Consider the following 72,089-nt stretch of genomic DNA (forward strand, 5'->3'; position numbering starts at 1 on the left):
CAGCCCAGAATGAATGGATGGTGGAGTTTCTCTTTTGTAACTGGGAATAATTAAGATAGATGTGCGGATGGATTAGCTGTCCTGCAAGGTCAGGAGCGCATTGCCGGATCACTCTATTATTTCGCTGCGCCACAGCTACCCAGCTAACGCCTTTTTCACGATATTTTGAACATCCACACAGAAAAAACCAAGTGAGTGCACAAGAGATACAAATGGATCATTTGGTGGAGAAATCCGTCTTCGTCACCGCCGCCAGGCTGGGATTAATGCGATTGAAGGCTCCTCCAGGCTCCGCCAGGGAGACGGCTCGGGAAAGCAAGAGAAATTGGTTTGTACCCCTGGGAGCACGATTGATGGGCCAGGCCTGCCAGTCTGGGCTGGGCCACTGTGTTCTCAGGCTGGACTGGGGGTGGGGAAATGGGTCTGGGGCCTGGCCTTGGCCTGGGTGGTGCCTTGCCCTGCCAGAGAAGCCTAGACTGGCCTAGAACCTGCAGGAATTCCCTTTGGAGGCTGTAGATGGAATGACAAGGACAGTCTCAGGCTCTGATGCCCCAGCTAGGCTGAGGGACTTTGGGGAAAGAACATGAATGGAGAACCCTGTTCCCCAGTGACACCCCTCTTTCTGAGTGGCCAAGGATAGGCTCCAAATGCCTACAAGGATGCAGGACCTTGGGGAGACAGTCTGGACCCAAGGAAGATGTGACCCATCTATTGTCAGAGCCAACATTTACTGAGCGTGCGCCACATGCCAGGCACTACAATGAACACAAATGATGTCTGTCCTCACAAAGCTTGTAGTCTAACTGGGAGGACAAACATTGAACAAGTCATCCCTGCCTGGGTGATAGGGCTGTGGTAGGAGCTGATGGAGAACTCTTCATCGGCCTGATGGAGAGGACAGAATCTACCCTGAGGGAGGTCAAATGACTCATCCAAGGTTATACAACTAATGAATGGCACAGTGAGGACTAGAAAGAAAGTCCTTAGCCTAAAAGTTACTGCAGAATCCTACTAACCTGATGGAGGAGACAAGGTCTTCAGTCTCTGACCATGGTAGATATGTGAGCCTCATTTGGGGAAGCAGGACAGAGAAGCAGTGCACACTTATGTACCAGGAGGTATGCACGTGTGTGGGCACACACAAACACACACACACATTCACATACATGGAGTGAAGATGGCCTCAGTGAGATAATCAGAGAAAGTATGGACTATTTTTTTTTTTTTTTTTTTTTTTTTTTTTTTTTTTGAGACGGAGTCTGGCTCTGCCGCCCAGGCTGGAGTGCAGTGGCCGGATCTCAGCTCACTGCAAGCCCCGCCTCCTGGGTTTACGCCATTCTCCTGCCTCAGCCTCCCAAGCAGCTGGGACTACAGGCGCCCGCCTTGTCGCCCGGCTAGTTTTTTGTGTTTTTTAGTAGAGACGGGGTTTCACCGTATTAGCCAGGATGGTCTTGATCTCCTGATCTCGTGATCCACCCGTCTCGGCCTCCCAAAGTGCTGGAATTACAGGTTTGAGCCACCGCGCCCGGCCTTTTTTTTTTTTTTTTTTTTTTTTTTTAAGATGGAGTTTCACTCTTGTTGCCCAGGCTGAAATGTAATGGCACAATCTCAGCTCATCACAACCTCCGCCTCCCAGGTTCAAGCGATTCTCCTGCCTCAGCCTCCCGAGTAGCTGGGATTACAGCTGCCCATCACCACACCCAGCTAATTTTGTATTTTTAGTACAGACGGAGTTTCCCCATGTTGGTAAGGCTGGTCTTGAACTCTCTACCTTGGGTGATCTGCCCGCCTCGGCCTCCCAAAGTGCTGGGATTACAAGCGTGAGCCACCATGCCTGGCCTGTTTTTGTTTTTACTTATTAAATATATATGGTAAGAAAGCATTTAAAGATTATACTCGAGTGAAAATTAAGTCCCCTCTCACTCTTCACTTTCAGTCCCTTAATTTTCCCTCTCAGAAGCAACTGCTGGTATCCTTTATGTATGTGTGTATGCATCTTTTCTTTTTTTTTTTTTTGAGATGGAGTTTCGCTCTTGTTGTCCAGGCTAGAGTTCATTGGTGCCACCTTGGCTCACTACAACCTCCGCCTCCCAGGTTCAAGTGATTCTCCTCCCTCAACCTCCAGAGTTGCTGGGATTATAGGCACCCTCCACCATGCCGGTATAATTCTTCTTTTGCATTTTTAGTAGAGATGGAGTTTCACCACGTTGGCGAGGATGGTCTCAAACTCCTGACCTGAAGTGATCCACTTGCCTCAGCCTCCTGAAGTGCTGGGATTAGAGGTGTGAGGCACTGTGCCCAGCTGTGTGTGTGTATCGTTGTAGGAATATTCTCTACATTGGGCCAGACGCAGTGGCTCACGCCTGTAATCCTAGCATTTTGGGAGGTCAAGGCAGCTGGGATTGCTTGAGCTCAGGAGTTTGAGACCAGCCTGGCCAACATGTGAAACCTCATTTCTACAAAAAATACAAAATTAGCTGGGCGTGGTGGCCTGTGTCTATACTCCCGGCTACTTGGAAGACTGAGGTGGGAGAATGGCTTAAGCCCAGGAGGTGAAGGTTGCAGTGATTGTGCCACTGCACTCCAGCCTGGGTGGCAGACCCAGACAGTGTATCAAAAAAATAAAAACTAAAAAATGAAAATTAAAAAAAGAGAAAGGCAGAAAGAAAGAAAAAAGAAATATTCTCTACATTCACAAATGATAGCAAACTGCAGACTTTGTTCTGCATATTTTTGTTTAATTTAAAAAATTATTGTGGAGATTATTAGAGATTTTTAAAATCTCCCTTTTTCTTTTTTACCAGCAGTGTAGTATTCCACTGCAAGGATGTCCTGTCACTTATTTAACCAGTCCTGATATGCGTTTAAATTGTTACCAGTCTTCTACTGTTGTCATAGTGATTATCCTTGAAGTCGAATGGCTAGGTTGAAGAGAACGTGTAAGAGGGAGTTTTGGCTTGGGTTTGAAAGGAGAGAGATAAGAGGAGTAAGAGGAGACAGAGAGGGCAGAGGGGCCAGGATGATGGTGGGCATAGTGGAGACAGCAAGGGGCTCTGAGCCAGGGAGGCTGGAGGCTTGTGTCTCAGTCTTGGTTCTGTTCTTTACTACTCCCATGTTCTTTACTTGTTCTGTGATCTTGAGAAAATTACTGAATTTATCTGAACCTCTTTTTTTTTTTTTTTTTTTTTTTTTTGTAAAATGGGGAGAACAGGCCAGGTGCGGGTGGCTCATGCCTGTAATCCCAGCACTTTGGGAGGCCGGGAGAGGCAGATCACGAGGTCAGGAGATCAAGACCATCCTGACTAACATGGTGAAACCCCGTCTCTGCTAAAAATACAGAAAATAAGCTGGGCGTCATGGTGGGCACCTGTAGTCCCAGCTACACAGGAGGCTGAGGCAGGAGAATGGTGTGAAACTGGGAGGTGGAGCTTGCAGTGAGCCGAGACCTCACTCCAGCCTGGGTGACAGAGCGAGACTCTATCTCAAAAAAAAAAGGGGGGGGGGTGGGGGGAGAACAATACAAACCTCTCTGATTCATTGTGAGGTTTGAAAATAATTTCCATGATTATATATAGAAAAATAGGTGGACTTACTCTATAATAAAAGCAGCAATGATCTCTGGATAGTGGTATCTGAAATGTTCTATTTTTTCTTTTAAATCATCTGCATTAGCTGTGTTGTCTAAAATTTCTACAGTATACATGCATTATTTTCACAATCGGAAAGAAATAATATGGACTCCAGATGATTTTGGTGGGGCAGAGGGAGAGGTAGAGGTAGGAGCCACCGTAGGTTGAAATATTTGGTCAAGATTACTTAGCAGAGACTGCAGGGATGGGTTGGATTTACAGAAGAATAGAGTTGGCTAGAAAGACCACATCAGTGGAGGACATGAGCAAGCAAAAGCGTGGAGATGACAAAGCATCAGTGGGCAAAGTCGTCCAGTTGAGCAGCAGCAGAGTCCTCTTGTTCATTTCACTCACTTGTTCTTTTCACAAGCATCTACCAAGCACAGATTCTGGCCAGGCACTGTGCTCTGCCCTGGGGCTGTTTTGTGTTATGGTGATCATAACAGAAGTTTTGTGGAGCTTATGACAATTGGAGACGTTCACAGAGAGGTATAAATCGCTCCTGTGAAATGTCGACAGGAGTGGCTTGGGCCTTCTGAGAGCCTCAAGTACAGTGTGGCCTAGTTAGGAAGGTGAAGAAAGCATTCCTAGAGGAAGTCCTCAGTGAATTAAACCAAGATTGGAAGGACAAATAGGTGTCAACCAAGCAAAGAAGAAAGATAAGCCTGTTTCAAGAAGAGGGAGCAGCAAAGTGGATGGCTCAGTTGCAGAAGAAGCCTGGTGAGTAAAAGGCATGAGGTCAGAGGGCGAAGGGAAAGGGTCCGGAGGCATTGGCAGACCGGGCAGTTGAGGTCCTCATGGCTTGTAAGAATTTTGGACGTGAGAGCAGTGGGAGTCATGGAAGAGTTTAAGTCCAGAGGGACATGATCAGGCTTGTGTTTTGAGCAGTCCCTGCTGGCAGCAGAGAGTGGAGATAACGTAAATCAGTGAGGAGACCCCTGGGAATGGAGGATGATCATGCAAATGAGGGGAGTGATGATGAAGATGGAAGGAAAAGGAAGGGATTAGCAGAAAAGGAGAGGGAGAAAAGGCTGGAGAGATATAGCGGGGCGTTGCTGTAAGTCCCAGCTGAAGAGTTTAATCACCAGTTAGATACCTGGAGCCATCGATAGTGATATTCTAACAACCTCCATTCATAGAGTAGAGTGTCTATCTATGCTGGACCATGCACAACTATTTTTTGCATGCTTATTTCATTTAATACTTATGGCTACCCTGTGAGGATGGTACTATTACTCTCATTTGGTGGGTGGATTAAGGAACTTGATCCGGGTCACCCACCACTAAGAGGTAGACCTGGGATTTACACCCTGCATTCTGGTTGCAGAGTATAACCACCAAGCTACACTGTCACGGGAGCTTTTCAGCAGAAAAAGGATGTGAGCAGGGTTGTGACTTTGGAAAATTAATCTGGTGGTAGTGAGCAAGATGAATGGGTTTAGGCAGAAGTGAGATCAGGGAGTCTGGGTCATGGTGAGACCAAAGGAAAGGGGAGGAAGGGATGGATGTGGAGGCCATTGTAAATAGATAGGATTGAAGATGTGTATTAGTTATCTATACATAGGATTGAAGATGTGTATTATCTATTGCTGCTGTAAAAATTGACCACAAACTTTGTGGCTTAAAACAACAGCTATTTTTTTTTAATCTTAGTTCTATAGGTTGAAAGTCTTGGCAGGCATAACTGATTTCTCTTAGTCTCACAAGGCTAAAATCAAGGTGTCAGCCTGTCTGAGCTCTTCTCTGAGGCTCTGGGGAAAGAATCTGCTTCCACTCTCATTCTTGTTGGCAGAATTCAGTTCTTTGCTGTAATAGGACTCAGGTCCCTGTTTCCTTGCTGGCTGTCAGGTGGGGGTCATTTTCCTAAAAATCACTCTCTGGTGCCTGCATGTGGCCCCTCTGTCTTCCAAGCCAGCAGCAGTGCATTATTTTCGTGCTTTGAACACCTCCAGTTGCCTCTGTCAACAGTCAGAGAAAACATTCTGCTCTGAAAGGGCTCCTGTGATTAGACTAGACCCACCCGGATTATCTCCCTTTTGCCATGTAACATAATCAGGGGAACAATACGAGGAGGCAAAAGTCGTGGGGTCATCTTAAAATTCTATGTAACCATAAGACCACTTGTATTACACGTCTTGGAAAGCTGGGTGGGGAGGGATGTCAGAAGGGGTGGTGTGGAGACAAGATGGCCCCGAGGTTTGGAAACAGAATAATTGGGGAACCAGAAGTGTTGGTTTGGGAGGCTGGGAAAGATAATGAGGTGGGTTTCGAGGTGGACACAGAGGAGTTAGAAATGGGAATTGCACTCGGGCGCGGTGGCTCAGGCCTGTAATCCTAGCACTTTGGGAGGCTGAGGCAGGCAGATAACAAGGTCAAGAGATTGAGACCATCCTGGCCAACACGGTGAAACCCCGTCTCTACTAAAAAAATACAAAAAAACTAGCCAGGCGAGGTGGCAGACGCCTGGAGTCCCAGCTACTCAGGAGGCTGAGGCAGGAGAATGGCATAAACCCGGGAGGCGGAGCTTGCAGTGAGCCGAGATTTGGCCACTGCACTCCAGCCTGGGCGACAGAGCGAGACTCCATCTCAAAAAAAAAAAAAAAATACAAAAATTAGCCGGACATGGTGGCACGCACCTGTAGGCCCAGCTACTCAGGAGGCTGAGGCAGGAGAATTGCTTGAACCTGGGAGGCGGAGGTTGCAGTGAGCTGAGATCGCGCCACTGCCCTCCAGCTTGACAACAGAGCAAGACTCTGTCTCAAAAAAAAAAAAAAAGAAAAAGAAAAAGGAAAAGAAAAAGAAAAAGAAATGGGAATTGCCTCTCAGCAGAGTGTTGATATTGCATTCTTTTCTACTTTGTTATTGAGATACGCCACACAGACAGGAAAGAACACCAATCTGAGTGTACAGCTCAGTGAGCTCTCCCATATGTGGACACCTGTGCCAGTGCCCTCAGATCAAGATTTTCAGCTTCCCTCAGCCAAGTTCCCTGTGCTCCTTCCCAGCCATGGTTCCCCATGGGTGACCACTATTCTGACCACTATCGATTGCCATAAATTTGTTTGGCCTGTGTTTGAGTTTCATATACACGGAACCATACAGCATATTCTCATCAAATATTAATAATTTATTGGGTGCCAGGTATTGTGCCAGGCTCTGCAGATGCAACACAATAGACAAGGTCCCAGCCCTCATGGAAGTTCTGCCCAGAAGGAAGAGATCACTACTGTTGGAGGCAACAGGATGACCCAGGGGGAGAGTGTGGACAAAGAAGAAAGATCTTAAAGGTGAAACTGGGAGAAATGCTTAAGTATGGGGTGGAAGTGGGGCAGGGCGATCAGAGGATGGAGGGAAGCTGGAGTGTGCAGCAGTGCAGAGACCGAAGAGAGAGCACTTCAAGAGGGAGGGGCCATCAACAGTGTCGCATGCTGCTGAGAGGTTAATCAACACATATTTATGGAGCACCTGCTTTGTACAAGGTTAGGGATGGAGTGGAATAGAGAGTGGCATAAAACTCCCTGTAATAACGATCTCTAACATGCCTATAGAGATAAGAGAAGACCCTGGCAGAGGGTGGAGGGGGGTGTGTGTGGAAACACTATAAAATTCAAATATGATCATGTCATCGCCCTGCTTAAAACTCTCCTATGGCTTCCCACTGCCACTGGGACTAAGATCAAAACTTCACCAAGCCCTTGTGGTCTGACCTTTGTCAACTTCTGTAGCCTTTGACCCTTACCTTTCTCCCTGTTACTGTGACTTCCAGGCATCCTGGCTGCCTCTTTCCTCCTTGTTCTGCTTCCTCCTGCCCCAGGGCCTTTGCATGCATCATTTCTTTTGCCTAAAACACTCTTCTTCTCCCTGCTACCCCCCTGAGAGACCTAGTTAACTATGCCCACCATTATTCACATCTCAGGTCAATGATCATCTACTCAGAGAAGGCTTCCCTGATTTTCCTGCTTGAAATAGTTTCCTATGTTTTGTACTCCCACGGCCTGCTTTACCGACACTTACCATGGTGGGTCATTAAATATCTGTGTGATTACTGTATCAGTGTTTCCCTCTCTCATGTATCAGAGACTTTCAAGAGAGCAGGAACCTCCTCTGATTCCCCAGCAGCTAGCTTAGCGAGGGCTCGACAAGTAATTGCTGAAGGAATGTGTTTATGAATTTGAAGTCAGAAGGTCTGTCTTTGAGCCCTGGCTATGTGACCTTGGATATGTAACTTTCTTTTCTTCCCTGGGACTCAGTTTCATCATCCATAAAGCGAAGGGATAGACTCTCAAAGGGTTTCTCTGGCTTGATGTCCTTGGAGTCAATGACTCACACTCATAAGAATGTCACTGGGCTGCCTGCCAGCACATTAGCATTGATATTACTAAGTGCTGAGTAAGAAGGTGCAAAACATCTAGTACTTTTAGAGACAGGACAGAGCAGTGTGATCTAGGATGTTCGGAGAAGACTTCCTGGAAGAGGTAGGTAGGAATGAATTAACAGATGGAGACAATAGAGATTTTTAAGAACCAGAGAAGGGCTGGGGCACCAAATGTGACAAGAGGCAATAAGGAGACTGGCCTGGCCGGAGCCTGAGGGAAGGATCCAGCTCCCTTTAAATAGCAGGGGCCCAATGTATTAGTTTTCTGTTGCTGCAGTGACAATTTACCACAAACGTAGTGGCTTAAAACAACAAAATTTATTATCTTACAGTTCTGGAGGTCAGAGTACAAAGTTAGTCTCACTGGGCTAAAGTCAGGATGTTAACAGGGCCTGTTCCTTCTGCAGGCTGGAGGGGAGAATCTGTGTACTTGTCTTTTCTAGTTTCTAAAGGTCGTCCTCATTTCTTGGCTTATGGCCCTGAATCACATCACCTTTTTTCTTTGACTTCGACTTTGTTGCCTCCCTTGTGGTTACATTGTGCACACTCCGATAATCCAGGACAAGCTCAACATCACTAACACAGTCACATCTGGAAAGTCCCTCTCATCACGTCTTGCCTGCCTTCCTTTCTTTCTTCCTTTCTTTCTTTCTTTCTTTCTTTCTTTCTTTCTTTCTTTCTTTCTTTCTTTCTTTCTTTCTTTCTTTCTTCTTTCTTTCTTTCTTTCTTTGTCTTTCTTCTTCCTTCCTTCCTTTCTTTCTCTTTCTTTCTTTTCCTTCCTTCCTTCCCTTCCTCCCTCCCTCCCTCTTTCTTTCTTTCTGCCTCCCTCCCTCCCTCCCTCTCTTCCTTCCTTCCTTCCCTCCCTCCCTCCCTCCCTCCCTCCCTCCCTCCCTCCTTCCCTCCTTCCTTCCTTCCTTCCTTCCTTCCTTCCTTCCTTCCTTCCTTCCTTCCCTCCTTCCTTCCTTCCTTCCTTCCTTTCTGTCTCTCAGAAGGAGTAGCGCTCTGTTGCCCAGGCTGGAGTGCAGTGGCACGATCCTGGCTCACTACAACCTCCACCTCCTGGGTTCAAGTGATTCTCATCCCTCAGCCACACAAGTAGCTAGAATTACAGGCGTGTACTACCATGCCTGGCTTTTTTTTTTTTTTTTTTTTGTATATTTAGTAGAGACGAGGTTTCACCATATTGGCCAGGATGGTCTCAAACCCCTGACCTCAAGTGATCTGCCTGCCTTGGCTGCCCAAAGTGCTGGGATTATAGGCATGAGCCACCACGCCAGGCCAGTAAAGTCTCTTTTATCATGTGAGGTAAATATTCACAGGTTCTGGGCATTAGGATTAGGATAAGGACATCTTTGAGTGGCTATTTTTCAGCCTATCGCAGCCTCGTAGTTATTCATGTGGTCTCCGGAGCCAGAATGTCTCGGTGCAGGCGTTGGCTTTGTCACTCATTCACTAACTCACTCATTCATGAAGACATAACAGGGTTAAATAACATACCTAGGCCTAATCCTAGGATCCTAGCACTGATCACGGTGGGTCATAACTTACCCGGGCTTAATCTTAGGATCTCAACCCCTTTATGCCCCAGTTGTCTTATTTGTAAAATATGGAACTAGTAGGATTCACCTAATTTGTTTTGATTATTGATTGTTGTATGACATAGCACCCCAGGTTTCAGTAGCTAAAACTGATTTTTTAAATGTTTTGTGAGTCTAGTGGTTGGCTGGGCTCAGCTGGGCATTTCTTCTGCTCTTTGTGGTGCTGGCTGAGTTCCCTCCCACAGCTGCATTCATGTGGAAACTCAGCTGGGATTGGAACATCCAAGAGGGCCCCACTGACATGCCTGGCAGTGGCTGCTGGCTGGAAAACCTTGGCACTCTTTCATGCCGCCTCTCATCCTGCAGGGCCTTTCTGTCTCCACTGGCTTCTCCAGCTGAAGAGTTCAGACTTCTTACATGGTAGCTGGCCTCCAAGGAGGTGACTGTGGAAGCTGCGAGCTCTCTTAAGGCCTAAGCCCAGAAAGTGTCACTTCTGTTGCATTCTGTTGGTCAAAAAATCACATGGCCAGTCCAGATTCAAAGGGAGTGGAAATAGACTCCACCTCTTAAGCAAAGTAATATGTCACAAGTCTCGTGGGATGCACCTACTATGGCAGTTGTAAGAATTCCATGAATTGAAACCTGTAAAAGAACTTAGAACAGTGCCAGTTTCCTAGAAAGTGTTCAATAGTTTTTAAAAAGCTCAGGCTTGGCCAGACACGGTGGCTCATGCCTGTAATCCCAGCACTTTGGGAAGCTGAGGTAGGCAGATCGCAAGATTAGGAGTTCGAGCCTGGCCAACATGGTGAAACTTCATCTCGAAAAATACAAAAATTAGCCGGCTGTGGTGGCAGGCGCCTGTAGTTCCAGCTACTCGGGAGGCTGAGGCAGGAAAATTGCTCGAACCCGGGAGCCGGAGGTTGCAGTGAACCCAGATGCCACTGTACTCCAGCTTGGGTGACAGAGCAAGACTCTGCCTTGGAAAAAGAAAACACAAACTCAGGCTCAGCCAGGTGCAGGGTGTAGTGGCTCAGCACTTTGGGAGGCCAAGGTGGGTGGATCACCTGAGGTCAGGAGTTCGAGACCAGCCTGGCCAACATATAAACCCCATCTCTACTAAAAAATACAAAAATTAGCTGACCATTGCATTCCAGCCTGGGCGACAGGGCGAGACTCCATCCAAAAAAACAAAAAACAAAAACAAAAACAAAAAAACCTCAGGTTCTAGTGCTTGGCTGCCTAGATTCAAAACCCAGTTCCACAGCTTACGGTTTTGTGACCTTTGGCAAATTACTTAATGGCTCCAAGCCTCAGGGTCATCATCTGTAAATGAGATTAGTGGCAAAATTTACTTTAAAGGGTTGCTCCAAGGATGAAGTATAATCATATACGCAGGCTTGTAGCTCAGGTCCTGTCATACAGTTAGTACTCAATAAGCCTCAGCTTTTGATGCAGGTACCATGCAGGCACTTTCTCATATATTCTTTTATTTTAGCCTATTGTTAACCCCATGTGGTTGAGATAGATAAACATTTATCTATGAAGAAATGGAGACCTGAAGTCTTCAGAAATTTGGGGAAGGATGTCATATATGCTTAGGACTGGGGCCCAGGTTTGTGTACTCCTTCTGCTTTACTAATGATTTCAAGCGTTTTTGTTTTTTTGGAGAGAATCACCTCCCACCCTGACCCATCTTTTTCAAACAAACCTAACGTGTAAAACTGAGAAGACAGTATTTTATTAGCACATATTATGAAGCCTCAAAATTTGGCTTTTTACTTATTAAGAAATAATGTCAATAAACACACATATTTGTCATGATGGTAGCCTCTAATGTGTTCGAATTTAATTCATAACAACATTTCTATGAACATATGATCTCTTATTTAAGGTTTCAAAAATATACCTATATAAAAGTTCAGGCCAGGCATGGTGGCCCACACCTGTAATCCCAGCATTCTGGGAGACCTAGGTGGGAGGATGGCTTGAGCCAAGGAGTTCCAGGCTGTAGTGAGCTATGATCGCACCACTGCACTCCAGCTGGGTGACAGAGCCAGACCGCATCTCTAAAACAAACAAACAAACAAACAAGCAAGCAAACAAACAAACTCTGTGGACCCTTTACATACTTCTAAGGAATTTTAAAGTTCCATGGATTCCAGGTTGGAGACCCCTTCATCAGACCACATCCTTCCACATGGGGGTGAAGGAGATGGACCATCTGAGTTCCAAGCAATGGAGGTCTTAACCTGGCTAAGGACTTTGGAGTCTTTTTGTAAGCAATGGGGTATCATTTAATGTATTTTTTAAAATACATTATCTATTGGACTTTTTTTTTCTTTTTTTTTTTTTTTTTTTTGAGACAGAGTCTTGCTCTGTCTCCCAGGCTGGAGTACAGTGGTACAATCTAGGCTCACTGCAACCTCCATTTCCCAGGCTCAAGCAATTCTCCTGCCTCAGCCTCCTGAGTAGCTGGGATTACAGGCACATGCCACCACACCCAGCTAATTTTTTTGTACTTTTAGTAGAGACAGGGTGTCACCATGTTGGCCAGACTGGTCCGATCTCCTGACTTCAGGCAATCTGCCCACCTTGGCCTCCCAAAGTGCTGGGATTACATGGTGGGATGAGCCACCATGCCAGGCCCTGGATTTTGAGGATTGTGATCAAGAAGAATAAAGGCAGAGAAAAATAATAACTGCCAATATTTATTAAATGCTGACTGTGTATCAGGTACCATGCTCTTTGCTTATTTTATCTCATTGAGTTACAGGAAGGCACTGTTATCATTCCCATTTGACAGATGATGAAACTGAGGCTTAGGCAGAATAAGTAACTTATCAAGCTAGTAAACAACAAAGGTGGACTGCAAGTCAATGAGAAGTCATTGAATTTTTTTTTTTTTTTTTTTGAAACTGGGTATCACTAAGTTTTTTTTTGGGGGGGTCTCACTAAGTTGCCCAGGCTGGAGTAAAAAGGCTATTAACAGGCACAATCACTGCGCACTACTGCCTCAAACTTCTGGGCTCAAGTGATCCTCCTGCCTCAGCCTCCTATGTAGCTAGGACTACAGATGCACACCACCACACCCAGATAATTTTAAAATTTTTCATAGAGACAAGGTCTCAGTATTTTGCCCAGGCTGGTCTTGAACTCCTGGCCTCAAGTCATCCTCCTGTCTTGGCCCCAAAGTGTTGTGATTACAGGTGTGAGCCATCATGCCTGGCTGGAAATTTTTTAGGAGGATATTGGTGATGTGGTGAGTGGGAGCAGAGGGGTTAGGAAAGGAAGAGGTGGTGGGAGGTGGAGGCCACAGATGTATATCCAGGAATGGTTGACAGCAAGGGGAAGGGAAATTAGGATAGAGGTCCAGAGGGTAAGGGCATAGAAGGAAAGCTTGGGGGGAGAGGGAAAGATGGGGAACGCAGGAGGAAGAGGAGGGTCACTGAAGGTGCATGTGGATGGAGCATTGCTTCTCCCTGTGTCCCTGCTTCTCCTGAATTCCCAAGGGTATTGACCCCAAGAGAGCCACAGGTGGAGATTCTCCCTGCACCAGGCCCTTCTATAGGAATGGCCCTGGCAGTCCCAGAGGTGGTGCTGCACGCTTAAAGGCAATGACCAGTGTGGGGCAGTTTTCCCGTCCCTTTCACATACTCTATGCTCCAGACAAACTGGGCTGCTCTTTTCCCAAACATGCCTGGCACTACAGTGTAGAGGAAAGGGCATGACTTTCAGAGGCAACAGTTCCAGGTTTGAGGCCAGACTGCTGCTTACTAACTGTGATGTTGGGCAAGTTATTTAACTTTCCTGAACTTCAGTTTCTCATCTACATACACGGAGATTACAACACCTGTCTCTAAATATGTTGGGAAGGGTTAATGAGATAATATGCATGAAAGCTGCCAGCATATTCTTGGTACAGAGTAGATGCTCCTGAAATACTGGAGTCCTCCTTCTCTGCACTTCTGTTCGTGCACCTCTCTCCTCTGGCCAAGCTGTTCCTCCAGGCTCCACCTGTTGAAGCTCTGCCCAACACCTGCCCAGCTCCAGTGGCGCTTCTTCCATCAATCCTGCCTCTGACCCTGCCAGCTTGCACAGATCTGTCCCTTCCTGGGACACTGGAACACTCTGTATTACTCACAAAGAACTTAAGGCACACTTATCACTTTGTAGTACAAGTTTTGTTTTTGGCTTTAACAAGCCTGTAATAAATATTTACAGAAAGAAGCAAAGGGTGTATTGGCTTGAGCTTTGGGAGAAAGAACAGAACCAGTTGTGCATCCCTATTCTTTTGTGGGATCTGGAAGGCCTCTGGTAGAAGCTGGGGGGACTGGCAATGACATTTCATTGGATTTTGGTGGGGAGCAGGCAGATCAATTACGTCCTTGATCAGTTGATCTGGCGGTGGAGTTGCAGGGGTGCAGTGTTAGGATCAGTGAAACTTTTAAGTCTGGGAGAATCAATGACAACTTTGGCTGAATTGAGGGTTCAGGAAGGCTCCATTATTGGGATAGGGTTACCACAGAAAATCTATGTTCCTAGAAATTAACCAGAGTTTGATGCTGAATTCAGTCAAAGTTGAGAGCAGATTGGGGACTGGTTGAACCTCGGACTGGAGATGACACCACTTCTCCTTTTAGGGAAGAACCTGGAATCTCAGCCAGGGCTGAAGGCCATGCCCACTGGCCTCTCTGGGATGGGAGTAGAGGGATAAAATATCTGGGACAATGGAAGAAAAGGAAGATAGCCGGTATGCCTGGGTCTTGGAGAAGTGACATGTGATTTCCCCACCCTGCCTCCCTCACATCCTCCTGGGCCACCTGCACCATCACCCACCATAGCCCAAACTCCCCAGGCCTCTCTCCTAGGACAGCATTTCTGTTTGTTCTCAGCATCTCCATGTCTTCCACTCACCAGTGTTTTAAGACTGACAACTGAGACCTCACTGGTCCATTACTATCTCTCAATCCTTTTTCCAGGGGAAAGTTTGTTTATTAATCCCTGATGCTGGTTTCCTCCAACGGAGATAAACAGCAGGAGAATGTTTTCCTCTGCCCTACTAACTAACAGGACAATTTAAATACTGAATCAGGCAGGGCACGATGGGTCACGCCTGTAATCCCAGCACTTTGGGGGGCCAAGGCATATGGATCACCTGAGGTCAGGAGTTCTAGACCAGCCTGGCCAACATGGCATAACTCTGTCTGTACTAAAAATACAAAAATTAGCTGGGCGTGGTGGTGCATGCCTATAATCCCAGCTACTCAGGAGGCGGAGGCAGGAGAATGCTTCAACCCAGGAGGTGGAGGTTGCAGTGAGCTGAGATAGCGCCATTGCACTCCAGCCTGGGCGCCAGAGCGAGACTCTGTCTCAAATAAATTAATTAATTAAATTAAAATAAATAAATAAATAAATACTAAATATAACCAATGTGCCACTTCTTACCGGGCTTTGAGTAAGCTCAGAGTCCAGTCAGGGAGATGAAACTCCATGACAATAAGCCGAGAGATATCTCAAGACAGCTTGGGAGTAGAGGGCCAAATGTAGGGGAATCATAGCAATAATAATGTTTCCTCAGGATTTTCTGCTTTATAGAATAATTTCACACCCATTATCTACATTTGACAGATGGGAAACTGAGGCTCAGAAAGGGGAAGTCACCTGCCAAGATCAGATAGCCAGTAAGTGACAAGACCAGGATTCAAATCCACACCATCTCTGAAGCCTAAGCACTCCCAGGAAGAAATGCAGGTGTTTCTGGGTGGTGGACAGATGGGATGGGGAGCTCAGCGGAAACTTGCAGAGGACGTAGCCTTTTTGGGTGGATAGGAATTCTTCTAGGGGAAAAGAGTGGATGCAGGAAGCGCAGGGGGGCTTATCTGGGAGTCTTCAACTTGCTAGATCCCGTCTGTGACCTGTGGGCTCCTCAGCTCGGAGCTGCCCCTGGAAAAATCCTACCCTTACTGCAGAGGTCCTAGGCTGGGGAAACAAGGGAGTCTCTCAGGCTCCCAGGCCTCTTCTGGAGCGCAGATTCTTCCCAGCTATAGCCTCAGGTTGATCCCTATAGCAATTTGAGCCAAAGATGCCTTCAGCATCCCTGTGCCCCCCTCATAGCCCTGGGGGCCTGTCTGCACCCCTTGTCCATATCCTGAGACCCTGAGAAAAAACCTCAGCCATCCGTGTGGGTCTCCTCCCAGTAGGTCAGTGCTCCCCCCGCCATAGACAGGCTCCTGCGATGATGGATCGCTGGCCCCAACGCACATATTATTATGAAATGGGTTTATTACACTCTAAATCTCTCACTAATGTGCCGCTGTTTAATCCCTTTATCCAATTCTCAGTCTCTCAGGCTCGGCCACAGCTCTCTCCACCCAGGAATAGGTCTGAATGGTTTATTGGATGATTTCTGACTTGGGGGAACTAGGGTGGGGGCTGTTTAGAGGAGGGGAGGAGGAGAGTGAGTCATGCAGCCTCCAAGAGAAGTTCAAGGGCTTGTCTGGGGTCTCAAACATGGCGACTTCCTGGGGCCCCTTCTGTCTATGTTTCTCTCTCTCTGACTCACACTTGCCGCCACCTCACTCCTTCTCTGCCTCCTGGCTTTCAGTGTCTTGTCACCCCCTCTCTGGCTCTCTATCTCTTTTTGTCTCTCTGTCTTCTCTTGAAGCCAGACTGTGGTCAGTCCTCCCAATGGACACGGCATCCTCTACCTCTCCCATCCCACCTCGAGCACCCCTTTTCTGGAGGTTCCTTTCCTTCTGCTGGGTTTCTGTCCTCCAAGTCACTTGTTCACCCCAGCCCCCCTAGCCAGCTACTTTCATCTTTGGGCACCTGCTCCTGGTGTGCCCCTCTGGCTTTCCTCTTCCACCCTCAGCCCCTCCCATCTGCCCTGCTCTCAGGCCCACACCCACCCCTGCTGACCCCAGCAGCCTGCGCCTCCTCTCTTCCGCCCTCAGTCTCATATGTCTCCCCACCCTGGCTGACTCTCAGCTCCGGAGGCCTCCTCTCTGCCCTCCTCGCCTGGCTTTGGCCCCCTCTGCACTGGCCTTCTCTCCCTCCCTCTGTCTCTATCTCTGTCTCCCCCGGTGTCTCTCCCCAAGCAGTCCCTCCCCACTCTGACACACCAGCCGGTAAGGCAGCCAAGGCTTCCTGCTGTCAGCTGGGGAATAGATAAAGATAAATGATATTATGTTAAATTCCACTTAATGACAAATTTTTAATTTTCTGAACATGGTCATTTTCTGGCTAGTGAATCAAGTGGAGGGAGCTAATTACATGAAGATCTGAACAAAAATAACTCCTAATTTTCAAGGATAATGGAAGAGAAATGTTGGAGATTAATGGCACTATTTATCTTTTTTAAATTTCTATCTTTCTCTGTGATAGCCGTGCTCCCCAAGGAAAATATTCATAAAATGAAATTGAAGTCGTAACTTAATAGGTTATTAAAATTTTTGAGTGCATATCACTTTCCTTCCGCAGCACTGTAAATTTAAATTGAAGTTTGCGGCTCCCCGAGTCACCAGCGGAGTTTTTTTTATGATGGCACAATAGAGAGAAACATGCATCTTTGTCAGGAGGTATTTGCTAGTCTAATTTTATGGCAGGCCGGATTATCAGACGGGAATGGCAGCGCCGGGGGAAGCTGACAAGCCCGCAGCCGGCAGCCATGTGTTTCCATTAGCGCCCCAAGCCGTCCGGGGCTTCTCTGGACTCTCATTTTCCACTTCAGTCTTTTATCTTGATTTAAAGTGAGGGCGCCCAATATTCAGGGCCTGTCATTTTTCTCTCACACACACTCTCACGCGCTCTTCCTCACTTCTTCCCTCCCACTTCCTCTGCTTGGGGCACGCTCCCTTTCATCTCTGGGGTCTCCAGTGTGGGCGCTGCCCTCCTTCTCCGTCCTCACCAAGCCCCATGGGCTCCTCCCTGGGAGAAAGAGGCAGGGGCCGGCAGGGCAGCCACCAGAGTTAGTTATAAATTTGAGTGAAGCCTCCTCCCGGTGGGCTCGTCAGCTGAACATTTAATGGGACACCCTGTGTGCAAGGGAGGGAGGGGGCTCTCCAGGCTCAAACCCATCAGGCCCCCTAATTGAGTGTTAATGGAGTTTTGAGGAGGAGGGGGCACAGCTGTTGGCACAGGGGACCAGAGGGCAGTCGGAGTGATCGCCAGTCTCTCTTCCCGTCCCCATCTCTGTTTCCATCCAGGTCTCTGTCCCTGGCTTTGTCTCTGGGTCTCAGAATCATAGACCTAGAGGGAAACTTAAAAAGAGCCCAGACCAACTCCCACGTTTTATAGATGAACAAACTGAGGTCCAGAGATGGGGAGTGTCTTGTCCAAGGTCCCATAGCTAGTTAGTGGCAAAGAAAGCACAAGAAGTTGGATATCAGAGACGCTTGGACGGCTGAACTTCTTGTTGGACCACACTGCCTCCCACAGCCTCTTTGTTCTCTGGTGGAAGCCAGTATCTTTGTGTCTGCCTTAGCTCCCACCCTGCTTTGCCTGCATTGCCTACTGCGGTGGTCACCAACATTCTCAAAGGCACTGGCCTTGACACCCAAGGTCATCTTTTACTCATGTCCTGTCTTCATTCCCATACCCTGTCGCTTACCAGGTCCTGCCATCTCTTCTATCTCTCCCATCCTCTCCTTCACTCAGGTTCACCCACCCTGTTACATCAGTCCCCCACCTGCTCACTTGTTTCCATGCTTTCCCCTAACTCCTGTCCCATGGTGACCTCCCCTAAATACCCCAAATCCCCACATACTCTTCCGCCTGTGCTCAGAACTCCACTCTGCACCCTCCATCCCACACCTACAGAGTTGAGTTCCGTGTTCTCACTCAAGCCTCAAAGCCTGCAAGACCAGGGTCCACTGTCTCCCCTCTGTCCCCCTCACCCTTGCCCACCATATATCCATGTAGGGTCAGTTCTAGCCAGGGTGGCACTACTGCACCTTTGATCTTGGTGTCCCCACTAGGAATGTCCTCTTCCGTGGTTCCAACCACAATTCATCACCCATTTCAAACTACACCCTCGCTGGGCTCCCCTAGTCCACAGTGATCTTCCTCCTCTCTGGCCTTTCCTGGCCCTCACCACCTAGGCATCCATCATCTGTGAACTCACGGCCTGGGACCATCACTGCACTTTCTGTGACTTGTATCATGCTACACCAGGGACCCTATGTTTAGTTCACATACCTTATTCCAGTAATTGCAAATGTTCACCTGGGTCACATAGCATAACCCATATGTCCCCTATGCAGCAGGGACCCCTGGATAAGACATTAGACAGGAAGTCTGTCTCATTCACTCTGTCTGTCATTCATGTTGATGTTAGCAGAGGTCTGAGACTTCAGCTTCCTCATTTGATAGATGGAGAAACCAAGGCCCAGCCAGAGGGGTGGCATCCGGGGTTCTGCGTGAGTTGAGACTCCCATCTGAGTCTCTGGCCTCACCATCCTGCTTCAAGGGTTCAGGTTGTCACTGTCACTTATGTGTAAGTTTGCAACAGTACTTGTCATCTCAGGGTCTTGGGTTTCTCCAGGATGGAGAAAAGCAATGCTGGACCACGACACCTTCTTCAAAGTGGGATCAGGAAATTGGGGAACCCTGTGGCAATGGCAGGACTTTTTAACGAAGCATCTGCTTCCCCTCTGGTCCTCCTCCACATCCAAGACTGTTCAGCCGCTGCCCATGTGTTCCCTGGCCTGGCCACTTCCAAGGGCTCTGACCCCTCCTCCTCCTCACCCACCACAATGGTGGTGGCCTCCCATTGTGTGGGGGGCCATGTTACAGGCATGTTGCAAGCATGTGGCAGGCATGTCGCAGGCATGGCCATTTCCACTTGGCTGCCTATGCCACACAGGTCAGGTGGCGAGTGGCCCAGGCTGCCCCCACGCCGTGTTTAGCAGTGAAGCTGAGCGGAGGCGGTGCCTGGTTCCCCAGCCACAGTCTCTCGTTAGAAAGAAATTAAAAGCCACTCAATTTTGGCTAATATCCCTCTGAAGGCCTTTAACTCCACCTGTGACTAACCCATTCATAATCGCTCCGTTTTAGTGGCTCAGGCTGATGTAGCCTCAATTAATTTGGGAGGAGAGATAAACGGCCATTCCTCTTTGTCTCCCATCCCTTCCTCCCTTCCTGCCCTCTCTGTCGTCTCCCCCACAGCCTGTCTGTCTCTCTCCACCTCAGGCTCAGTTTTTCTTTCTCCCTTTCTGTGTCTCACCTTTCTCATCCTGATTATGGGAGTCTGTTTCTCTCTCCTGAAATTTCTGTCTTTCCAACTCTTTCTGTGTCTCGCTCAAAGTCTGAGTTTGTTGTTGCTGTTGTTCTGTTTTGTTCTGCCTTTCACTCACTGTGTCTCTCACTCTTCCCAACTCTTTCTTTTTCTTCATCCATTTGTCTGTCTGTCCGGGCCTCTGTTCTTTTGTCTTTGTCTTCCTGCTCTGTTTCTCCGGGTCCCCTGCTTCTGGTCACTTTGTGCATTGCTCACTCGGCTTCAGGGCTAGTTTCCATACCCACGGGTGCACTGTGTGTTTTGTCTTGCTCTGTTTCTGATAGTTTTCCTGGCTGTCTCTCTCCTCATCTCTGTCTTCTTTCCCGTCTCTGTCTCTTTGTCTCTGCCGCACCACCTCCGAATCTCTTTTAGTTGCCTTTAATTCCCCTCCCAACTTCTGTCTTAACCCTTCTTCCACACCTTCCCTCCTTCCTCCTTTTTCTCCCTTATTTCTCTCCTTCCTTTCCTTTTCTTCTGCCTCTGTGTCTCCATTTGTCTCAGTTTCTGCTGTGTCTCCCTGAGTTTTTCTCTCTTATCTTCTTTTTTCTGTCACAGAAATTACTTTTCTCTCACCCCCTCCCCACAGCGCATGCACCTTTTTTCCTGGGGCCTCAACACTCCCCCCACCCAGCCCACAAGTCCTTTTGTCTTCCCCTCCCCTCTCAATTATTATTAATGATAAAAGCTCAAACATCACATCAGTAATTTCTGAGTGAGTTTTGCAATGAAACTGGGGCCTTCTCAGCCCCTCCCGAGTCCCACAAATTTTACTTTTGTAATTTCACGCCTCTGGTTATCACCACGCTGCTCCGTCCCTCTCTGCCTCTCAGCTCTCCTCCCCTCCCCCCTCCCCCCCGGAGAGAGCACTTAAACTTGTTTTCATTCCCTTATTCTTTATTTTTTTAATGTCCACTCTCTCCGGAGTCAGTAATGTTCTTCCTCTCTTTCCTCTCCCATTTTCTGTTAATTCTGTGCCATCTGCCTTAGCATCTGTTAAAAATAAAATTTCCCTCACACAATGAGAGGCCTCCCTGCTCCTCCCCTCCCCCTGCAGCCCCCCAGGTTTGGTGCCGGGCCGTCAGATGCCACTTCCTCTCCTGGGATCCTCCCCCCTCCCCCCGTCCCTAGTCTGGTTTTCAGAGAAGAGACACAGCGCCCGACAAGCAGGCGGCAGGGAGGGAGGGGGCTGCCCAGGGGGCCTGGAGCTGGAGGGGCAGCTGCAGAGGGAGCTAGAACTGGGGGGTGCAGAGGATGGAACCAGGCTCCACCCACTTGCCTTCGGGACCCTGCCCAGGCTGGAGCTTTGAGCTGCTGAGACAGAGCACCTGCACAGGTAGGTGACAACAGGTGGGGTAGAGGTTTGAGGAGACAGTCCTCACTCCCCAGGGAAGGAGTCGCTGATAAATCCATCAGCCCTTTTCTGAAAAATAATGCTGGGGTATGAGGCTGGGGTGGTGGGGGAAATGAATTGGGGGATGGGAGGACAGCCCCCAAGTCCCAGTAGCTGGCCTCAGTTTGGGCTAGATATGATGCTAGACAAGGTGCCCTTAAGATCAGCTGCCCAGGGTCCCCTCCCCATGTCTTCTGGGGGACTGTATCCCTGCTGCCCTAGGCTCAGCTTGGAGAAGGGAAGGGAAGGGAGTCAACTGATCCCCATGCCCTGAAGACTTTAGGAGGCAGGACACTGTTGGGTTGAAGCCAGCTTCCCAGAAGGTCTGAAAGGAGACTTGGGGTGTGTATGTTTGTGTGCCTGTGAGATTATGGTTTCCTGTCTCCAGTGATCTATGTAGGTGTGTGTACGAAGTGTGTGCATGTGGACTGGGTTTTCACTGATTTTCTTTCTGTGTCACATTATGTCTGGCTACAGCTGTTAAGTATGGGTGTATTGTGGGTGTTATGGTGGGTGTATAGCTATACCTCTCCATGAGATGGTGTGTGCCAGTGGCTATGTTGTGACTTTGTATCTCTGTGGGTATCTGTATAAATGGTGTCTTACCAAAAAAAAAAAAAAAAAAAAAAAAAAAAAAAAAAAAAAAACCTATCTTCCTGTGTATGTGGCTGTGTGCGGTTGTTCTTATCTTATTATCTTGGTGTGTTTGTATGAGGAAGTGTTACATACCTTGTGTATCTGTGTATTTGCACATTACATCTCTTGTGATGTTGGGTGTCACTATTTCTCTATGTGAAACCTCTTTCCCTTGTGATGGGGTGCTCTGAATGTGACCAATGGCAGATAGGCGCTTGTGTGTGGCTTGCTTTACTTCTGAGTGAGATTGTGATTTTGGGAGTCTCTCTCTCTGTGGGAGGGTGATCCTGTATGACTGTGTCTGGTGACATATGCACATTTGTGTATGTGTGTGTGCACATGTGGGCTACATGCTTCCTTTTACTCAGTGCCACACAAATTTGTGGGCTCTGGAGGTGGGCTTGGTTGTGCCAGACATGGTTGGGACGAGGCATGTACAGTTATGGTGATGATCCAGGAAGGTGGACTAAGAGAAGATCGCAAGTGGGAAACTGAGGCAACTCAGGAGTGGGATGGTGAAAAAGCACAGGCTCTAACACCAAACAGTTCTGAGTCCTATTATTATTATTATTATTATTATTATTATTATTATTATTGAGATGGAGTCTTGCTCTGTCACCCAGGCTGGAGTGCAATGATGTAATCTCGGCTCACTGCAAATTCCACCTCCTGGGCTCTAGCAATTCTCCTGTCTCAGCCTCCCCAGTAGCTGGGACTACAGGCACTTGCCACCACACCTGGCTAATTTTTGTATTTTCAGTAGAGACAGGGTTTCACCCCATTGATCAGGCTGGGCTGGAACTCCTGGCCTCAGGTCACCCACCAGCCTCTGCCTCCCAAAGTGCTGGGATTACAGGTGTGAGCCACTGTGCCTAGCCCCTGAGTCTAATTCCTAGCTCTGCCCTTAACCAGGTCAGTGACAGCAAGTTACTTAAACTCATTGAGTTACAGTTTCTACATCTATAAGATGAGAATACTCATATTTATACCATAGAGTTGTGAGGAATAGAGAAAAAATATGTCATACAACTAGCCTGCACCTAATGGTAGTAAAATAATAATAAAAAAGCAAACCATTATTAAGTGTTTACTATTACATATTGGCTTCCTTTACTCCTCATATCCATTCTAGAAGGGTCCTTACTGTTTTAGACGTGAGGAAACTGAGGCACAGAACATAAATAACCAAGATCAGACAGCTAGTAATGACAGAGTACTTTCTCAGCAAATGATAGCTTTATTTGGAAAGTAGATGCTTCCAGCAACTCCTGCTAATATTATTCATGTGAATACTGGGGAGATGAGTGTGCATAAGACAGACAGCACTTTGTTCCCCCTTATCAAAGTGGTCTCTTCCCAGGTGATCTCAAACCCTGCACCCTAGAGGAGCTGATGGCTCCTGGGACTGTTTTGGAGACTGGACAAAAGAAGGAGGCTGAGGAGAAGGATATGTCCTCATCCTCCTGGCTGCCTCTTGCCAGCCTTGATCGACACCAAAGACGCAGTAATCTATCTCTGGCCCGAGGGGAGCAGCAACGTTTGTGAAACAGATTTTTACAAAATGTTTTGACCCTGCTCTCCCCTCCCCCCGCATCCCTGCCTGGCACCGTGTCACCTAATTAAATCAGCCTTCGCGGGCGTCTCCGCTCCCTGCTAATTGTGCCCTGGGCCGGCTTCCGAAGGAGGCTGCTGTCTCCATCCAAACACCGCCACCCGCTCCCCACCCCAACTCCCAAAGGCAGTGAAGGCTGAGTGTGTATGTGTGTGTGCGCGCGCGTGTGTGTGTGTGTGTAGGGGAGGGGTTGCAGGAGGGATCCCTAGGGGGTCTCCTGCAGCGATTTCCGCGGTCCCCCCCTGCGGGCTTCGTGCAACCCGAGAAACTGAGGCACCGGCTCCAGATCTTCTTGGCCCAGCTTCTGCCCAAGGACCAGGGCCCACATCTGAAATGACCTGGGGCCTCGGGGAGGCCAGCCGGAGCGTATCCGAGTAATTGTCTCCGCCAGACGCAGAGCCGAAGCAGGCTGCTCGGAAAATCCCGGATTTCTTTCCCCTTCACCGGCTGCACGGGACTCGCCGGAAGCCGGGCGGTTTTATTTACAGATCCCAGCCCGACCGCGTGGGGAGGCTGGCCTAGGCTGGGAGAGCGCGGGCCGCCGCCACCTCTGTCCAGGGTGCTGAACGCGCACGGGTCCGGACGGCTTTTCTGCGTCTGCCCGCATCATAGCAATGACGAAAAATAATTACAGGCGACTTTTATTGAACGATTACGTGAGCCAGGCAATGAGCTAAGCGCTTCCAACCTCTATAGAATTAATTCTCACTGCAACCATAAGAAAGAAAGTTTTCCCATTTTACAGATGAGAAGACTGAGATTTAGGTTAAAGAGCTGGCATTGGGGATGGTCAAGGGAGACATTCACTTCATCTGTAGTGTCTGATTTCCTTTCTTTTCTTTTTTTTTTTTTTTACAAACAATAATATATTTATATATTAGTTGTGCATTAAAAATAAGTTTTTTTAAAAAGTGAATTTTTTAAACTGTGGAACATTCTTTTGGGCATATAACGGTTCTTCAAAGAGAAAAGAGATTCATACACATTTTAAAAAGAGAAAGAGAAAGAAAAAGGCAATAGAATACGTCATTGGGTGGAACTTGTTTGGTTTCTTATTTGAACAAACCAAATGTCTAAAAAAAGGAAAATTTGAATGTGAATTCGGTAATTGATATTAATGAATTCTTGCCAGTTTTGTAGGTGTGATAGTGGTATTGTGGTTATGGTTGTTTGTTTTTTAAGTCTTTAGTCTTTTTTTTTTCTTTCTTAAAAAGAGCTGTTGGCCCATCGTGGTGGCTCATGCCTGTAATCCCAGCACTTTGGGAGGCCGAGGCAGGCATATCACCTTAGGTCAGGAGTTCGAGACCAGCCTGACCAACATGGAGAAACCCCATCTCTATTAAAAATACAAAATTAGCCAGGCATGATGGTGCATGTCTGTAATCCCAGCTACTCGGAAGTCTGAGGCAGGATAATGGCTTGAAGCTGGTAGGCAGAGATTGCAGTGAGCTGAGATTGCAGCATTGCACTCCAGCTTGGGCAACAAGAGCGAAACTCCATCTCAAAAAAAAAAAAAAAAAAAAAAAAAAAAAAAAAAAAAAGCTGTTAAGTGACTTGTCCAAGGTTACTTAAGAGCCTCTTTCTCAACTACTCTGACAGCCCCCTAGCAGATTTGAGCAAGTCTACAGTCTGGTGTGTTATGGGGGCCTGTCTACAGGTTTTTGTGACTGTCTCTGTGTGGGTTGGTATGAGGCACTGGTATTATATCTTTGTGGGAGGGAGACTGTGAGTAGCAAGTTTTGAGTGCTAACTGTAGGCCAGCCTTTCTATAATAATATCTTACAGTATTTTAAACTCAGAACAATGCTGGGAGGGAGGAATTACTATTCCAGTATTGCAGATACAAGAACTGAGGCAGATAAAGTAATTGCTTGTGGTCTTACAGTTAGTAAGGAACGGAACTGGATCCCACGTATTTTCACTCCATATCCTAATGGTCTTGCTAATTGATTAAGCCACAGTGGCCTTATAGCCTGTGTAAGAAGTATGCCTGAATATGACTTCATCTAGTGGGTGGAAGTGAACAACTGTGTGTATGATCCCAGCAGGGACTGTCTTCCTGTGATACACCGGGGTGGGAGATGCAGGGAATTACAGATCTGTGGAAGGAAGATTGACTTTAAATAATCCAATTAGCCAGGCTCGGTGGCTCATACCTATAATCCCAGCACCTTGGAAGGTCAAGGTGGGCAGATCACAAGAGGCCAGGAGTTTGAGATCTGCCTCGCTAACATGGAGAAAGCCTGTCTCTACTAAAAATGCAAAAATTAGCTGGGTGTAGTGGCACACATCTGTAATCCCAGCTACTCGGGAGACTGAGGTGGGAGAATCACTTGAACCTGGGAGGTGGAGGCTGCAGCAAGCTGAGATCATACTGCTATACTCCAGCCTGGGCAACAGAAAGACTCTGTCTCAAAATAATAATAATAATAATAATAATAATAATAATAATAAACCAATCAACGGGAATGGGAATGGGAATGATCAGATCCACTAAAGATTTACATGAACTGAATAATTTACCTTGTGGCAAAGTACAGCTAAATTTGCTTTTGAAGTTAGAATCTCCCTCTCTATAATGATAAAAGATACTGTCCATTAAGCACCCCCCAAGCTTCTGTCTCCTTATCTGTAAAGACACAGAGAAACCATGCATATATAGCACACTGTCTGTGACAGAGTAAGGATTCAATAGAGTGACCTTTTTATTGAAGGAAGCATAATGTAATGCATGAAAACCAAAGCAGGGCATAATCTTGGTCTCAAAATTCACTAGCTGAGTGGCCTTAGGCAAGTGACTTCACTTCTGTGGATCTCACTTCCTTCTTCTGTGATAGCAATATAATCGTACTTTAAAAGTTCATAAAACTTAAATGAGATAATATACAAAGTTCTTGGCATAGTGCCTAGCATATAGTAAGTGCCCAGTAAGTGTTCAGAGTTGCTACTTTGTACCAAGTGTTTTATATACATTCTCTCTAAGCCTACAAGCTATTTGATATTCCTGCTCAGGCTCTTTTTGTATTCCAAATGCATACTTGTTCCACTCACCCAGCTGCCTGTCTTTCCGAGAGCAACTTCCTCTATTTGAATGTTTCTGAGAGTCATTGCAGAGCGCTTGGCACAGGGGGCTGAGTGGAAGACCGAGAGGGAAGGACGCTGGCCATAGGAAAAAGCACTATTGTGTGAGTTGTGAGATTGGAGTTAACATCTTGAACTTGCCGTGAACTGATTGTATGACTTTGGTCAACTCATGCTTTTCCTCTCAGAGGCTCAGCTATCCTACCTGTAAAATAAGGAGGGTAGACTAGATGAGCTATGATTTTTTTTTTTTTTTTTTTTTTTTTTTTTTTTTTTTTTTTTTTTGAGACAGAGTCTTGCTCTGTCGCCCAGGCTAGAGTGCAATGGTGTGATCTTGGCTCACTGCAACCTCCGTCTCCCGGGCTCAAGCGATTCTCCTGCCTCAACCTCCTGAGTAGCTGGCATTACAGGCAAGCACCACCGTGTCCGGCTAATTTTGTATTTTTAGCAGAGACGGTTTTACCACGTCGGCCAGGCTGGTCTTGAACTCCTGACCTCAGGTGACCCCACCCACCTCGGCCTCCCAAAGTGCTGGCATTACAGGTGAGAGCGACCGTGCCCGGCCTGATGAGCTATGATGTTGCAAGACTCTCTGGGTAACTGCATGTGTTCAAGAGATTTGAGGAGAATGTGAAAGTGACTATGAATTCTGTTGGACTGTGAGAGTGTATGAAAGAAGAGTGTTGGGTGAGTTGCAGGGTTGTGGGTATGGTTTCAACAACATTAATGACAATGATTGAAAGGAACTCATGACTACACTTCCTTAAGATGAAGTATATCAGTGTGAGACTGCACAGGAGTGAATATTGGGCACCTGGGCACGTTTATGTAGGTGGGAGTGTGTAAGCATCAAATTCTGTGCATGTGATGTGTGCAAGAATGTGGGTGTAATGGTGTGAAAATTATAAGACAAATTATGTGAGAATAAGAGGGTATGGGTGTGGTTGTAAGGGAAGTATATGGGTTGTGGGATTAGATGTGAATGTGTGAGTGCAGAGGTGACATATGTGTGAGGGATACTGACAGAGAGAGGGGAGTGGGGGAGGGTTCTGCAGAGCAGGCACCCCAGGCAGGAAGAACCTTAGACATTTTACCCTCCCCGCTTTCCTCCCCTTGTGGGGTCCTCTAGAGTGACCTATAGTGCACTGTTTCCACCACAGTTCTATGCCCCTCAGCCGTGGTATCTGGTGCATTTTTTTTTTTTTTTTTGAAATGAAGTCTCTCTCTGTTGCCCAGGCTGGAGTGCAATGGCGCTCCACCTGCACTCACTGCAACCTCTGCCTCCCAGGTTCAAGCAATTCTCCTGCCTCAGCCTCCTGAGTAGCTGGGATTACAGGCGCGTGCCACCATGCCCAGCTAATTTTTGTATTTTTAGTAGAGACGGTGTTTCACCATGTTGGCCAAGCTGGTCTGGAACTCCTGACCTTAGGTGATTCACCCACCTTGGCTTCCCAAAGTGCTGGGACCACAGGCATGAGCCACTGCACACAGCCCAGGGACACCTTTTGGGGAAAACTGAAGTTAACACTTGAGGTCCCACTGTGGGCAAACCCGGTGTAGCCTCCCTTTCTATACTCTCCCTAACAGCCTTGGCCAGAGACTTCAGAGATAGCGGCAAGACTGACAATGGGAGAATATCCTTGGGGTTGGAGAGGCTGAAACAGACCTCATCCCCACACTGAGGTGGTTAGGGAGGCTTTGGTGGGAATATAACCCTTTCTTAAGAATATTCATGCAGGACTTCAGCTTATGAGGTTGAGATTTATGACTATACAAAGAACACAGACAGATACACAATTACACCAGGAAACAAGGCTTACCTAGATCTTCATAATCACAGATGTGTCCACATACACACACACACAGAGAGAGAGAGAGAGAGAGAGAGAGAGAGAGAGGAGAGAGACAGAGAGAGAGAGAGAGAGAGAGAGAGAGAGAGAGAGAGAGAGAGAGAGGGAGGGAGGGAGAGGGAGGAGAGAGAGAGAGAGAGAGAGGGAGGGAACTGGTCTGAATCAGAGTTTTTGTTGTTGTTGTTTTGTCTTTCAAGAAAGTGCTCATTCATTTAAGCCACGGTGTTCAGGGTGTTCAATCTTTTGGCTTCCCTGGGCCACATTGGAAGAAGAAGAATTGTCTCAGGCCATACATAAAATACACTAACACTAGCTATAGCTGATGAGCTAAATATAAATATATATGTGTGTATGTGTATATATGTGTGTGTGTGTGTGTGTGTATCTGTGTGTGTGTGTGTATACATATATATAATATTTTAAGAAAGACTATAAAGTTGTGTTGGGGCATATTCAAAGCCATCCTGGGCTGCATGCGGCCCGTGGGTCATGGGTTGGACAAACTTGATTTAAGCAAAGGATAAAGGACTAATAATACCCTCTTCGGATAGGAATACACAGAGATACAACGTTTGGGGAAGGCGGTTTGACAGTGTGTGCCCAAATATAAAATATCCTCGTTGCCCCTGTGTCCTTAAGAAAGGGTCCCTGTGTCCAGCCTGAATCCAATAATTCCATTTCTAAGAATTTACCATAAGGAGATAATTGTACAAGTGCAAGAAGATCTGTCTGCAAATACATTCATCTCAGGGTGTTTTAAATAGTGCAAAACTGTTGGCATGGTGGCTCACACCTGTAATCCCAGGATTTTGGGAGGTCGAGACAGGTGGATCACCTGAGGTCAGGAGTTCAAGACCAGCCTGGGCAACATGGTGAAACCTCATCTCTACTAAAAATATAAGAATTAGCCAGGCATGGTTGTGCACACCTATAATCCCAGCTGCCTAGGAGGCCGAGGCACGAGAATCACTTGAACCTGGAAGGCAGACATCACAGTGAGCTGAGATTGTGCCATTGCACTCCAACCTGGGCAACAAAGCAAGACTCCATCTCAAAAAATAAAATTAAATTTAAAAATTGTGGCTGGGCGCGGTGGCTCACGCATGTAATCCCAGCACTTTGGGAGGCCGAGGCAGGTGGATCACGAGGTCAGGAGATCGAAACCATCCTGGCTAACATAGTGAAACAACACCATGTCTACTAAAAACACAAAAAATTAGCCAGGCATGGTGGTGGGCGCCTGTAGTCCCAGCTACTTGGGAGGCTGAGGCAGGAGAATGGTGTGAACCCAGGAGGCGGAGCTTGCAGTGAGCTGAGATCGCGCAACTGCACTCCAGCCTGGGCGACAGAGCGAGACTCTGTCTCAAAAAAAAAAGAGTGCAAAACTGCGAACCTAAATGTTTGTCAACAGAAGACTGGCTTAGTACGTAATGCAATGGACTACAATGCAACTACTGAAACAATCATATAGCTCTCTTTATTGAAAAGGAATGGTGTTCATGCTATATTATTGATTAAAATGGTAGATTATGGAATAGAACATAGAATATTAGTCTGTTTATATTGCACACCTATATCCATGTTTATTTAAAGGCAGAAAGAGCTGTCTGGTAGGATGGTCACTAAAATAGCAATAGTGGTCCTGTGACTCCAGTGGGCTTTATTTCTGGTTTTCCTTATATTTTCTGTATAGTTTACAGTTTTTACAGTGATGATGTGTCTTTTTTTTTTTTTTTTTTTGAGATGGAGTTTCGCTCTTGTTGCCCAGTCTGGAGTGCAATGGCGCAATCTCGGCTCACTGCAAACTTCGCCTCCCAGTTTCAAGGAATTCTCCTGCCTCAGCCTCCTGAGTAGCTGGGATTACAGGCATGTGCCACCACATCCAGCTAATTTTTTCTATTTTCAGTAGTGACAGGGTTTCTCCATGTGGTTGGCTGGTCCGTGGTCTCGAACTCCCGACCTCAGGTGATCCACCTGTCTTGGCCTCCCAAAGTGCTGGGATTACAGGCATGAGCCACTGTGCTTGGCAGTCTTTCTTTAAAGATAGAAAGAAAGAAAGTTGCTTTTTGGGTGCTGTGCCCTCTCTGTGCCAGTCTCTGCTTGGCACAGACAGCACAGCAATGAACAAGGCAGTGGCTCCTTAGGAACTACCCAGGATTACACCTCCACAGCAAAGGTGCTGGGAGTCACAGTGACCTTGATGGTGGCATTCCAAATGCCCTACAACTACAAACTGTGTCCTCTTCCTTCTGCCTGCCCCTTGCCTGTGTTCAAATGATCTGTGTGCATTTTTTGGAACCACAGTGAGAAGATGGGGGTCACCTAGAGAACCTGTGGGCTTGGACATAGGGGAGGGGGGCGGTTGGGCAAGACTGGGACAGCTTCGGAGACACCCTTTGGAAAGGAGAACTGGGGGGCTTCTGTCCTTGGTGCCCCTATGTCCATAAGAAAGGTTCCCTGTGTCCAGCCTGAATCATTTTTTACTTTCTCGGTGAAAATAATCCTCCTGAAAGTGCCTGAAATCATTCTTCTCTGGGGACACACTCCTTAAAACCTTGGGGCTGTAAGTGATCCTAGAAGCCAAGGATTTCATTGTTCCCCATACTAGTCCCATTTTGGGGAGCTTTAGCCTCTGCTTGAACACCTCCACGGCAGGAAACTCACTCTCTCTTGAAGTAGGTCTCTTCTGTTTCAGGCAGCTGTAATGATTAGAAAGTTCTTTCTTAAGTAAAGAGCCCAGGCCAGGGCTAGAGGTCACGCGGTTTTTTTTTAATCTCCTAGCAGGTCTTCAGCGGGCTGAGCTGGGTGCATTGCCCTTGAGTCCAGGAGTTCGTGAACACCTGGGCGACTTGGGCGTTTAACTTACGTCGTCTACAAAAAATAAATCTCAAATTAGCTTGGCCGCATTGTACGGGTGTTCTTAGCCCCAGCTATTCAGGAGGCTGAGGGGGAGCGATACCTTGAGCCTGGCAGAGATTTTGGCAGATGTATGCAAGATGCACGTAAGCCTCGTCTGGTGCCATCACTCAGCTGTGAGCACCCGTGACTCCTACAAAATATAAAAAAAAAATAAAAAAAAAAAAAAAAAAAAAAAAAAAAGGAAGAAAAGGAAATATTGAAAAAGGCCAAGAGGAATATGGACAATGATGACGATGTTAACTCTTTCTGCCTCCCTGCCGCGACACACAACCCACATACCCACACAAAATAGGTTTTCTGGGGGAAGGGGGGGGTAATTGGCCGTTGTGAGTCGTGCGTTCTCCTTGAACATTTATTTTTGTCGCTTTAGCTTTGTTCTTTTTTTTTGCTTTTGCATTCTTTTGATGATCTCCGTTCTGTTTTTTCATCTAACACACACCCCACATTTTTTTGCGGATGTGCCTTTTCCTACCCTGCAAGGAGATGTTCTTCAAGGATCATGTTACTATGATCTGACTGTTTCTGTCTCCCCCAAATTTATAAGTTGTACATGCCACTGACCTTCATGTCCACGGCCACAATCTCAGACTTCTCAGACTTGCATTTTGCACCTTTTTCTGTGGTTGTTTTTAACTCGTTGTAGGCTTCCTACATAGACTGAGAACTATTCCCTGAGGATAGGTTTACAATTTTATTTTTTTCTGTAATTCTAGCATACAGCTTCAATGCGTGACACCTAGTAGACATGCAGGAAACAGTTGAATGAACGTGGAGTTGTTGAAGAAGGGGTGCATGACATTGTGTCCAGGCTATTAAGCCTTTTTGTCTTAAAGTCAGTCTTGGAATGGGGGGTGGAGGGGAGAAAGGCATTCAACTTCATTTAATCTCAATGCTAGATGGTTGTGTGGCCTCGGGCAAGTTACTGGGTCTCTTAGAGCCTTAGTTTCCCATCTATGAAGTGAGGTACATAATAGTATTTGTCCCACATGGCTGTAATAACAAATCAGATGTAGCAATTAGTGCGAAGTGCGTGCCACAGTGTCTGCCACAGACTAAGCGCCATTACTATCACTTGTGTTGTTTTGGAGGGGGGAGTACACACGGTTTGCATTATATATGTTATAGCTAGCTAATTTTCTTCAGCTAGTAAATAAAACCTCTGCCCATATTCACAGTTTCCAGTCTCCAAATGCCACCTCTCAAATGCCCAGACATCCTTAGGAAGTCACTCTCCACTCCCCTGTTGAATAGACAGCACTGTATGTGTTTCTCTTTAAGATTACAGGAACACGGCATCATTTGGAGTGAATAGCCCCCTCCTCGACAGTGAACTCCAGGAAGGCAAGGGTAGCCTGGTAATCTCAATCTCCCTTTGCCTGCAGTAGGTCTGACCTGTGAGAGAGGCTCAAAAATGTTGGGTGAATTTAGGGGAACTTCAGAGCTTCTGGAAATCTGAAAATGTATTGAAAATTGATGAATATGTGATAAAAATGGCCACTCTTCAAGGCACTGACCTGACTTGCCAATGAATTTCATGGGTGTCGGGGGCTAAAATACAATGTAAGTGATGCCACAGTCTCAATCTATTTAGGGCATCCCTCCCCCACTTTTTTCTTTTTTTTTGTTTGAGATGGAGTCTCGCTTCCCTGTTCACCCAGGCATGGGCCACCAGTGCAGGGGCACGATCTCTTGCCCCACTGGCCAAGTTATTATCTCTGGTCATGCCATTCTCATGCCTCACTCTCCAAGTAGCTGCGGACTACAGGCCACCACCACCCACCACTGGCTAATTTCTTTTTTTTTTTGCTTTTTTTTTAGTAGAGACACCAGGGTTTCACCGCTGTTAGCCAGATGTCTTGATTCTGAACATCACTGACGCTTTTTCTTATAATGATCTTACACACCTCACGCCTCTCTCAAATGGCCTTTGGATTACAGGCAGAGCCACCGGGCCCAGCCCCACTTCCCTTTTTGTTAGGAAAGAAAGGGGTTTTCTTCAGGCACGGTCGGCTTATGCTGTAATCCAGCCTACCTTTTGGGATGGATTTGACAGACGGCCAGGCACAGATCATCTGAGGTTGAGAGTTCACAGACCAAGCTTTTTTTCCTGAACAACAGGGAGAAAACCCCACTACTCCTATCTAAACAATTTTAAAAAAATCAGCCGGACCATTCGCGTGGTGCGAATGCCTGTTAATTCCAGCTAACTTGGGAGGATAAGGCAGGAGCAATCGCTGACACCCACGCTGATTGTGTGGTGGTCTTGTTGCAGTGATGCCTTTAGAGATTGCGCCAATTGCACTCCAGACTGGGCAACAGAGCGAGCTCCATAAAAAAAAAAGAAGAAAGGAGAAAGAAAGAAAAGAAAGAAAGAAAAGAAAGAAAAAAGAAGAAAGAAAAGAAGAGAGGAGAGAGAGAGAAGGGAAAGAAAGAAAGAAAAAGAAAGAAAGAAAGGAAAGAAAGAAGAAAGAAAGAAAGAAAGAAAGAAAGAAAGAAAGAAAGAAAGAAAGAAAGAAAGAAAGAAAGAAAAAAGAAAGAAAGAAAGAAGGAAGGAAGGAAGGAAGGAAGGAAAGAAAGAAAGAAAGAAAGAAAGAAAGAAAGAAAGAAAGAAAGAAAGAAAGAAAGAAAGAAAGAAAGAAAGAAAGAAAGAAAGAAAGAAAGAAAGAAGGAATTAGCCTGATGTTTGTCTGGAGATACCATTACCACAAAGGGGAGAGGTGTTCTCCTCTTCCCCTTCTTCCTCTCTCCTGCCTTACATGGTCCCTCTACAGATTCCCTAGACAGTATTATCAGCCAGTATGGCTCTGTTCTGGTCCAGGCATGCTGTAAGAGTGCTTTTGCAGGGGCTAGCCTGAAACACTGTTTCCTCTGTCATGCTAGCCCATAGATATTAACTTACCTGAAGTGTGGCTTAATGGGAGCACACTTAGGAGGGGTGGGAAAAACGACCCCCGAACTCAGAGAGAGCTGTGATCGGGATTCTATTTCCCATGCACTGGTGCACCCACCTGTGGCCTTTGTGCACAGGTATTCACTGTGGACTCAGCAGAATGTTAATAATAACACTTAATAACAATACTCGTCGCTTGTACTGCATTGAATGGTTTCTCAGATCACTTTTACATAGTCTCACTACAACTAATCCTCAGGGAGTGAGGTGTGTGGGGGCAGATATTGTTTCTACCTTGCAAATGGGGAAACTGAGGCCCACGGGACTTGCCCAGGGCCACACAATTAATTAAGGCAGAGCTGAGAGGTGAACTCACGTCTCAGGATGTTGCACAAACCTGGGCACTGGCACGTGTAGGTGTTACCTGCACACACCTGAGGGGGCTTTTTAAATTAAAAAAAATATTCAATTTTGGAGAGCAGCTCTTGCTATGTTGCCCGGACTGGTCTCGAACTCCTGGCTCAGGTGATTCGCCCGCCTCACGCCTTGCAAAGTACTGGGATTACAGGTGTGAGCCACCGCGCCGAGACCTGAGGGGCTTTTGAAGGCAGAGGCTCTAAAAGAGCTGAGGCTGAACTGTCCCAAGCCTCAGCTAGAGCCTCACAATTAGGCCTTTTCTTGTGAACCCATGGAGCTGATCTTGGCGACCCCACCCAGGCCCCCGCCTCCCCATCGCTCTCTGGGGGTGCCGGGCTGCTCCTGCTGGGCAGAGGGGCCAGGCAGGGAGCCGGAGCCGGCGGCGTCGGGTGGGCCCGCGCCTGCAGGTGCGAGGAAGGCTCGGGTCTCCCGCCCATCCTCCGGGCCCGCACACCGAGGCTTGGGCCGCCCGCGGCCGCCCCCTGGTGGAAGTCGGCGTGTCAGGCACGGCGAGGTCACCTGGCCCCGGCTGAGGTGGCGGCTCTCGTGGCTCTCTCGGGCGCCCGCTCCCCCGCCGCCTCCCCCACTCCCTCCACTTTGGGGATAATTTAACATGTTTCACAGTAACTTTCCCGTAATGGCTGCGGAGGCTTTGGAAATGCAGCCTCCCGCTTTATCGGCGGCCGCGCTAATGGTTATCTCGCAGCCGTGCCCCCGGCGATCCTGTCAGGAGTAAATAGAAGCTGACACAGTCATTTGCTTAAATCTTCTCCACACTTTTGCCACATTTCCCTCCAGAGGATACCCCTGAAACAACAATTATTTGAAATGTCACGCGTTTCTGCCCCTGGGCTACCAACAAATGAACATTAAATCTATTAACAGCAAAAATAAAAATAAAAATAAATTAAATGTTTACTTTTCGGAAGGCGTGAGAGGCCTGAGTCAGGGAAGGGCCTAAGGAGAGTCAGGGACAGGGACAGAGGCAGAGACAGAGACAGGGACAGGGACAGAGGGAGAGACAGGGACAGGGACAGAGGGAGAGATGGGACAGAGGGAGAGACAGAGACAGGGACGGAGAGACAGGAACAGAGGGAGAGACAGGGACAGAGGGAGACACAGGACAGGGACAGAGGGAGAGACAGAGATGGAGAGACAGGGACAAGGACAGAGGGAGCCACAGGACTGGGACAAAGGTAGAGACAGGGACGGAGGGAGAGACAGGGACAGAGTGAGAGACACTGATGGGGCACCAGAGGCAGAGAGGGAGGCATACACCAGGCAGACAGCTCGGAGCAGGTGGACGGGGTTCCGGGAAAAGGGAGAGACAGACAAACAGGGATATACCCATAGATATATAGATATATCCATCTCCCTATCTATCTATTTCTCTATCAAATTTAGAGAGGTGTGTGTATATATACGTGTGTGTATAGAGAGAGAGCCTAAAGACACATAAGACAAAGCAGAAACTGAAACCAAAAAAAGACCCTTGTGGAAAAACAGACTCCAAGAGAGAAGGGAGGAGGCCAAGGCAGATGCCCAGAGTATGAGACACCAAAAAAAGCAGAAAGAGGCATCCTCCATCCATAAATGGCAGCCCTCCCACCCCACATTTTTAAAAAGTAAAGTTCAAACCAGAACCTGCAGCACGCTCTGCTAATGGTGCTCACCAGCTTAGGGTCTCACTCCCGCAGCCTGGTTCCGTTTGGACCTTAGCGGGGCTTGCCTGGTCAGCCTAACCAGGAGGGGGAGGTCTCACGCCCCTCATCACTGGTCCAGCAGCAGAATGGGTGGAAGGCGTGGAGACCCGGAAGCAGGAGATTTTGGGGACAGCAGAGCAGGTGTCGCAGCAAAGCAGATAGGCCACTGCTGGCCTCACAGCGTCTGGGGCCCCATGGCCATGCTGGCCCACACTGCAGCTCAGTTTCTCCATCTGTACAGTGGGAAGCAGGTCCCTGAACTGCTGCAGGTGACCCCAGTGAGCCTGAAGTGTTCTAACAAGTGCAGGGGCTCAGTTGTCCTGCCGTGGGCCCGTGTGACAGTGGGGAGAAGTCATGCCTGGTCACGTGGAAGGATCTGGGGTGTGTGATCTTGTGCTTTCATTCCCATAGGTCAGTGCCTCACTCATGCAGGTGTCTGTGGCCCTAGAGCACCCCCAGAGGGAAACCACCCAGGGCGGGCCAGGAAGCTCTCTGGTCATGGAGGGCCATACCTGCCACCAGAACCAGGGCTCAGTGAGGGGCCTTTGAAGGGTTTGAGGGGCAAGCAGTGGAGGGGTCAGTGAGGAGGGTCAGAGAGAGAGTCCTGGGAGAGGAAGGACGGCTGGAGGAGCCAGTGGGTGGGTGGGGCTGCATGAGGGGCTGGTGTGAGCTGTTCTCACCTCCTGACTCCTCCTCCCTTGGCGTCTCCCCCGCCAGGGGACATTTTCTGTGACATTTTCAGTTGAAATATAAATGGGTTGAATTTCATTGTGTGAAGTGGAGGGCTCTCTGGGTCCTGGGTCAGGCGCCTCTGGATCCCTTTCTCGTCCCCTCCTGAGGACGTTGTGTCCAAGCTGGGGCTGCACCACTGGGACCTTCGTTATACGTTACTGGGTATGAACACTGGCTTCGTACACTGCATGCACCAATAACTCATGTTCAAACACAAAAGCAAGGCTGTGACTGCTCTTACATGACTGCTTTAAATTTGCACATTTTAGCCTCATATGAACCCACACTCTGAACTCTACATGCCAAGCACACTCAAGTGTACACACAGACGTTCACCTTCCACATTTGAACATCATCTTGCACACTCAGACACACATACAAGATCTCCTTCCCCAGCCCTCCACCCTGACCATGCCCACCCCCATCCTCTCACTCCAAAAGAGAATGGCAAAGGGTACGTATGGCTGGGTCACTAAGGCTGTGTCCCTGTCTGCATGTAAAGTTGTATATGTGTGCCTGTGTGTGTGACTGACAAAGAAAATATGCATGTATTTCTGAGTCTTTGAATGTGGACATGTTGCCGCATACAAGAAGATTCTGTGTGTGTGCGTGCGTGTGTGTGTTGGAGGGTTGTGTGCTCGTGTGGTTGTGTGTGACTGAGAGTGTGTGATGGGGGTGTGGGGGGGTGAGTGCTATTTAAATAAAAAAGAAAGGAAGTGAATCAGGGTCGTTTCCATTTTAATTGTAAAACAGATAAGCACTAAACACTTTGAAAAAGTAAATGACTTGAGAATAATTACTCTCTATTACCCAGCGTCCCAGGGGGGCAGTTGGAGGAGCCCAGATGGCTACAAAAATGGGATTTAGCAGAAAATTGAAGACATTATTCACCGTAACACATTATCAATTACCTTCATATCAATTACAATAACCTTACATTAGCGAGGGGCCCCGAGACCCTCAAGCCCCGAGACTGTGGAATCACTGCAGCCCCGTGGGGGATGGGCGGGAGGCGGGGTAAGAGGATGGGAGGGGACTGGGAGCGTCCTGCCTCCTCTCTCCTGGAGATGCTGCCTGCTCAGGTCTCATACCCCATTCCAGGTCTCCATTCCCCAAACTCCTCCCAGCCCCAGCACCCTGGGCTGGGGGGTCATGTGGAGGATGATGTCTGAGAGCAGGAGGTAAGCTGAGGAGGTGAAGGGCAGGAAGGAAAGAGATGGACAGAGAGAGACTGAGGCCAGGAGGTGGAGGTGATAAGAGGCTGAGCAGGAGGGAAAGGAAGGGATGGGAGGAAAATAGGGGATGGTCTAGATGGGTCCAAGAAATCTGAGAAGATGAGGAGACAGAAAATTCAAAAGAGTAAGGGGGACAACGTACTGAAAAGTCACCTTTTAGAAATGCTGCCTTTACTCTGTGGTTATTTCCTAAGCCACCCACCCCTCCTTTCCTCCCCGCTCCCCCTAAGCACTTAGGGCTTTTCTAGCCTTTCATGTCTCCCATCAGCCCCACATCCTGCCCACTTAGTTTCTATGTGATTCTCTCCTCCTCTCACCCCAGATTATCTCTGATGAAGAGGATGAGGGGGTCCTCATGAGAATGGGCTGACTGTCACCTGCAGTAGAACCTCAGAAGCAAGACAAAAGGAAGAACTTCCTCGAGGAAGACTCCAACATTGAATCCACGTGTCTAGGCTGTGACCATCAGTGGGGAAAGGAGCCCGAAGCTTCCACAAGGGCAGGGTCTGAGGAAGAGTGAGAACGAAGAGTGTAGTGATTCCAACCCTCACTGCTCCTTGCTCCCCCAGCCCCCACCAGCACACATACCACCCTTCACTGGCTTGTGGGAAACCAGCCAAGCCAGGCTCCAGATCTGTCCTGCCCAGTATGGTAGCCACTAACCACGTGTGACTATTGAGCGGTTGAATGTGGCTCATCCAAATGGAAATGTGCTGTAAATGAAAAATACACACCAATTTTTAAAGATTTACTATGAAAAATGTAAAACGTGTTAATTCTTTACAAAATATTGATTACACGTTAAGATGATATTAACTTGGCTATATTGTGGTTAAATAAAATATCTTATCAAAATTAAGCTGGGGCCAGGCACAGTGTCTCACACCTGTAATCCCAGCACTTTGGGAGGCCCAGGCAGGAGAACTGCTTGAGCCTAGAGTTCAAGACCAGCCTGGGCAACATAGCAAAACCCCATCTCTAAAACAAATTTTAAAAATTAGCCAGGTGTGGCAGTGCGTGCCTGTAGTCCCAGCTACTCTGGAAGCTAAGGTGCGAAGATTGCTTGAGCCCAGGAGATTGAGGCTGCAGTGAGCTATGATTGCGCCACTGCACTCTAGCCTGGGTAACAGGGCAAGACTTGTCTCTAAAAACAAACAAAAAGTTGGCTTGATGGTCAACTGGCTACTCTGGAGGCTGAGGTGGGGGAATTACTGAATTGCTTGAGCCTAGGTGTTCAAAGCTGCAGTGCTCCATGATTGCGCTTGTAAATAGCTACTGTACTCCAACCTGGGTAATATAGCAAGACCCCATCTCTAAAAGAAAACATAAATAACAACATTTTTTTTTTGAGACAGAGTCTCACTCTGTTGCCCAGGCTAGAGTATGGTGGCACATTTTTGGCTCACTGCAACGTCCACCTCTTGAGTTCAGGTAATTCTCATGTCTCAGCCTCCCAAGTAGCTGGGATTACAGACATGTACCACCACACCTGCCTAATTTTTCTATTTCTAGTAGAGATGGGGTTTCACCATGTTGGCCAGGCTGATCTCAAGCTGGTCACTGCCTGGTCAGGATTACTCCTGACCTCAAGTAATCTGCCAACCTCGGCCTCCCAAAGTGCTGGGATTACAGGCCTGAACCACCGCACCTGGCCAATAAATATGTTTTTAAAAAATAGGCTGGATGCGGTGGCTCATACCTGTAGTTCCAGCACTTTGGGAGGCCCAGGCAGGAGGACTGTTTGAGCCCAGGAGTTCAAGACCAACTTGGGGTACAAAGCAAGACCCATCTCTAGAATAAATAAATAAATAGGTTTTTGTTTTTTTGTTTGTTTGTTTGTTTGTTTGAGATGGAGTCTCACTCTGTCGCCCAGGCTGGAGTGCAGTGGCACCATCTCAGCTCACTGCAACCTCTGCCTCCCGGGTTCAAGCGATTCTCCTACCTCATCCTGCCTCAGCCTCCTGAGTAGCTGGGACTATAGGCACATGCCATCACACCTGGCTAATTTTTGTATTTTTAGTAGAGACAGGGTTTCACCATGTTGGCCAAGATCGTCTCAATCTCCTGACCTCGTGATCCACCCATCTCGGCCTCCCAAAGTGCTGGGATTACGGGCATGAGCTACTGCGCCAGGCCTAAATAAATAGTTTTACCTTTTTTTTTTTTCTTTTTTTACCTTTGTAAAAGGAAATGTAGTCACTATAAAATTTTGAATTGTATATGTGGCTCACGTTATATTTCTATTGAACAGTGCTGGGCTAAAGCATCTGGCAAGGAAAGGGTTAAAGGGAGGAGCAAATTCTGGGTCTCCTCCCTGGGCTTCACCCCAATGGGGTTCCAGTTTTCCACTTCAGAGAAAGGAGCTCCCCAAGGACCAAACTTTCTGAGATGGAGCTGAGGTAGGAATGCCAGGATCTACCTGTTCTTTTTCCTCTCCTGAAACCCAGCGCCAGATGTCAACCACCCAGGCCAGGATGTTCATGGACACAGAAGCCCAGGAAGAACAGTCAGAGCTTCCCACATACAGCTCTTCCCCACCCAATGCCCACCCCCCAACATGTGCACACAGATTTTTTTTTTTTTTTTTTTTTTTTTTTTTGAGACGGAGTCTCGCTGTGTCGCCTAGGCTGGAGTGCAGCAGCATGATCTTGGCTCACTGCAAGCTCTGCCTCCCGGGTTCACGCCATTCTCCCACCTCAGCCTCCCGAGTAGCTGGGATTACAGGCATCCACCACCACACTCGGCTAATTTTTTGTATTTTCAGTAGAGACAGGGTTTCACTGTGTTAGCCAGGATGATCTCAATCTCCTGACCTCAGGTGATCTGCCCGCCTCAGCCTCCCAAAGTGCTGGGATTACAGGTGTGAGCCACTGCACCCAGCCTAGATTTTCTTTCTTTCTTTTTTTTTTTTTTTTTTTTTTGAGACGGAGACTCGCTCTGTCGCCCGGGCTGGAGTGCAGTGGCGGGATCTCAGCTCACTGCAAGCTCTGCCTCCCGGGTTTACGCTGCCTCGGCCTCCCGAGTAGCTGGGACTACAGGTGCCCGCCTAGTTTTTTGTATTATTTTAGTAGAGACGGGGTTTCACCGTGTTAGCCAGGATGGTCTCGATCTCCTGACCTCCTGATCCGCCCGTCTCAGCTTCCCGAAGTGCTGGGATTACAGGCTTGAGCCACCGCGCCCGGCCCAGCCTAGATTTTCAATCCTCACAAACTCACCTACACATTTCCACTTCTCCCACAGGGCATGCATGCATGCACACACTTCCTGCTCTTTTGCACAATCTCACATTCCCACAGGCCAGACACATGCACTCACCCTGTCTGCCCTGTGACATCTTCATGTAGATACACATGCATTCACACATCCATGTGGACACATGCTTCCCACCCCACACACAGAGCAGGGTAAGGAAGGCAGGCCGGGCAAAGCTGTCAACTTGATTCATGGTGTGTGTGTGTGTGTGTCCAGGAGAGTGAGAGCTAATAGTGTCCCCCTCCCCCAGGCTGGGCCCAGAGGACTAATTGCCAGTAATGAGCTAAAAGGAGCTCAGAGCTGGCCTCAGGCACCGGATGAAGATGTTTCCAGAGACCAGCCAGATCTGTCCTGCTGTTTTGTTGATAGAAAATCCTTTTCCTCTGGTGTCCCCTCTCTGTCTCTGTCTCCCCTCCTGTGGCTCCCTCTGGTTCCTGCAGCCTCTGAGGGGTCCAGCCATACCCCACCCACTGCCTCTCCCATCAGCCTCTCTGCCTCCTTCTCCCAGTCGTCCTGCCCCATCATGGCATTTGCCCTCCATCCTGCCCCCTTCTCTTCTCCCTTGTGGGGACCTCTCAGGGTATCCATTGCTGAGCAAGCAGATTCCCAGAGGCGTGCACCAGGGCTAATGGGGAAGGTTGCAAGGAGGTTGATTGTAACTGAATCTAAGAAAAATCTGTCCCGTAAGGAGATCTGCCCAATAGTAGAATGGGACAGAGCTGAGTTCCTTACTATGGATATAGTCAAGCAGCGCCCATTGAGGATGCTGCAGAAAAGACTGCCCCACTGGAAAGGTATTGCACAGAATGACCTAGGGGCCTCTTCCTGGGATTATTGGAGTTACTCACAAATTATTAATACGAGCTTCACTAGTATTAATTATTATAGTTACCATAGGTTAAGTACCTATAAAATGCGAGGTACTTGACATTTTTAGTTAGCTCTCTTCATCCTCACAAAACCCCTGCGAGGTAGACGTTATTATCCTCATTTTACAGAGGAGTAAACCGAGGCTCAGAGAGGTTACACTAAATGGTGAAGTCACATGGTTAGTCACAGAGCTGGAATGTGAAACTAGTCTGTCTGACTATAATGCCCATGCCATTTCCACTAAAACTCATTCATTCTCTCAACAAACATTCACTCATCAAATAGAGATCTTATGATGTTGCAAGTAAAGACTGAAAGTGATAGGCATCCTTAAACTAAAAGGAATTTGGGGCGAGGTGTGATGGTGGCAACCAGTGTCTCAGTTTAGAATTGGAAGAAGAAAAATCCCCACGAGAGGCTCCCTCTGCCTTCCCTAGGTGGTTGTATGTGTCTGGTGTACACACTTGCTCGTGTGTGTCTACAAGGCAGGCATATCTGGATGTGTATGAATCCACATGGGGACACTCAAAGAGCCAGCAGCTCTGGGGGAGAGCTTGGGAGCACGATAGCCTGGTGTCCCAGCCTGATGGTTACTGGGGCAAATGTGCTTCTAGGGCAACCCAGTCCTTGCTTTTGGCACATCCAAGTCATTCAGTGAGGGCCAGGCCCAGGTCAGAGGGACTCTGGGGGCAACAGGATCTGAGGCCCTGTATGTACTCTTCAGTTCCCCTTTCTCCACCCTCACCCCTATATTAGAAGCAGAGGTGGGCAGAGGAAGGAAGGAGAGAAAAGTAGGGACAGTGGCTAGTGTAGGAGAGGGCAGGGGTGGCACCCAGAGATTTGGAAGCTCTTTATGATGCAAATACGTGTAAAAGCTCTGCATTGCCTCCCCTGAGAAAGAAGCCTAAAATTGAAGTCTAATTATAATGAATGATTGTTAATGAGTTGTCTAAACATAATAGATGGAAAGAATTAAATACCCAGAAGAAACAGGGTTTCATTAATGCACAATAAAGAAACCACAAGTGGGGTGAGCAGAGCCCTCCCCTGTCATGGAAAACATCGCCTCTCTTCTATATGGGCCTGGCAGGTGGGAGCAAGGCCAGGCCCCCAAAATTGGGAAGCTTGGGATCTTTAGGTGACCCTGAATGCTGGGGGCACTCTCTACAAGGGTGGGCACTGCCTGAGCCCACACCTGCTTGGGTGTGCCTCTGCATGGGTGCCCACTTTAGTCATGCTCTCTGCAGCCTCTAAGAGTTTGGTCATAGCAGGTGGGTGTGGACGTGAGTATGTGTGTTTCTATAGTAGGCTCCAGTGGATGGTGCCATGTGGAATATTGGAAAGGCATGCCCCTTCCAGGTCAAGAGCAGCCTTTGGGCTTTGGTGGTCCTGCCCCTGCACCTCGGCAACCTGGGAGGAAAAACAGCTAGGAGAGGACACACACACCTGTATACACATATGTGTACAATTCTGAAGGTCGCATTCACCTGAACTCAGAGAGCCGGAAGGAAGAACAGTACAGTTCATCTAGTCCGAACCAGACCACCATGCAGATGAAGTCCCTGAAGCCCAGAGAAGGAAAGTGGCAAGTCCAAGGACACACAGCTCAGAGCCAGACCTCACACACCTCCAGTTTGCTCTAGTTTTTAGAATGGCCATTTCTCACACATGCATGGTTTGGAGTAAGGCCACACACACAATAAGATACTGATCTACATAAACACATATCACACACAGGCAAGACAGGCCCCAGGCTCTCCTTGGTAAGGCATGAACATTTGGGGGTTCCTGGGGAGGCAATAGAAGCCATGCTTCTGTAGGGAGAGGTTGGGCAATGCCAAGTGGTCCCAGGGTGGCACATTGTGCAGGAACACACATAGCATGGGCTGATGCAGGGCAGAGCCTGAGAGCTGGAGAGAAGCGGGCTTTGATTGACAGGTTAATGAAGCACTTTATACTGGTGGTGTAACTGCAGAGGCAGGCTGTGAGCAGGCTCGCACACACACACCCACACACAAACATGCACACCCTGACACACAGGCGACACCCAGCAGGGCAGGAGCAAAGCTGGCCAACCTCCCGAGTGGCCTCCCCACACCCAGCAGGACACCCTCTCTACAGTGCCACCCTTTACTTCCCTTGGTTCTTGTGGGTTTGGTGTAATTCTGGAGTCACATTGATTTAGTCACATTGATTAGGTCGTGCATGGATGGGGAGGTGGGGGAACCAAGGGCACCCAGTTCTCTGTACTCCCTGTTGGGGTGACCTCCTCCACGGAGGGATAAGGAGAAGACTCCCTCCAACACTGAGCCCAAATACCCAGGCCCAAATACCATCTCCTTGCTGGAGTTGGGGGTTGCGTGGGCATGGGAGTTATTCTGGATGGACATGCAGGTCTTTAGCCCATCTTGTCTAGACCCACCCCAGGCAGGGCAGCCTACCCTCCCCACACCTTCGCCCTTCTTATGACCCCACCCCCCTTGGAGCCAACACTGATTGGCTGCCATGCAGGCAGTGCCAGCCAACCAGCCCCCGCAGCGCCAGGAAAAGTTAATTTGGAGTTCTGGTCTCCTCCCAGGATGCATTTGGGCGGCCGCCCATAATGAGATGCATAATTGCGGAGGCCTGCCAACAAAAGCAGGCTGGATTTAATTGAGTCAACGCATGGCCATTAATAATCTGACGGCAGTCCTCCCCTACCCCCACCCCACCCCCGCCCGCCATCATCCAGTGCTTTGCAGCCCCCAGTTTCCTGGGCTCCCATCCCGGGCTGGTCTCCTGTTCCAGGGAAGCAGGTCTGACCATTCCCCAGCCTGGCCCAGTGCACAGAGGCTGAATGGAGAACCCGAACTCTCCTAGAATATCTCATGGTAAACCTGCCCACCTCCTAACCAAGAACACTACCTTGGTCCGCACCTGTACCCAACCAAACCCTTTCCCCATTCAGTCATTACACAACGACATCCTAAGCCCCTACCATGTGCCAGGCACTGAGCTTGGATCTGGGGAATACAACAGCCAACACAGATCTGGCCAACCCCATGGAGTTTAGTGTCACCATCAATTGTCTTGTTATACCCTTTCCATGTTCTGACACTCATACCTGTCCCTACATGCCCATATCCACACCCACAACTCCACATACCAGCCCTCACACTCCATCTCTACTTGCCTGCTCCCTATACCTGTCCTCATGCCCGGCCCCACACTCGTCCCTTTTGACTCATTCAGATCCTACCTACAATATACCCTTTCCCATATTCCTGTCCTCGCATCTATTCTCCCATACATGTCCCCAGAACTCCTGCCTATCCTCATATGCACAATTCCCATAGAGAACCCTGTCCACTTCGCCTCCCCACATCAGCTTCCCTCCACGGAGTTCACACTGGGACAGGGTTTCAGGGACCCTGCCAGGCCTGCTTCCCTGGCATCCTCTCCTGCCATTCCCCCCCCCCCCCCCCCCCGCCGCCGACCTGATCCCCTTCATCAGCCCACCTACCATCACAGGCCCCCAAACCTCATCCACACTCTCCAAGTGGGCTGATTTCCTTGAGCTGAGCCTGCATCTGTATAATGGGAGAATATTTGTAAAGGCCTCATGGGCTTGCTGAAACGATTTTATGAGATACTGTGGGTCACGGGCTTAGCACTGAGCCTGGCATGCATGAGCAATCCCCAGTGTTAGCTGTTGACTTTAGCTGGGAGGAAATAATCGGGTAAACTCCCCACACCAGGCTCCGGACTGCCTAAACCTCTCCGTGACCTTCAGGATGATCTGTTTTTCACAGGATTTGCTTGAGAAAGACCCTGCCCAACCGAGTGATTGAAACTCAAATGGGAGGAAAAGACCTCCCAAGAAAGCCTGCTTGTTTGTGTTCTCACCTATCCCCACTCACCCTGCTCCCATACCTCATATACCTGTTTGTCCACTACTCTCCCTCTAAGTGGGTCTGGAGTGTGTGGAAGGAGGGAACTGGACAACATTCTCCTACCCACGGCCTTCCTTCAGTAAATCTCTCCTAAAGTAGAGACAAGTTAATCTGGCTTTGGAATGGGGTGTAAGTGGGGTCTTGGGGCCCTGGGAGCCGAAATTTCTTATGAAAGGACAAGAAGAAGGCTCCCCTTCCCACAGATTCCTCCGTTTACACTGGAAAGTCAAGGAGTCAAAGGAAGATGGGGAAAAGGCCACCTCTTGGGGAGAGGAGGTGGCACAGGAGAGCTGGGTGTAAGACCCGTACTCCCATCTGCCCCTCTAACCTCCCTGGTTGGGGGTAGGGGGCGTCTGGGCCTGGACGCTGGGGAAAGGGAGATACCCTCCGTCCCACTCCCTGAGTCTCTCCTTACAAACCAGGGTCCTGCCGGCGGGCTTCCGGGAGGAGGTGTCAGGGCTGCGCTCTTTGGGGCCGACAGGCGGGAGCGCGCGGGCACGCGACTCCTCTGAGAATCCCCGTCACCGCCGAAATCGCCGAAATTGGCTGCAACTAGTAAAGATGCCAGGAATTTGCACCTTGCTCTGTGACCTAAAGCAAAAATGACATGAACATTGACAAATTTGACAAGGAAATTTGTGCAAAAAACAACTTCTATTTGGCTAGCCAAGCAGCAAATATGCCGGATGATACGCTTTATTAAGCAATCCATTTCTCAGCAATAGCGGCGCCATCTGCAAAGGTTACCGCGCATCAGGCTCGGCACAGAATTTCATCTGCGTCTGCAGTCGGGGCCGCACGCGGACACATTTTTCATGTACATGCGATTCCGGATGCAAATGGAATCCGTGATGAAGGAGGTGACCTTCCGGGCGGAGCCGCGCGAGCTAAAGTCACACGCAGGCCCGCGGGGAGCGGGCGGGGCAGGCGAGCGTGAGGCACTGCGTGGGCCTGGGGCTGAGGCTGGACCGCCAGGGGGTGAGGGAGGGGTCAGAAGCACGGGTCGTTGGGGGACAGATCACAGATCTTTGGGTCTTTTCTTTGGAGGTCTGGAAGGAATTTAGGAAGGCATTGGCCCAACCCTCTCACAGATGTGGAAACTGAGGCCCAGCAAGGGAAAAGGTCTTGGCCAAGGTCATACAGGTTAGTAACGGTGGGACTGAAGCTAGGCCCAGGGAACCTTGACTCTCCGTCCAGCTGGCAGGGAGGATTCAAGAGTGCAGTGGTTTACATATCTGGGTTCAATTGTTCCATTACTGCTAACTGTATAACTTTTGAGCAAATCAATAAATCTTTCTGCGCCTTCGTTTCGTGTTCTGTAAAATGGAGATATGTTATTGCCCACCTCATAGACTGGTTATGAGGACTGAGTTAATACGCATAGTAATAAAATAATAATAATGTGTGGCCAGGCATGGTGGTTCCCGCCTGTGATCCAGCACTTCGGGAGGCCAAGGCAGGAGGATCGCTTGAGGTCAGGAGTTCGAGACCAGCCTGGTCAACATGGTGAAACCCCATCTCAACTAAAAATACAAAAATTAGCCGGGCGTGGTGGAACATGCCTGTAATCCCAGCTACTCCGGAGGCTGAGAATCCCGAGTGTGAGAATCTCTTAAACTCAGGAGATGGAGGTTGCAGTAAGCAAGATCTCACTACTGCACTCCAGCCTGGGCAACAGAGCAAGACTCTGCCTCAAAACAAGCAAGCAAGCAAACAAACAAACAAACAAACAAATGTATAATGTGGTGCCTTGTTCTTGGGTTAGTCCAGGCCCTCCTCAAGGTAATCTTATGAAAAACAGGCAATCCTAAAAGCTGACTTGCAAGGGGAAGGCACTGAATGGAAACCTCTTGTGGAGGCAGAATGGGTATAGGTGGGGAGAAATGGGTGAGTCACAGTGGAATGGTGCCAGAAGCTTTATCTCTCTTAGAGGGAATTCCCCTGCTCCCTTCTCTGCTCCCTCCACCCCCTGTTTATTTTACCGCATTTTACAGCCACCTCCCCATGAAAAGAAATAAATTACATCTTCGTTTCTTACTCCCAGTCCTGTTCAGTTATTCACATCTACTCCAATTTGGCTTGTGGTCCATTGGGACCCCAAGGTCTGTCTGTCTTTCATGATTTCCCATTATGCTTGTGCTCTCAGTTATTGCTCATTCTTTTTGGGTTTCTATTGAGTGAGGGGTCACTCAGGGAGGTGCTGTGCTTCTCACTGATAAAGTCACCCCATGATGAAGTCCCCTTCTCCCACCATGAGTGACCTAACCCCCACACCGTTGGTAACAATTTCTGATTTCAGATAAAATTCCACTTCTCTTACTGGTCTACATTATTCACTCTCATGATTTTCCTTGTCTTTAAAGTCCCTCCACTGCCTTGCCAACTAAGACTAGTGCACTGATGGTACGTATAGAAATTATGGTGTTAATTTTGCTCTCTGGTGGTCCCCTCACCCTCACGACCTCAGCTGAGGGTCCCTCTCTACAGTTCTTAAAACTCTTAGGGAGGGTTCAAGAACCAGTCCCCACCCCTCGACCCCAGTGTTTTTGGAATGGACAAGGTTTACTGCTCACCGGGTGTGGTTCCCCTGTGCCTCTCGCACCCTGTCTCCCCACCATCCTCCATACAATTCTCAAGCCCACAGCACTGCCCCTCAAGGCCCATAATTTTGGGGAAAGTTTGGAGTATGACAGACCTGGCCTCCAAGGTAGGCTTCCAAACCTAGCAACACTGTGATCTTAAGCCCATCACTTAACCTCTCCGAACCTCACTTTTCTCATCTGCATAATGGGGGATATTGATAGTAACAACCTCTAAGGTTTTTGGAAGGATTCCATGACATAAATTATGATAAATCAATTATTAAATGAATGGGTTTCTTCTTTTTTTCTTTTTCTTTCTTTCTTTTTTTTTTTTTTTTGAGATGGAGTTTCACTCCGTCGGCTGGGCTGGAGTGCAGTGGCGTGATCTTGGCTCACTGCAATCTCTGCCTCCCGGGTTCACGCCCTTCTCCTGCCTCAGCCTCCCAAGTAGCTGGGACTACAGGTGCCGGCCACCAGGCCTGGCTAATTTTTTGTATTTTTAGTAGAGACGGGGTTTCACCGTGTTGGCCAGGATGGTCTCGATCTCCTGACCTCGTGATCCGCCCGCCTCGGCCTCCCAAAGTGCTGGGATTACAGGTGTGAGCTACTGCGCCCGGCCGGATTTCTTCTCTTTCCATTTGGCTTCCCCTACTCTCAGCGGCTGCTCAATCTCTCCATCCCTTTGCTACCCTCCACCCCACACATGTTTTTGTTCTGTTTTGTTTTTTGTTTTTTCCCAAAGGGCCTGGTTTTCAATCAAATGAAGATCCAATCCTACTCCAAGTCCTCACCCTGGGACTCAGCCTGGATTATGGAACAGAAGTCAGAGCTATGTTTTTTGGTTTTTTAAACTTTCATTGAGCACCTACAAAGTGTTAGCTGAGATGAGCTCTCATCTATTCCCACCTCCACCTCCAAAGTAGCTGCAGGCACAGGTCAGCCACGCCAGGAGGTGGTACTGGAGTGCCCTACCCCCTCCAAGTACCCTCAAGCATGGCAGCTGAGGTCTTGACCCTGGTAAGAGATGATGGGGCGGGACACCACTAGAAAACATTCTAGAGGTAGAAGGAGGGCCCTTCCTTAGCCTTCGCTCTCCTGCTGTTCTTTCCTCTCCATCTTCTTTCCACCCCCCACAAACCCCCCCGCCTCTAGGGTTCGCGTCCAGTTCGAGGATTCCTTGACCGCCCTATGCAGCAGTTCCGAGGGTCAGAGAACCGCAAGCCCACCTCGGGGGCAGATGCAGGAGGTGCCCGCAGAGCAGAACAGCCCTTCCGCGCCACCTCTTAGGTAGGGAACCCCCGAACCCCCGCCCCAGCGCCCTGCAGTTTCTCACCCTTCCAGGAGGCCGGTGGGGCGGGGCCTGGGGCGAGGGGCGGGGCCACGGCTCTGCCCGCCCCTTCGCCTGCTGCTGCGCCCCGCCCTCCGCGGCCCTATCCTGCCTGCCCGCCCCTTCCCCTGGCCCGGGCACGCTACAGTAATCCAGAATGTGTATTTCTGCAGATGATTAAATCAATACAATCCTGACAGGACTTGTTGGAACATGCTTCTTTATTTTGCGCAATTCCTTCCCCGCGTCGCCGGCATTTATCACCCGCTCGGCTGTCAGAGCCGAGATTGTGCGGGGTGAGGGCGGGGCGGGGTGGGGGAGGGACGCGCCGAGGGGTGGGGGCCGGGACGAGATGCGGGCCGAATGGTCCCGCCGCCACCCTGCACCCACGCCGACTAATAAACTTAGGGGTCGAGCTGCGCCCCCAACCCACGCACTGCCCGCGCCAGTCTCCCTGTGTCCGGGTGGATGGGGGCGGAGGACAGGGAGACTTGGGATGGGGCTAGGAGGCTGGGGAGGCCGCAGAGGCAGGAGGCCAAGGGCCGCACCCGTACACCTCTTTACCCTCCGAGTCCCCCACTCGAGGTCACAGCTCCGGCGAAAGAGGCTCCCGCGAAGCCTCTCACTCTCCTCTGACCTTGGTCCCTACAGCTGGGGACCCTTGGAGGTGGGATGGGGGAGAGGGGAATGGGGCTCCACTGCCCTGGGGATCGGTGGACCTCGGCTCCCTGGCCAGGGAGAGAAGCGTGGGGGTTTGAGGCAGGAAGGGGAGGAGGAGGGTAAACAAGAGCAGGGGGAAGCGGAGGACAACTCGGAGGAAGCAGGGGAGGAGGGAGGGGAGCAGAAAAGAGAAGAGGAAGGCTGGAGGGCGATGAAGAGGAGGAGGGGAGGCAAGCGAGGAGGAGGACGAGGAGGAAGGCTCGGAGGCGGTGGCGGCCGATGACAGGTGCCTCGCGGTGGCGGCCCTCGGCAGACGTGATTGCCGCGGTGGCTGCGCGCCGGAGCGTGACTTTACAACTAATCCTGTTTGTAAGTTATTATTTATCTTCAGGAAAGTTTGTCAAACTTGGGCTTTGATTTTTCGCCCTGATTTCCCTCTTGTGGCGCGCTCTCGCACGCGCTCCCATATAATTTATGACTGCCTCTGGTCCTGATGACAGATTATTAAAAGTAGAATTAGTTTTTCGCGCAGAATTTTTCCACTGGGAATTGGGAAGGCAGCGCTCTCCGCGGAAGGTCTCCGGCGAGGTCTCCATTACTAATAGAAGTTTTTTGATGGGGTGAGGAGACTAATGATTTGAATTTACTGTGGCAGCAGTCACGTGGGCGGGAAGGCATCAGCCGAAGAGACAAGAGGTTAACTTTCTCCCTGTGGAGAGGTTTATTGGATTGTTTAGCAGCAGAAGGATAATGTTTTTGTCATAGACTGCTGGTGCCGCGCTGCAGTGCGGTGGCCGCCAGCGCCGGGAGAGGGGAGAGGGGAGAGAGGGGGAGAGGGGGAGCCAAGGAGACCGCGAGAGGCGGACAGACGGACGGACGCAGCCCGGGCGAGCCGGGGAGCTGCAGGGGCACCCGCACAGAGACACAGCGAGGCCGGGGAGGGTGACAGAGGCAGAAGGACTCCAGAGAGACCGAGACGCAGAGTGACAGACAGAAAGACAAGAGCCCCAAGAAACACGGCAGAGAGAAAGAGGGGAGGGCTGGGGGAGCGACAACCAGGGGGCAGAACCACAGAGCGACAGGAAGGAGTGCAGGGGCGGGAGGGCCGCTCCCAGCTGCCAGGGACAAGAGAGAAGGCCCGGGAGGAAGACGGGGGCCCGGGGGCGTCCAGGGCCGCCGTCGAGCCCCCCGGTGTGGGGCCATGGTGACCCCAGGACCGGGCTGCTTCTACCCGGGCTATCTGCCTGGGTTTCTGGGAGGCGCAGGCCGCGGTGGCGTCACCAGCCCGACTAGGGTGGGCCAGGCGGGACCCGCGGGAGGGGGCTGGGCGGGGGGCGCGCGGCGACGGCGCGTTCACCTGGCCGTGCGCTCGGAACTTGTACTCCCAGCATGCCTCGACAACATGGGAACCGGAGGGGAGTCGCTGCGCAGCTGAGAGCCTCGGCTTAATCTTATGCACCATTAAGCACTCAGCAGCAAGCCCGTCCTGTTCATATACATCATCCACGCTTAATAAACATAATGATGACATAAGATGTAATTCTAGATGAATTTTCATTTTATAGGGAAATGGAGAATTCCTGTAGAAGGGAAAAAAAGTAAATTATCTGGGAAGTGCAAAATAAATGATGTTGCTCCCAGAGATGAATAGAGGTGTTAGAGAGAGAGAGGGAGAGAAGGAGGAAGGAGGCAGGGCGGGAGAGAGCGAGGGGAGAGAGAGAAAGAGAGACACAGAGACAAGGAGAGATAGAGTCACACAGAGAGACAGAGATGGGGCAGAGAACTCCACGCGGGTGTGGGTGTGGGGCAGGCTGCGGCGACGTGGGGGAGGAACCCGGAGGGCTGGAGGCTGCAGGCGTCTGGGTGGGAGCCGCGGGGGGCCGGGGCCAGCGTTTGACGGAGTGGCCGAGGGCTGGGGGCGTCAGCGGCCCGGGCCGAGGCGAGGGTGACGGTGACGGACGGGGCCGGGCCAGGCGGCTCATTCATCAAGGGAAGGATCAGGGGCCCGCGGAGTCACTTACGGGCGGAAATTGAATTCTGATGAAAGCGCGGAGAGGCGAGGGCGGGGGAGCGAGGACCAGGCTGGGGCAGAGTTCCCAGACTTGCTAAAGGGGAGGGAGAAGGGCCTGCAGAGACTTTCCAGATTGAAGTCCACGCCTCCTTCCTGTCTGGAACCTACCCGACCCCCACCCGCAGGCCCAGTCATCTCGCAGGGTTGTCCTGCCCAGCTTGGGAAAGTGGTGAGGCCTGAGGGTGAGGCCAAATCTAGTGCCAGGTGCCCTGGTCTGACCAGGGGATGGCTGTGGGAACGGGAGATGAGGTCAGAGAAATGAAGGGGGCTCTTCAGTGAGAGAATTAGAGGGAAGGAGGGGTAAGAATAGTTAATGGAGATTTGGTGGTGGGACTTCAATGAGTCAGGGAGAGGAAGGGCAGCTACATGCAGGGGATGCCAAAGGGTCAGGGTAGTTAATGGAGGAAGCCAGTGAGAGAGTCTTAGGTGTTAAAGGGATATGGTGGAGGGTTGGGTGAAGGTCTTGGGGAGTCCCTGGTGGGACTCTGTGTAGCTAATATGGAAGGCTGGCCCAGGAGAAGAGAAATGGGGCTGTCAGCATATTAACTGCAGAGACTTCCCCTATTAAGAGGGAAGCAACTTGTAAATGAAAACAGCAGCCTGGATAATACTGACCGGGGTCCCTGGAGGGATGATGGGGAACCCCCCAGGACAGCATGGGGCAGAGTCAGTTCCATCCAGCATCTCCCCCTGTGAATGGGAACCTCTCAGCTGGTGGGAAGATCCCAAGCTTCTCCTACTGAGGGAATGAGGTGGACAGTTTCTGCTGCCCCAGGCAGAGAAAGAATATAAAGACAGGAGCCATGGAGAACTGGGGCTGGGGTTTAATTCTGCTGGGTTGGGTGAGGGAGAGGGGCTCTGAACAGGAGCCTCCCCGCCATGGGGCCATGTGTCCAAATCCACCCTAACTCTCCACATGCTCTGCAGTCTGCCATCAGCTGGTCCACAAAGACTTTGGGAACTGATCCCTCCCCTCACTCAGAGGCACTCAAAGCCTGGTGCCCAAAGAGAATGGAGCCCAGCGGGTCTGATCTGCAGCAGGTAGAGAAGGGACAAGAAATTCCTGTTGCAGAGGCAGAGAAACCATGCTCCAGGAGTCACTGCTGCTGGTAGTCATGGTGAGGTCCAGCGTGAAAGCCTTAGAGAAAATGGCATTAAATCTGGCTTGATAGACCTTAGGACCCCAACCCACAGAAAATGGGATGGAGTAAGGCTAATGGTGGCATCTGAGGTAGAAGAAAGAGCCATGGACAAAAGAGGGAGAGCACCATCTCATGTTCCTATTTGCTTGGGTGGGGCTCGGGAGGGATATGGAGGGGCTGGGGGAAGCATCATTGAGAATCAAGGACAGAAAAGCAGGTTGCAGGGGAAGGGAGCATCCTATGGTGAAGGGCTTGTTCTGTCTGATAGCAGAAGGAATACAGACTTTATTGTTTGAGGAGTGGGGAGCCATAGATGGTTTCTGAACTGTGGGAGCAGAAGTTACCTTTGTGGTTTGGGCTGATTACACTGATAGCAGAATGCAGGAGGAAAAATGGATAAGTGGGGGGTCACGACCAGGATGACACTTTGCCCATGTGCCTGGATGTCCCACCTCCTGGAGGACATCAAAGAGGTGTGACAGAAGAAGCCTTCTCCAAGGAGGCCTCCTGCTCTTCATCACTTCAACTCCTGGGTTCCTTTCCCTCAGGATTTCAGCTCTGAGTGATTCTCTCCTCCAGACCTTCAGCAAACAACTGGAACCTCTGCTAGCGACCCCATGTTTCCTGCAGTGACGTGTTGAGAGGGTGGTGGGCTTAAGACCTGTGGATATGTGTGTGAGGTCATTATTGTAGTGATGTGACTTATTGGTTCTGTCCTATCCAGCTGAGTGGTCAACTGGAAGAAGGTGGGGAGTAGAAGGTGGTGAGACTGGTGAAGGTGGTGGGAGTGGGGAAGGTGGTGAGAATAGTGGAGGTGGTGAGAGTGGTGGAGGTGGTGGGAGTGAGGAAGGTGGTGTGAGTGGGGAAGGTGGTGGGGGTGGTGGGAGTGGTGGAAGTGATGGGAGTGGTGGAAGTTGCAGGATTGGTCAAGGTGGTGGGAGTGGTGGAGGTGGTGGGAGTGGGGAACGTGGTCAGAATAGTGGAGATGGTGGGAGTGGTGGAAGTGGTGGGAGTGGTGGAAGTGGTAGGAGTGGTGGAGGTGGTGGGAGTGAGGAAGGTGGTGGGAGCGGGGAAGGTGGTGTGAGTGGGGAAGGTGGTGGGGGTGGTGGGAGTGGTGGAAGTGATGGGAGTGGTGGAAGTTGCAGGATTGGTCAAGGTGGTGGGAGTGGTGGAGGTGGTGGGAGTGGGGAACGTGGTCAGAATAGTGGAGATGGTGGGAGTGGTGGAAGTGGTGGGAGTGGTGGAAGTGGTAGGAGTGGTGGAGGTGGTGGGAGTGAGGAAGGTGGTGGGAGCGGGGAAGGTGGTGGGAGTGGGGAAGGTGGTGGGGGTGGTGGAGGTGGTGGGAGTAGTAGTGGAGGTGGTGGGAGTTGGGAAGGTGGTGGGAATAGTGGAGGTGGTGGGAGTAGTGGAGGTGGTGGGAGTAGGGAAGGTGGTGGGAATAGTGGAGGTGGTGGGAGTGGTGGAGGTGGTGGGAGTGGGGAAGGTGGTAGGAGTGGTGGAGGTGGTGGGAGTGGGGGAAGTGGTGGGAGTGGTGGGGGTGATGGGAGTGGTAGAGGTGGTGGGAGTAGTGGAGGTGGTGGGAGTAGGGAAGGTGGTGGGGATGGTGGAGGTGGTGGGAGTGGTGGAGGTGGTGGGAGTAGGGAAGGTGGTGGGAATAGTGGAGGTGGTGGGAGTGGTGGGGGTGATGGGAGTGGAGGAAGTGATGGGAGTGGTGGAGGTCTTGGGAGGGGTAGAGGTGGTGGGAGTGGGGAAGGTGGTGGGAGTGGTGGAGGTGGTGGGAGTGGTAGAGGTGGTGGGAGTAGTGGAGGTGGTGGGAGTGCTGGAGGTAGTGAGAGTGGTCAGTGAGGTGGGATTAGTCAAGGTGGTGGGAGTGGTAAAAGTGGTGAGCACCGAATGCTCATTTCTTTTCCAACTAATCCAAATAAGAGGAGTCTGCAGTTATGTTCTGGGCTCCTTGCCAAAGTCACCCTCACGTCGTGGCCATTTGGCACTAGGAGGGGGTGCAGCTTTGAGGGTGTGGAGCCTTGAAGGGGTCTCTTGCCTGTCCATTTGGGAGTACGTTTGTTCAAGCTCATACAGGGAGCTGGAGTGTCAGCTGGCTGGTCAGCCACCTGGCTGGTCCTCACAGCGTCAGAGGGCACTCTCAGGGAAGGAGTGGAGGAGATGATTCCTCCAACCCTGCAGTGCCAGTGCCATCAGCTGCGGGTATATGAAGGGGGGTACCATGCACCCCTCAGAAAGGAACAGGTCTTAGCAATAGAGCTAAGTACTCTACGCTGGGCAACCTGAGAAAGTACACAAACACCCGCAATCTCCCCTTCTCTTCTGTCTTTACCTATATCATCTATGTAACTATCCACCTTAGACATGTACAACACACCCAACACAGAAAGCTAGACATGTGGACAATTCCACATGTATGCATAGGCAGGGACTCGTAAGTAAATCCACACATTGCCATTTGTGTTTGCTGTTACAATGCGTCTATATGAATCATTGCTTGAATGATCACAGAGTATTATTATATATCACAATATCACGAGTACGCAAATTCACAAGTACACGCAGGAACATGAATACAAATGTATACAGGGGTTCATTTACATATACATGAACATATACCTCATACCCTGTTCATGTACCCCAGGGATTCTTTTTAAAAAGAGAGGAACACAATGGGGCAAGTGGGGGTGGGGAATATGGTTGGGGGAGCATTTGAAATTGCAAGAACGACAGAGAAGTAATGAGCTGAAAAACCCAGGCCCAGTGTCTGCCTGCCCCCCACCCCTCAGTAGGCCCCTTCGTGAAGGGCCCAGTGCCGCCGTCCCCTCACCTCCCTTGGAGCCCGAGTTTTAATTTGGGCGGCGTAATTTTGGTGCGAACGGTTGGGCGCCTTTCGTTGGGAAATTGGGAGGAATGCAAACAAGATTTCACTTCATTAAACAGGGGCAAACAGTAGAGAAATTGCACTTACTTATGGAAATGACTTTTAAACATGCACAGCATTTACTGGCACTGCCCGCGCTGAAATTCTTCGAGGATTATACATGTGAATAATTCACCGTGGGCCAATTAGAACCCACTCTGTCCCTAACCCTCCCCAGCCCCCATCCCACCCCATCTTGATGATGGCCCAGCTTCCTGCCTCCTCCAGCTCCCCCTCTTTCCCTCTCATTTGTAGTCTTGCACTTCAGAACTCATGATGAGAAGTAGGGTGTCACACACACTTTTAAGAGACACCTCAAACTTGGTGACACACAGGTATGATAACACCTCAAACATGTTCACATACACACAGACACACAATGTGCAAACTCACAGGGTGAAACACTGTGATGCCTTGACATGGCCACACACAGATACATTGTGATGACTCAAACATGTCAATACACACAACAAACATGTCAATATGACTCAACAATGATTAGAAACAGGCTTTGGAACACCTCAAACATGGCAATACACATTGTGACAATTTAAACATGATCCAGGCATGTGATAAACACGGTCATATAAATACATCTGTGTTTATGTGTACTCATACAGGGTCATGATCGAAACACAGTGATTCACAGACACACACTGTAACAACGTAAACATCTGATAACTCAAACACAATGCATATACATTGTGCCAACTCAAACAGAGAGAGACACACTAGGTTGTTAAAACACAAAGGTATGGACATGCGAAGATAACTCATGACAACTCAAACTTTGAGTCATACACAGACACATTGTGATCATTCAAACCCGGTAATACCATCACAATTTGGGGACAATTGAGAAAAGGGAACACAAGTACACACATTTCGTCAACTCAAAACTGATTATACACTTTGATATCCCTGAGAACTAAAACCTGGCAATATATACGAGCAAGGCAAATACAAGGATATACTCACGGTGACAGTTTAAACATAATGACCAACTCACATTCTGCCTCCTGAAACATGCTGGCTCATAAGAACACACGGCAACTCAAACATGGCAAACACACATCAGGGCTATTCAAATATGGCAAGATAGATTTAGGCACGCATTTCCTCAGCTCAGACATCAGGGTAATTACAGTGTCACTCACATGTTTTGAAAAATATGGTACACACAGAGCACATTATGAAAATCCCAACATGGGCTAGGCGTGGTGGCTCATTCCTGTAATCTCAGCACTTTGGGAGGCCAAGGTGGGCCAATCACCTGAGGTTAGGAGTTCAAGACCAGCCTGGCCAACATGGCGAAATCCCATCTCTACTAAAAATACAAAAATTAGCCAGGCGTGGTGGTGCACACCTGTAATCCCAGCTACTTTGGGAGGCTGAGTCAGGAGAATTGCTTGAACCCGGGAGGCAGAGGTTGCAGTGAGCCGAGATTGCGCCATTGCACTGTAGTCTGGGCAACAAGAGTGAAACTCCATCTCAAAAAAAAAAAAAAAAATTCCAACAGGATGATATTCATACTGTGACATATTAAATATTCACTTATTTGCATGTTATATGAAGGCAAACATAGGGACACAATTTCTGTGACAACTCAAATATGTTGACACACAGGTGAGGGTGAGATACATTCACAGGTTATGACACATGAAGGCAATCTTGAAACAAAATACCCAGCATTGACACAAAAATAAACTGAAACAGCAAATGCAAACATACTCTAACCCTTGGACTTGCAAATGATCCAATGATACACAAATGACGAGCAGAAACTCTGAGACATAATGATGCTCATAACTGATACATAGTAACACTATACACAAGTGCACTGCCACTGCCACACCCTCACTGACAGACACACCTTGACCCCTAAACCCCCCAACACCAACCAAACCCCTAGTCACTTAATCTAATTAAGAGTATAGAAGCTGTCTTAGTAAAAACAAGGCACTAGACACCAAGCATGAGAGTAGGGCTGAAAAAGGAGTAGAGAGAAATAAGGTGTCATCTGTAAACCCAAGACAGAACTCACATGGAGAAGGAACGTTTTAAGAATAATGATGGTGGCAAGGCGCAGTGGCTTACACCTGTAATCCCAGCACTTTGGGAGGCCGATGCAGGTGGATCACCTGAGGTCAGGAGTTCGAGACCAGCCTGGCCAACATGGTGAAACCCCATCTCTACTAAAAATACAAAACTTAGCTGGGCATGGTAGTGCGTGCCTGTAATCCCAGCTACTTGGGAAGCTGAGGCAGAATTGCTCGAACCTGGGAGGTGGAGGTTGCAGTGAGCTGAGATCACGCCATTGCACTCTAGTCTAGGCAATAGAGTGAGACTCCGTCTCAAAAAAAAAAAAAAAAAAAAAAAAAAAGACTCTGCTCCATGAACTCACATAGGGCCCTGGGCCAGTCTGTGACAGTCTTCAGGTGGGTGGGCACTGTGGAGGAGGGCGGTTGGTCCACACCTGGAACTTTGATGTAACTTCCTGAGAGGTCCCTTAGTGACCCTGACCAGCATCCAGGGTTTGGGGAACAGTTTCATGTCCTGGGTGGTCTCTCCCTGTCAATTGGCCCCAGCAATTTCATTACCTGGTGGTCTTCACACTATGGAAATCCTTTCAAGGTGTCATGATATTTGACCTACTCCAGAATAGATTGGGGGCAGTGCCCAATATACCTCACACAGATGTTGACCAGTAAAGAGGCTCCTGTTCCAGCTAGAAGCCTCTTGGACCCACTGAGTTTGCTTCAGGAGTCAGTGAAGGTGTCAGTGTCAGAGAATGCACCTTGTGTATCCACATGTCAGTGTTAGTGTGTGTTTAGCCATGAACATCAGCATGCGTTGGCATAGGTATACCGCTTAGAATCAATGTCCCTTCGGTCCAGGTGTGTCCAGGTGACATTTTGAATATTCATGTTTTGGAGGGGGCACCTCATTGTTTGTATCTGTGCATCTTATATGGGTCCCTGGAAGTAATTGGGCACAAGTTTGATGGTCTCACTGTGTATGCTTCTGCTGTTTTAACGGTGTGTATGTGGCTGTCATCTCAGAGGTAAATGCATGTGTCACCATGTGTGTTTTATTGCTATGTTAGAATATTACAATATGTGCCCGGGAGTGAGTCGGCAGGTTGTGGTTGTCGTGTGGTGGGTGGTGCAGTTCCCTCTGCTGGGACTTCAAGACCATTAAGAACAATAACAACGAAACAATCAGATCACTGCACAGTACCACAACGGATCACCCACCATGGGGCTGGGGATTGCTGACCTCTCAGAGGACCAACTTCTATTAGGAGTCTTACTTCCAGGAGCAGTCAGCTCTTTTTGGCCACTCCCATTTCACAGAAGGAGGCATTGAGGATAAATGGCCAGCAAGGTCATGCTGAGTCTGGGGAGGGGAAAGGGGGTAAAGGCCTCTGGAGGCAGAGAGAGGAACAGAGAGAAGGTGGAGGCACCAGACCTTGTCCACCCCTTGCCACCCATGACAGAGAGCACCTGGGGCCACAGCTGCTCTGCTGCCTTCCCCCACCCTGCCTGCCTCTCCCTCCACCAACTCCCAGCCCACCCCCAGCCTCCTCCCCTCCCTCAGTCCCAGTCCTAGCCTCCCTCCTCCATCCCCTCCCCACTTTCTCCCTTGCTCTCTCTCTCTCTCCAACGGGCACATGTCAGAGAACATTATGTGCACCGCGAATTTGCATAATTCAAGAAGCATCAAATTAAATTTGCATAATTCCTTTGATTACACTTGTTATTAAATGTAAGTGACATTGATTTACAAAATGGCCCAATATAAGGTTAATAGCAAATGTCACCTTCCAACAGGGTGAGTGTATGTGTGTGTGCGCGGCAGGGGCAGGGGATTGCAGGAGGATGGACCTGAGTCCTCGCATTTCTTTTCCGCCAGGCTCAGCGCCTCCCTGCATACCCTTCCTGTCCTTCTCCTCAGCTGCTCCAGGCCCTCGGTCTCTCCTCTCCAGGTTCTGAGTCCTAACATAAGGGGAACAACTGAGGGTACAATCCCCTTTCTTCCCCTTTCTTCCAGGGCTGGATGCAGTGAACTTAGGTTGCAGAGTCAAAGGGAAAAGTTCTGAGTTGCAGGGTTACGGCAATTAGGGACCAGAAGCTATGAAGTATGCGGGTGCTTTGGAATGTGCCCCAAAGACAAGTATCTTTGGGTAAGTCACTGAATGGATGTGGTGTTCTCACTCAACTTCTGATGTGAGTGAGAACAGGAGACTCGGTAGGGGCTGGGCGGCAGAACATGTGTGGACTGAGTTCGCCAGGCTCCAGGCACAGGCAGTGAGGACCTACTGAGGGTAGTGTGGACACACCCTCTGGGCAACAAAGAGACCCAAGTGCAAGGCCACAAGGACTCAGGAGCCCAGCAGGGAGGCTCCTAGTGAGCTAAGACTGAGGATGGGGGTCGGGGGATCCTCAGCTTGGTGTCTGAGTCACCATGGCTTTGAAGCCCAGAAAAGGAGAGGGATGGAAATGCCATTCGCCTGCCCCACAGAGAGACAACAGGCTCCGCAAGATGTCAGCAAGGGCGCTCAGGACCCAGAGGAGGAAATAGAGCCTCTGTGACAGCTGTGAAGTGCAAGGACACAGAAGTACACATAGCAGGACATAGACCCACTCTCACCACCAACACACTCCCACCACCAACACGCGACACCTGCACATGTGCACTCACCCCCTGCAGACACACATAACCCAGCATGGGCCTGTGTGTGTACACATGGTTGTGGGCACTACAGTCACATGAACAGGAGGGACATAAGGACCCAAGTATACTTGTGGACTATGTTACACATTCAGACACATGGATGACTGGTCATTAAAGCATGTGAAAGTGGAAACTCACAGACACAGAAACACACATAGAGCACTTTTGGGTCCACGACAGAGAACTTGGACACGCATGTTCTCTGCCTTAAGAAGGGGCTCTCCTCCCCAGCGGGTCTTCCCATTGCCTCCCAGAACCTGGAGGAGTTGGAGTGGAGAGGATTGTGGGAGAAGTGTTTGGAGGGGTCTTATTCTGTCTCTGGGCCACCACCTTTGTGGGACCAACTGAAGAATCTCAGTGTCCCCGCAGAACCTCCTCTGGAGCTGCTCCCCGGCACCCCTTGCTGAAGGGTACCTTCCCTCATCCTTAATCTGTCACTCCGTGTGTGTGTGTGTTGGGGCAGGGACAGTGCCTTGCCATTCATCTTCTCCCTGGGTGAGAATATCGACAAGGCGGTAACTAACCATTAAACCCACTGGCCCCTTTAAACCAGGAAGGAGAATTATGAGCAGGACTGTAGGGGACAGGGACCCCTTCATAGGCCCTCTGAGGGGGAGGTGGGACTAGGACTGAGCTCTGAACACACTTGAGAGCCAAACTCAATAATCGTTGTCTCAAACAGGGGAGAACTGGGGAGCTCAAACCTGGGAGTAGGATGTGGAACAGCATCTACACTCAAACCCACAGACACACGCGGAATCCAGGCGCAACATCACACACGGACACACATATACAGGGACCTACAGATGCATATACCTTGTGGACACCCACAAATAAATAAATATATAATGCCCCGGACAGCCACAGGTTACACACTCCTCCCATGAAGCCCCTACCTTCTACCAGCACACACAGATTCACATATTCTTTTTTTTTTTTTTTTTTTTAGAGACAGGGTCTTGCTGTGTTGCCCAGGTTGGAAAGCAGTAGTACAGTCTTGGTTCACTGCAACCTCTGCCTGCTAGGCTTAAGCAATCCTCTTACCTCAGCCTCCCGAGTAGCTGGGACTACAGGCATCCACCACCACGCCCAGCTAATGTTTGTATTTTTTGTAGAGATGGAGTTTCGCCATGTTGCCCAGGCTGGCCTTGAACTTCTGGGCTCAAGTGATCCAGTCTCGGCCTCCCGAAGTGTTGGGATTATAGGCGTGAGCCACTGCACCCAACCAGATTCATATATTCTTGCAGTGTAATAATCTTAATGGTCAAGAATGACAGTCCTAGGGTGAAACGAATCTTCGTTCAAATCCTAATTCTACCATTTCCCAGCTGAGAGGCCTTTAGATACTTACTAAATCATTCAGAACTCCTATTTCCTTATCTGTTAAGTGGGGATAATAATAGTGCCTACCCTGGGGAGCTGTTGTGAGTATTAAATGAGATAAGAAATGCAAAGTGCCTGGCATATAGTAAGTGGCAGGTGCTTAACATTTATCATCTCAGCCAGGCACAGTAGCTCATGCCTATAATCCCAGCACTTTGGGAGGCCAAGGCAGATCACTTGAGGTCAGGGGTTCGAGACATGCCTGGCCAACATGGTAAAACCCTGTCTCTACTAAAAACACAGAAATTAGCCGGGAGTGGTGGCGCATGCCTGTAGTCCCAGCTGCCCGGGAGGCTGAGGCAGGAGAATCGCTTGAACCCAGGAGGCGGAGCTTGCAGTGAGCCAAGATTGCACCACTGTACTACAGCGCGGGCAACAGAGTGAGACTCCATCTCAAAACAAACAAACAAACAAACAAAACATTTATCATCTCATAGGTGACCTTAGCTGCTGTTGGTGATGTTGCTATTTCCAATCCTGAGTATTTACTGAGTACCTTCTATGTCCCAGGCACCAGTGCAGGCCCTGGGGACACAGTGATAACCCAGACTGACAGTCACAGGGACTCCAGGGGACTAAAGGACTGAGAAGGCCTCACGCCCCTCACCCACCCCCACTGCTGGGCAGGTGCAACAGACCTGGGAGGTCTGCGGAAGGCTGGGCTGGGCGTCGTTTTGTCATCTGCCTGGGCCGTTGCTGCTTTCCACTCTCCACCCTCAAAGAAGATTCGCCTGGCACTAAAAACTACTCCCCCTTTCTCTGAACTGTCTCTTCCACCCCCATGTTATTCATTTCCTGACTTGCAAACTCTGAGTTCTGACATGCATACCACCCCCATCCCACCACTGTGTTTTTGTTTTGGTTTTTACTATTGATTGTCACAGACTGCCCAGGTCCATGCAGGAGGACGGAGTGGAGAGTGAGTGCACACGTGGAGAGCACACATTCCTGTCCTTGGGTTCTTTGCCCAGAGTAGCCTCCCCTCACATCCCCCTGCCCTAACCAGGTGGGGCCACTGCTGCCGGTCTCCTAATTAGCAAATCCACAGGCTCCTCTTGGTATTTCTTCTCTTCGACCTCTGCAGCATTTGGCGGCAGCTCCACCCCTCCTCCTTGAAACTGTCTCCTTTCTTAATTTCCATGACATTGCACCTCCCTGCTTACCCTCCTCCATCTCTGAAGTTCCTGATCTGGCCTTCCACAGACCTCTGCTTTCTCCCAACCCCTAAATCTAACTCTGCCTAACCATTCTTCCCTCAAACTTCTTCCCTCTCCTCTCTGCCTTTTCACAAGCACTGTCAATCCCAACTCGACCCATCATCTCTCTGGAAATAAATACCCAGTTGAGATTTCTAACCCCCAACTCTATCTCCCAAATGACAAGCCTAAATTTCCACCTGCCTGTTTCAGCTGGTACATCAAATTCCCCATGTGCTAGACTGAACAGGTTCATTTCTTCGGCAAACATTTCTCCAGCACATATTATGTCCAGACACTGTGCCAGGCACTGAGGATACTAAGTGAAGGATGCAGTCCCTGCCCTCAGAGAGCTTAGAGTCTATGAGGCTCCCCTCCTCCTGACCTTCCTCTTCATCCCTTCCTCCTTCCATCCTTCCAATTATGGAGCCTCTGAATCATCTACTCCTTTTGCCCCCAAAGCCCATGCCCTTGACACGTGTTATGTTTTCCCCACTTCCTGTTCATCCAATCAACTACCAGGTCCTGGAAGATCTTTGTCCTCATTGCCACTGGCCCAAATCAAGTCCCCTCATTTCTTGCCTACTGAGTAGTTTCCTTGACACCCGTCTCTAGGATGTAGCTTGTCCCATGGCCCCTACTAAATCTGTCTGTCCAATCACAGCTCTGATGATAAGTTGAACTGTTTGCTCCCCCTCCCAATTTGTTGAAGACCTAACCTCTGGTACCTGTGAATGTGACCTTTTCTGGAAACAGGGGCTTTGCAGATGTAATTCCGATGCAGGCTCAGATGAAGTGTACTGACATAGGGTGGGCTCTTAATCCAATATGACTGGTGTCCTTATAAGGACACTAGTGTCATGCAAAGGCACAGACACAGAGGGAAGCCAGCCATGTGAGGACAGAGGAATGTCTGGGGCTACTAGAAGCCGGAAGAGGCAAGGAAGGGTCCTCCCCTAAAGACTCTGAGGGAGCATGGCCCTCTGATACCTTGATTTTTTTCTTTTTCTTTAAGACAGAGCCTCATTCTGTCGCCCAGGCTGGAGTGCAGGGGCATGAACTCAGCTCACTGCAGCCTCCACTTCCCAGGTTCAAGCGATTCTCCTGTCTCAGCCTCCCGAGTAGCTGGAATTACAGGCATGTGCCACCAAGCCTGGCTAATTTTTTGTACTTTTAGTAGAGATGGGTTTCACCATGTTTCCCAGGCTGGTCTCAAATTCCTGGCCTTACCTGATCCACCTGCTTCAGCCTCGCAAAGTGCTGGGATTATAGGTGTGAGCCACTGCACCTGGCCCATACCTTGATTTTTGACGTTGAGCCCCCAGAACTGTGAGAGGATAATTTTCTGTTGTTTTAAGGCACTCAGTTTGTGGCTGTTTGTTACAGTGGCCACAGGAAACTAATACAATGACACAGTCAAACTTGGAAATCTTCAGTGGCTCCCAATGTGTATTAATATTGGGATAACAGTTATCTCTTCAAAGCATTATTCTCATATATGATTTCATTCCATTTTTACCACAATCCTAAGAAGTAGCCATTTTTATTATTTCATCCTTTTTTTTTTTTTTTTTTTAGATGGAGTCTTGCTCTGTCACCCGGGCTGGAGTGCAGTGGCATGATCTTGGCTCACTGCAACCTCTGCCTCCCAGGTGCAAGCTGTTCTCCTGCCTCAGCCTCCTGGGTAGCTGGGACTATAGGCGCCCACCACCACACCCAGCTAATGTTTGTATTTTTAGTAGCGACAGGGTTTCACCATGTTGGCCAGGCTGGTCTCGATCTCCTGACCTCGTGATCCACCTGCCTCGGCCTCCCAAAGTGCTGGGATTACAGGAGGGAGCCACCTTGCCCGCTGGCTATTTCATCCTGTCTTACAAATGAGGAAACTAGACACAGAGAGCCTAAATACGTTACCAGGATCATACACTTTGGGCTGAGATCTCAAACTCTGTCCCCTGAACCTGTAGGCAATTTTGTCTCCAGTCAAGGCTGGCCACAAACGTATCATTCTGGCTCCATTTCCAGTTCCTTTTCTGCTCATAGTCTAAGCTTTGGCCAAACAGGTCTATTTGCTGTTTTTTCAAGGACCAGGCCGAATGCCACCTCCCTAATGATCATCTAATGAGAAGGGACCCTCTTCTGTGATCCCTTTCCTACTATAGGTCACCCTTGCCTGACCCACCTCTGACTGCCCCACACAGCTTAGTGTAGCACCAGGCATGTGTCTTCTAGAAAGGAGTTTCACACTGACTCACTGCTCTTTCGCTTGAGGAAGCCGACGTTCCATGTGTCAAGGGCGTGGGCTTTGGACAGACCCACTTTGGATCCAGGCTCTAAGCGCTATTTGGTGGCCAGAGTCTCAGGTTACTGGCCTGTAAAATGGGGATGATAACAATTCTTATCTCATAGACTTGTGAAGAAAAGAATTGACATGTTGTAGTAGATATAGTAGACATCCAGTATTGTTGGCCAAACTCCCCTGGGAATGGTGGTCTCTCCTTTTGGAAGCCAATATGTGGTCTCAGAGAGTCTCCTAATCCTACCTCACCCCTAGCTACCTGAACACCTGACCTGTGGAGACCAATCTGGGTCCTTCTCTGGGTGGTGATGGCAGCTGCAGGTGAAACCCCAGAGAGAGAGCATCCTGATGTCCATCCAGGTCCTACTCTGAATATTCCAGAAGCTCAATGCCATCTCTGCCCTTCCCACTCCTTGATTATTTGTATCTGCACTTGATTACCTGAGATGTTCCCATTTCTTCTAGTAGATACCCCTCCTTGCCTAAACTAATTCAAATTGGGTTGCTATGGCTTATAACCAAATGAGTCCTGACAGATACAGCGTATAAGGAAGAGGCTGGCACATAGTAGGGGCCCAGTAGTTGTTCGTTCCCTCCCCTAGGGAAGAAACAATGGGATCCCTAGTCCCAGAGAGAGTGTCCTTTGGGGCTGTCCCAGAGAGGAGCAGGACCTCTGCTCAGTTCTCACCTCCAGAAGATGAGTGGACAGCCTGGCGAGGGCCTGAGGCTCAAAAGGCTGCAGGCCTTCAATCACCGTGAAATTATAAACATTTCACCTGGTGGGGTGCGGTGACTCATGCCTGTAATCCCAGCACTTTGGGAGGCTGAGGTGGGAGGATCACTTGAGGTCAGGAGTTCGAGGCTGGCCAACATGGCAAAACAACATCTCTCCTAAAAATACAAAAATTAGGTGGGCGTGGTGGCACATGCCTGTAGTCCCAGCTTCTGGGGAGGCTGAGGCACAAGAATGGCTTGAGCCCTTGAGACAGAGGTTGCAGTGAGCTGAAACCACACCACTGCACTCCAGCCTGGTGGCAGAGCGAGACTCCATCTCAACTAATATTAATAATATAAAATAAAACAAACATTTTATCCATACGTTTTGATCACTAGCAAAAATAATTTATGAGCAATAGCAAACAAGCTGACCTAAATTTTAAAGACAGAGAAAAACTTATAAAACTAAAAATGGGGGTTGGCATGAATAGGTAAAGACAGAAGATTTTTTAAATTGTCAGGAGGTGATCACCTTGGGTAGAAATGGAATCTACGGAATCATGATATATGATTTAAAACCTAGGATCACTAGGCAGACGTCTCCCAGCTGGGTCACAGGCAGGGGAGGCCATGCGAACCTCTGCGTCGTCCTAGCCGCCCCTCCACAGTGCTCTGCTCCAAGGAAAGCCTGGCATTGACTGGAGAGTGAAGCCGCCTGTGTCTAGTGACAGATCCACCATGGTCTTATGTTAGAAAGCAGCCTTTGCTTGAAGGCAGGTATTAAAAGTAATTGCCTCTGAAAAAGGGAGTTGCTAAGGTTGAGACGATGGGGTAATTTTCACATTTTACTCTGCGTACTTCTCTGTATTGTAATCTTTTACTTTGAGCATATATTACAGTGTAATTTTAAAAGATTTAGAAAAAGCAGAAAGTGATCTTACTGTGGGTGCACGCATGAGTGCTGTTGGGGTGCACGCGTGGCTTCGTGTCATCCTGCTGAAGTCCTTCTTGGGGACCTTGGTGAGCTGAGCTCACCCTCCTTCTGCTCCTTTCCCAGCCGCAGCTCAGTGGGCTCATCTTCCTGGATACAAACGACCCGGTGTTTAGCTGCGAGGACTGCCTGCTGCAGCAGAGGCCCCCGGACCAAGGGGGGCGGGGAGGCTCCGTCTGCTTCCCATATGGGGACATTGTCTGTCCCTGCCTGAGGGCCACCTCCCTCCTGCCTCACATTGTCCCCTTGCTGTCTCCTGCTGGCCCAAGCCCTGGCCTGCATCTTCCCTTTTCATTAGCCTCCTAGTGGTAGCCCCGGGCAGGAGACAGGGGGCTGGGATGCTGCTCGCTCTTCACCAGCCCTGAGCCCCTGGCCAGCTCACCCTGGACTCTTCCCAGCCTGGAGTCTCAGCCTCACGTGTACACACGGGATGTACATGGAGGAAACCCCACTCTGGGCAGGGCCTCTGGTCACACGGGTGCCTCTGCTCAGGCCCCAGGGGAGAAGTGGGGAGAAGGCCACAGTTGTCTCCCATTCTCCTTGCAAAACCCCCACACTTTATTAATCTGGGCCTGGTGGAAATGAGGCTGGGGTTCCTCACCGTCATTCAGGGCTGGAGGCTGCCACTCTGGGGGCAAATCCAGAGAGCATGAGGATAGGAGGAGGCCACCCCCAGTTCTGGCAATGTTCTGACCCTGCAGGGGAGGGTCTTTGGGGTTTCTCTTGAGAGATAAATTTCTACAAAGCCTCCTTCCAGATATTCAAGGACAGACCACCTAACAGGGTACAGTGTCCAGGAGAAATCAAAAGACACTCAAATGGCTCAGCTAAGCTCTCGTCTCCCCCGCTTCCCCCACTTAGAACCTCATTTCAGCAGCCAGAGCTTCTCTTATCAGATGGTGCACTTTCCACTTCTTCAGGGTTCTCCCCTTTATCTGCCACTCAAGGCCCAGGCTGAGCCTCCCCTGTTCCAGAAGCTTCCCTCTGGTCCACCCTGTCCTCCTGAACTGCTCCAGCACTTCTTGCTGAAACAGGGTCCAAGAATCGGCATTTCTAACAAGTTCCCAGATGATGCTGATGTGACAGGTCCAGGACCATGCTTTGAGAATTACGGATTTGGACCATTTCCTGGGGGTGGGGAATCTTCTGGGGGCAGGGGCAGGTGGAAGAGGTGAAGGAGGTTTGAGGAGCCCTGATACAAAGGCAGAGAAAACCTAATCCACATATCCAGCTACACACGTACTCAGGGTATCTGATGCTTAGTGAAAAGAACATGGAAGTTAAAGTCAAGAGGCCTGGCTTCTCTACCACTCACTGGCTCCCCAGCTGCCAGGTTTTATACAGATCATTGACCTCTTTTAGCCTCAGCTTCCTCATCTATAAGTGGGGATAATATTAATGCTGACTCAGAGGTTACTGAAAAGATCTAACAGGATAATACTTTAAGAGTGTTATGTAAACTCCAGGAGCTTGACAGGTATTTGTTTACAAGGTAGGAGATTAATTTGTATTTCTCAAACACACAGTGTTTAGAATCTGTCACACGGTGTTTTTAAGTGTTTTGTAAATATTTAATGAATATTTATAAAATTCACAAGAATCCTATGAAGGAGGAGCTATTTTTATTCTTCCCATTTTATAGATGGGAACACCGTGGTTAAGTAACTTGCTGGAAATCACACAGCAAATGGCACAGCTTGGTGTTGACCTCAGTTGCCACAGAGTGTGCGCCTAGCCACCACTCTGTGCTGCCCAGCTACGTGTTGGCTTATACATTCATCAGTATGTGCGTGTTTGCAAATGTGTGCACGTTATCTAAGTTTCTACGAGGTTCTAGTGTATATAAGTGCTTACAAAAGTGTGTGCAAAGTATGTATAATCTAATGGCAATAGTAATAGAAATCAGTTATTGAACACTTACTCTTTGCCAGGCGCTATGCTAACCATGACTACCATTGACTCCTCACAGCCCTACATGGTAGATTATATTATTATTCTCATTTGCCTGTTGAAAGATGCTGAGCAAGGTTAACTAATTATCCAAGGTCACACCTCCAGAGATGAGCGGAGCAGGGAGGTTTAATTGGATGCTAGCAGAGACTTATGCTTAACTCTTAGGCTGCACTGAATGTGTCTTTCTGTTCAGCATGGGGATATTGTATGTAAGGGCACGTATGCATGTAAGTATCTATCTGTCTCTCTGTCCATTTGTCCATCCATCCATTCATCCAACCATTCATTTACCCACCCTTACGTATCTATCATTGGCAGCTGGGGCCGTTGTCCTGGGTCAAGTTCTTACTGAAGAAGAATTAAAAGAGGGAGCTGCAGCCCCTTTCAGCTGCCTCAAACTTCCTGGGATGTGTTCCCTTGAGTCCAGAGTGCCTGTAAGGGACACGACCTTGCCCGGGTGTGCGGGGGGAGACGTCTCACACAAAAGGGTGGATGCATTCTTTTTCTCACTCTTACCACACTAGACCAGTGGGCAGGGACAAGGTGGGCACAGAGGGACCTTGTATACTCCTCAGAAGGCAAATTGGGGCTGATCCTACATCTATCCATGTTGGGCGCTCACCCAGTGGGCCAAAATCACTGGAATCCGGACTAGTTTGTATCCTCAAGAGTGATTTCCTTTATGTTTCTCCTTAGTTTTGTTTTTTTAATTTAATTTAATTTTATTTTATTTTATTACTCTGTCACCTACACTGGAGTGCAATGGTGTGATTTTGGCTCTCTGCAACCTCCACCTCCTGGGTTCAAGCAATTCTCCTGCCTCAGCCTCCTGAGTAGCCGGGATTACAGGCACACACCACCACACCCAGCTAATTTTTGTATTTTTAGTAGAGACAGGATTTCACCATGTTGGCCAGGCTGGCCTCGAGCTCCTGACCTCAAGTGATCCACCCGCCTCGGCCTCCCAAAGTGCTGGGATTATAGGTATGAGCCACTGCACCCAGCTTCTTAGCATTTATTAACTGTGGGTTTTTTTGGTCAGAGGTTGCTAAATCTGGTTTTAAACAGAAAGAAAGCTGAATAACTGAGCTAAGTTAATGTTTCAAGGGAGATGAGACTAGTAGGCAAAAGAATGAAAAGGTTTGGGAGATAAGAGGGCACAGACCGGTGTGACTAATAAGTTTCTTTTTGGAGTGGGGGCCAAGTTACCTGGATGTGATGGGGTAAATATTATTTTCTATCTCGAAGAAAAATGTGTGATGTTTATACTGTCTCAGAACAAATAGGCCTGTGACTGATGGATAGTTTACCATTTATGTAGCTGGTTTCATGTACTTTTGACAGCTCAATCAGGATTCCAACAGTTATAAAAAATGATTTTCTTCTAGGAAGTTGCAGGAGGGGAGCATGTGCCCTCACCCCCACCCCATGCCCACCGGGCACTGTGCCTCTGAGTGAGGAGAACACATGGAAGTACGGAGCAGTACAGGGAGCGGGAAGAGGCCACCAGGTGTCCCCAGAGTTTCCCAGGTCGGACATAGGGTGCCTCATTTCCCCAGGGCCACTTGGGGACTATTTGGCTGGATTGAGGCCTGGAGGCCATTTGGGAAGGTCACTGAGTCCTTACTGTTCCTGGGACTGGCCAGGAGGAAGAAACTCTCATCAGGAACCCAGGAACCCAAGAGAGTTGGACCTGGATGGAGACTGGCCTTGAGACCACATGGAGGTTTTGGGCCTGAGTGCACTCCTCCATCTGGGATCCAGCCTGTGT

The sequence above is a fragment of the Rhinopithecus roxellana genome, chromosome 11, assembly GCF_007565055.1.
Source record: "Rhinopithecus roxellana isolate Shanxi Qingling chromosome 11, ASM756505v1, whole genome shotgun sequence".
Classification (NCBI taxonomy): domain Eukaryota; kingdom Metazoa; phylum Chordata; class Mammalia; order Primates; family Cercopithecidae; genus Rhinopithecus; species Rhinopithecus roxellana.